At 43.1% G+C, this 72,089-nt stretch overlaps 2 protein-coding genes across 2 annotated transcripts; both read right to left on the bottom strand.

Annotated features, from left to right (window-relative positions):
* Positions 1-14,699: 14,699 nt before the first annotated feature.
* Positions 14,700-17,531, bottom strand: LOC119924055 (olfactory receptor 10A7-like). The gene is made up of 3 exons (XM_038743136.1): positions 16,852-17,531; positions 14,929-15,015; positions 14,700-14,799 (listed from the first exon to the last, which is right to left on the bottom strand). The coding sequence occupies exons 1-3, from the start codon at positions 17,529-17,531 to the stop codon at positions 14,700-14,702; spliced, it is 867 nt and encodes a 288-aa protein (XP_038599064.1).
* An 8,609-nt stretch (positions 17,532-26,140) lies between these two features.
* Positions 26,141-38,809, bottom strand: LOC119924054 (olfactory receptor 1019-like). Its single transcript, XM_038743135.1, has 4 exons — positions 38,727-38,809; positions 32,577-32,636; positions 32,288-32,300; positions 26,141-26,677 (listed from the first exon to the last, which is right to left on the bottom strand). Exons 1-4 carry the CDS (start codon positions 38,807-38,809, stop codon positions 26,141-26,143), a joined length of 693 nt encoding a protein of 230 aa, XP_038599063.1.
* Positions 38,810-72,089: the final 33,280 nt, after the last annotated feature.

Genomic DNA, 72,089 nt, shown 5'->3' with positions numbered 1-72,089 from the left:
CTGTGTGCCGAGCACTGCACTAAGCGTTTGGGGGAGTACAGTATAACAGATTTGCTAGGCATGTCACTTGCACACAAGGTGCTTACGGTCTAGAGGAGCTTACTAGTATTGTCCCATCCATCCTCCCAACATCACTGTGAGATCTAAAAGAGCTTAAGTAGAAGTATGTTCCTCTTTTAAATGGGAGAGAGGAAATAGGGGAAATGAGAGATCTAGGATTAGAAGCCATATTTGCCATTTCCTAGATGGTTGTCCCTTCTGCACTAACACGTTTATTGAGAAATTTACCTGCCTCTTGAAGAAAGATTGTTATTCCCTGGTTGATAAGATAAGCTCATGTTCTGGATGATAAGGCCTATATGAAGTATTGTGGTGACCCCAGAGGGATGGCCCCCAGGCCATTGCTTACAACAAAGGAAACAATGGGGTAATATGGAAAGCTCCATTAAGATGTCATGCCCTTGAGGTACTGGTATGTTTTACACTTCAAAGGTATTTTGAAATCATTAAATCTTTAACTGTGCACATTGGGGATAAAGTATAAACTGTGTTTGCTTGAACTTTTGGGGATTTTGATTTTCAAAAACCTTGCCCCCAAAGTGTGCTTATCCAAAAGTAAAACTTTATCTAAATTTTTGCCTGAAATTAAGCCAGGTATATAACTGTTGGAATTCTTCATTGCATTCACATTATAAATACCATATAGACTATAAATCTGAATCCTTGTTGGGATTTTTTAAAACTATATTCATCTCTATCTTCAAATATTTGGTGACAGTAAAAAAAAAGTGCCGAGAATTTGTTTGTGATGGTGAAAGAATTATTTCTGATTATTATATTTAATATTAGCTGCTTATTCGGTACTGAATTTTTCTTTAGTTGATTAAAGGCAGACTGACTTTCCTGTAGATTGCAAGATCCCTGTGGGAAGGGATTGTGTCTCCCAATTCTATTAAATTGTACTTTCCAAATGTTCAGTACCTGCTCAAAGAAACCACTGATTGATTTTGGTAGTCAAATTTTCACAGAAAAAAGACATAGAAATCAACAGTAATACTCAGGTTACAATGGCTGCAGGAGTGAACTCTGTTGCTAAACATTTATCATGACAAAAGTTTCAGTGTGCTCCCCTAATGAATGGTGTTGGTTCTCCAGGAATGAAACATTATACCTATCAAGGGACAAAGGTTTAACAGTGCCAAACACCCAACCCTGAAATCGATGCTTTTTGTTCACCTGAAACAAATGAAACTTTCCTCATTAGGCCAAAGCAAGTAATTCCTAACTTATTTTGTTTTAGAGTCTCACAAATCCCTCTCATCAGATTGAATTCTTACAGATGAAGATGTTAGCATAGCTAAATGCGGAATACTGCAATTACTATTGCATTAACTAGTCATAATTCTTGATGCCAACGTCAATCAGTGATGTCAACTAAAATTGAACAGACTCAAACAAGGATGTTGCTTTGTCAGTAATACTTTCAGGTTTCATTAAAGAAGTAAAGATTAGTCTACTTTAGATTGAGCAGTATCACAGGTAGTTCAACATAATTGACAATACAAAACTGAGGGGAGGCAACCCAGCAATGGAGAATAGGGAATTACTGTTTCAGATTTGTGAGATTGCAACATGAGGTTAAAGATGAAGGGAATGTACATGCTGCAGTTGATGATAATTTGAAACCCTGCAACAATCCACCTTGAATAATTGAGCAGTCACTAAATATTTTGTCCCCTATTGAAAGTATTTGGTTATAAATATATTTTCTGAAATTATGTTTGTGATATATATTAAGCACTACCTATGTGCCAGGCATTGTACTAAGTTCTGGGGAAGATACAAAATATTCATATAGGACAAAGTCTAAACTTAATCGCCTATTAATGTCACTCATTTTCCAGTCAACCTGTTACATGGTTTCCATCAGTTGGTTTTCAGTCTCCTGGTGGCTTCTTTCTTAAATTCATATTGTCTCTGAATCTTAGGTCTCTAGTCTCACTTTGGTGCCATTCCCTTTAGGCCTACTTTTTAATATTTTGCTAACTGACCAATTGTCAATGTTGGGCTCCATTATTTCTTTAGTAATTAGTTTTAATTTGAGTGGATTTTAAAGATCAATTAAAATCTTTTCAGCCTGTAATACCAGGCCTCAGGGCAACCTTGGAACTCATGGATTTCCTTAATAAATCCTTAGTAACTCCTCCTCCAAGAAACCTCAAAACATCATGGATCACCTAACTTCTCCCAGGACATAGACCAACCCAATGATGATGAGAAGCCACAAACCAGTGCGGATCACTGAACATTCCCTGGGACTGAGACCTGCCTGAAGATACTGACATTTCTTTGCTAGGAGACTACAAACTAGTATGGACCATCAACCATCGCCTGGGACAGAGATCTGGCCGAGAATACTGAGATCGCTCTGCCCAGTGGCCACAAACCTGTGAGGACCATCATCCATTGCCCAGGAAAGAGACCTGCCTGAGGACGTTGAGATCTCTTTGCTGCGAAATCACTCGACCATTTCACTCTATCATTTGATAATCCAACTCAAAACATGAGAAGAAAAATCTGGTCTAATAAACTGAATTGAGAAGCAATGTGACCTATTGGATAGCCAGAGGTCGGGGAGTCAGACGCATCTGGGTTCTAATCGGTTCTAATCCCAGGTCTGCCAACAGTCTGCAGTATGACGTTGGGCAAGGCACTTCACTTATCTGTGCCTCAGTTACCTCATCTGTGAAATGGGGTTTAAGACTGTTAGCCTCTTGTGGAATATGGACTGTGTCCAACTTGATTAGCTTGTATGTACTCTATTGCTTAGTAAGGTGCCTCACTCATAGTAAACACTTAACAAATACCATTAAAAATGATCATAAAAGGAACTGAATAAACAGTTGATTTCTAGGTGGTACTATTCAAAGGGATGGATTTTTTTTTCCTTTTAGAACAAGGTATTTACTTTGGGATTTGTTGAATGCCAATAATTATAAGGTGTCCCTTCAGTTATGATTTTGCTTCAAACCTCAGGCCCAATAATTGGATTTTAAGACATTTGAGTACCTGTTTAAATGCAACTGAGGGAGTATCCCCTAAAAGAACAGTGGAGTGGCCCTGGTAAGAGGAGCAGATCAAGAGTAGAGGAACAGAGAGCCCCTGAACCCATTAGACCTTTTGATTTGACTGACCCATGGACAATTCATCCTTCTACTTCAGGCATCTACCTATTTTATTGTTGCTTTTGCATGTTAACTGTCAATTGCTCTCTATGATGTTACAATCTGCTTATTTCATTATTGCTATTGCACGTTGTTAACTGCTCTCTGTGATGTCATCATGTGCTTATTTTATTATTGCTATTGCATATTAATTGTTAACTGCTTGCTCTGCTGTCACTTACCTGGCTGACCTCACCATGAACTATAAACTCCCCTACTCCCATCTGCCCTTCCCAGTCCTTGCCTTTCCCTTCCGCTTTCCCACCCAGCTCTTTCCCTGCCTTTCCCCCGCCCCCACCCCTTCCCTCAACCCTATCCACAGTATACCTCTGTACCAGTGCCAACCCTCAACCCCTCCCTTCCAACACCCTCCCTCCCCACCTCCCCGCCCCCGCCCCATCCCAGTTATCCTTTCTCTTCACCACCCCTCTTCCCCCTCTCTGAGCCCAGGCTCACATCAGCTCACTCCCATACAAACCCTCCCCACCCCACACACCCTTCCCCCTCCCTCCCCCCCCTCCACAGATGCTGCCAAGTGTGGCCTTTCGAACCCCGCTCCATTATAGGTAAGCTCTCTTTCATCCTTAAACTGCTTCTTTCCATCTATTTCCTCCTCCTCGCCCTTACTGAAACTTGGCTCAACCCGGATGACACGGTCCCTTCTGCTGCTCTCTCCAGAGGAGGCCTCTTCTTCTCCCACTCCCCCAGACTCACCAGAAAAGGAGGAGGTGTTGGCTTTCTTCTCGCACCACAATGTCACTTTTGCACTTTTCCCCCTCCCCTTTCCCTTTCCTTCCCCTCCTTTGAGGCCCATATTATTCGCCTCTACCATCCCCTCCAGATTCTTGTAGCCATCATCTACCGCCCCCCTGGAACCACTTTCTCAGCTTCCTTCTCTCCTTTTCCATGCCCACTCTGATCCTCGGAGACTTGAACATCCACATGGTTGTCCCTGGTGACTCCTCTGCCACCCACCTTCTATCTCTCCTTGACACCAAATTCCTGCTCCACCCCAACTCACCTACTGACCAACTTGATCAAACCATCTACCTCATCATCTCCTACTGCTGCACTACCTGCACCCTCATAAACCCTGAAATCCCTCTTTCTGATTATAGCTTTCTCACCTGCCTCTTCACTCACACTCCTCCCCCCATAAGTCTATATTGCTACCCCACAGAGACCTCAGCTCTCTCGACCCCATTTCTCTCTCAGCACATCACACCCCATGTCGCCTCCCTATCCTCCCTACCCACTCTTGATGACTAGATATCTGCTCTCAACTCCACCCTCTCTACTCAGATTTCTGCCACTTCTTCCGGCTCTCCAAATCCAACCACTGTATGCGCTCTTCGCAAAATATTCATTTATTCAATCGTATTTATTGAGTGTTTACTGTGTGCAGAGCACTGAACTAACCATTTGGGAAGTAGAAGTTGGCAACATATAGAGACCATCCCTACCCAACAACGGGTTCAGAGTCTAGAAGGGGGAGACAGACAACAAAACAAAACATGTAGACGGATGTCAAAATCCTCAGGACAAATAGATTATAGCGATATGCACATCATTAACAAAATAAATAGAGTAGTAAATATGTACAAGTAAAATGAATAGAGTAATAAATCTGTACAAATACATGCAAGTACTATGGGGAGGGGAAGGAGCTAGGGCGGGGGATGGGGAGCAGGAGAGGAAAAAGGGAGCTCAGTCTGGGAAGGCCTCCTGGAGGAGGTGAGCTCTGAGTAGGGTTTTGAAGGGAGGAAGGGAGCTAACTTGGCCGATATGTGGAGGGAGGACATTTTAGGGCAGGGGAAGGACGTGGGCCAGGGGTTGACAGCGGGACAGGAGAGAAAGAGGCACAGTGAAGAGTTTAGCGGCAGAGGAGTGAAGGGTTCAGGCTAGGTTGTAGAAGGAGAAAAGGGAGGTCAGGTAAGAGGGGGCGAGGTGATGGAGAGCCTTGAAGCCATGGGTGAGGAATTTTTGCTTGATGCATAGGTTGACTTGCAACCACTGGGAATTTTTAAGAAGGGGAGTGACATGCCCAGAGCGTTTCTTTACAAAGATAATCCGGACAGCAGAATGAAGTATTGACTGAAGTGGGGATAGACAGGTGGGTGGGAGATCAGAGAGGTCGCTGATGCAGTAATTCAGTCGGGAAAGGATGAGAGATTGAACCAGCAAGGTAGCGTTTTGGATGGAGAGGAAAGGGTGGATCTTGGCGATGCTGTGGAGGTGAGACAAGCAGGTTTTGGTGTCAGATTGGATATGTGGGGTGGACGAGAGAGCAGAGTTGCGGATGAAACCAAGGTTGTGGGCTTGCGAGACAGGAAGGATGGTAGTGCCATTTACAGTGACAGGAAAGTCAGGGAGAGGACAGGGTTTAGGAGGGAAGATAATGAGCTCAGTCTTGGATATATTGAATTTTAGATGGCAGGCAGACATCCAGATGGAGATGTCCTGAAGGCAGGAGGAGACACGAGCCTGAAGGGAGGGAGAGAGAGCAGGGGTAGAGATGTAGATTTGGTTGTCATCAGCATAGAGATGATAGTTGAAGCCGTGGGAGCCAATGAATTCACCAAGGGAGTGAGTGTAGATAGAGAATAGAAAGGGACCAAGAACTTACCCTGGAGGAACCCCTAAAGTAAGAGGATAGAAGGGAGAGATGGAGCCCGCAAAGGAGACTGAGAATGAATGGCCAGAAATAAGAGGAGAACCAGGAGAGGACAGAGTCTGTGAAGCCAAGGTTGGATAGCGTGTTGAGAAGGGGGTGATCCACAGTGTTGAAGGCAGCTGAGAGGTCGAGGAGGATTAGGATAGATTAGGAGCCTTTGGATTTGTCAAGAAGGAGGTCATTGGTGACCTTTGAGAGGGCAGTTTCGGTGGAGTGTAAGGGACGGAAGCCAGATTGGATGGGGTCAAGAAGAGAGTTGGAATTGAGGAATTCGAGGCAGCAAGTGTAGATGACTCGTTCTAGGAGTTTGGAAAGGAAGGGTAGGCAGGAGATAGGGTGATAACTAGAAGGGGAGGTGGGGTCAAGAGAGGGGTTTTTTTAGGATGGGGAAAACATGGTCATGTTTGAAGGCAGAGAGGAAGGAACCAGTGGAGAGTGAGCGGTTGAAGATGGAAGTTAAGGAGGGAAGGAGGGAAGGGGCGAGAGTTTTCATAAGATGAGAGGGAATGGGGTCTGAAGCACAAGTGGATGGAGTAGCACTTGAGAAAACAGAGGAGATTTCATCTGAAGATACTGCTGGGAAGGATGGGAGAGTAGTAGAGAGGTTTGAGAGCGGAGGGATGAAGAAAGGGGAGGGGTGACATTGGGGAGTTCAGACTTGATGGAGTTACTTTTGCTAATGAAGTAGAAGGCCAGATTGCTGGTGGTGAGGGATGGAGGAGGGGGAGGAACAGGGGGCCTGAGAAGGGAGTTAAATGTACGGAACAGCTGATGGGGATGACGGGCATGGGTGTCAATATGGGAGGTAAAATAGTTTTGCTTGGCAGAGGAGATGGCAGAGTTAAGGCAGGAAAGGATAAACTTGAAGTGAACAAGGTTGGCTTGGCGTTTAGACTTCAGCCAGCAGCCTTCAGCAACTCGAGCATAAGAGCAAAGGAAGCAAACAGTGGCAGTGATCCAAGGCTGTGGGTTAGTGGTCGGAGAGCGGCGAAGGGAAAGGGGAGCAAGCCAGTTGAGTTGAGTAGAGGGGGTGGAGTTGAGAGCAGTAATCTGGTCATCAAGATTGGGTAGAGAGGATAGGGAGGCGAGGTGGGGTATGATGCGCTGAGAAAGATGGATGTGGTCGAGGGGGTCTCTGTGGGGTAGTAATATAGATTTACAGGGGGCAGGAGTGCAAGTGAGGTGGCAGGTCAGAAGGTTATGATCAGAGAGTGGGATTTCAGAGTTGGTGAGGGTGGAGATGGTGTAGCATTAGGAGATGATGAGGTCGAGGGTGTGACCAAGTTGGTGAGTGGGGGAGGTGGGGTGGTGCAGCAGGTTGGCAGCATCAAGGAGAGATAGAAGGCAGGTAACAATACACCTTCCTACAATGCCCACTCAACTACCTTTAGATTTGGTTATATTCTCGTGTATTTCTGTAGGTTGTATATGGTTAATTATATTCTCGTGTATTTCTGTAGGTTGTATATGGTTAATTAAAATACCTGGCTCCTCTTATCTAGTGTTTTCAAGGGGTTCGTGCTTTTCTAATGGGCCTATCTCCCTCAATTTGAAAGATCCTGGCAAGCAAGAACCACATTTTATCCTTTCTAGATAATTCCACATACAGTGCATACAACAATTGTATTTTCTTGTATTTATGAATTGTACTTTCCAAGAGCTTAGTACAGAGTTCTGCACACAGTAAGCACTCAATAAATACGATTGAATGAATTGAATGAATGAATGAATGAATAAAACAGTGCATTGGGCAAAGATGTTGTTCAACAAACACTACTGCTAATCAATCAATCGTATTTATTGAGTGCTTACTGTGTGCAGAGAACTATACTATGCACTTGGAAGAGCACAGCATAATAGATTTAGCAGGCTTTTCCTCTGCCCACAAAGTGCTTAAAATCTAGAAGAATGTACTAATATTGTCTCATCCAACCTCCCAACATCCCTATGAGATTCAAAAGAGCTAAAGAAGCAGTTATGCTCCTTTTATAGATAGCAAAGGGGGAAAATGGCAAGTGAGAGATCCAGGATTAGAAGCCAAATCTGCCATTACCTAGCTGGTTGTCCTTTCTACATTATTTAATAATAAATGGTGAATGCTCTATTGAGATATTTACCTGCCTCTATAAGGAGGCTCAGTCACTTTCCTGGGTGATTTGAAAGGCTCAGGGTCTGGATGATAATGTCTCTTTGACATTCTGGCATGACCCCTGAGAGGTGGTCCCCAGGCCATTGCTTGCAACAAAGGAAGCAATGGGATAGCTCATCATTATTTTATCTTTCTTTATAGAAATATGGAAAGCTTCAGTAGGATGTCATGCCCATGCGATGCTTCTATATTTTACACTTTAAAGATATTGTGAAATCATTGATTTTATAAATTGTGCACACTGGGGATAAGGTGTAAAATGTGTTTGCCTGAGCTTGTAGGGATTTTGATTTTTCAATCAATCAATCAATCAATCAATCGTATTTATTGAGCGCTTACTATGTGCAGAGCACTGTACTAAGCGCTTGGGAAGTACAAATTGGCAACACATAGAGACAGTCCCTACCCAACAGTGGGCTCACAGTCTAAAAGGGGGAGACAGAGAACAGAACCAAACATACCAACAAAATAAAATGAATAGGATAGAAATGTGCAAGTAAAATAAATAAATAAACAAATTAATAGAGTAATAAATATGTACAACCATGTATACATATATACAGGTGCTGTGGGGAAGGGAAGGAGGTAAGACGGGGGGATGGAGAAGGGGACGAGGGGGAGAGGAAAGAAGGGGCTCAGTCTGGGAAGGCCTCCTGGAGGAGGTGAGCTCTCAGCAGGGCCTTTTCAAAAGCCTTGACTCCAGAGTCTGCTTATCTAAAAAGAAAATGTCATCTAAAGTTTGCCTGAATTTAAGCTAGGTTGATAACTGTTGGAATTCTTCATTGTATTCACATTAGAAACAAGATATAGATTACCAAACGGAATCCTTGGTGGGGGTTCTTATTTTCATCCTTCTCTTCAAATATTTGGTGACTGGGTGAAAAAAACTGCTGAAAATTTTGTTGGGATAGTGGAAGATTTATTTCTGATTATTATATTTAATGTTAGCTGTTCATTCAGTACTGAACTTTATGTACATTGTATCATACTTGTGGGCAGAGATTATCTACCAATTCCATTTAATTGTACTTTCCCGAAATGTTTAATACACTGCTCTGCACACAGAACTTGGTAAAAAAAAAAAACCCACTGATTGATTTTGGTATTCAAATTTTTACAGAAAAAAATACAGAAATCAACAGTAGTACTCAAATTATAATGTGAGCTCTGTAGCTAAACATTTATAATCACAAAGGTTTCGTTGTGCTCTTCTAATGAACAGGTTTGGTTCTCAAGTCAAAAAGGCAAGCAAGCATGAGAAGCAGCATGGTGTAGTGGATAGAGTATGGGCCTGGGAGTCGGAAGGTCATGAGTTCTTATCCTGACCTCACCACATGTCTGCTGTGTGACCTTGGGGAAGTTACTTATGGCCAAGTTACTTAACTTCTTTTGGCCTCCATTACCTCATCTGTAAAAAGTGGGGATTAACACAGGGACTGTATCTACCCCAGCCCTTAGAACAGTGCTTGGCACATAGTAAAAGCTTAACAAGTACAATTACTATTTTTAATAATAATAAATTATACCTATGAAGGGATAAAAGATAAACAATGTCCCACACCCAGCCCTGAAATCGGTGTTTTCTGTTCACCTGAATCAAATAAAATTCTCCCCTCTAAGCCAGTGAAGGTAATTCCTTCTTTATTCTCTTTTAGGGTCTTATGAATCCCACCCATCAGATTGAATTCTTAGAAATGACGATGCTTGTATATATAACCATGGAATACTGCAATCAGGAGTTGTTTTGATGTGTACAGATCTATAATTCTATTAATTTATATTGATGCCTGTTTACTTGTTTTTATGTCTGTCTCGCTTCTTCTAGACTGTAAGCCCACTGTGGGCTAGGATTGTCTCTATTGCTGAACTGTACTTTCCAAGCTCTTTGTATAGTGCTCTGCACACAGTAAGTGCTCAATTAATATAAATGAATGAATGATTACATTGACTAGTCATAATCCTTAATGTCATAATCATTCAATAATGGCAACCAAAATGGACAGATTCAAATGTGGATAGTGCTTTTCCTAAAATACTTTCAGGTTTAATCAAAGAAGTGAAAATTAGTCTACTCTAGATTGAGCAGTGGAACAGGTAGTTCAAAATAATTGACAATACCAAACTGAGGTTAGGCAACCCAGCAATGGAGTATGGGGAGTTATTGCTTCAGATTTCTCAGGTTTCAACAAGGGGCTAAAGTTGATGGGAATACATATGTGGCAGTTGATGATCCACCTTGAATAATTGGTCATTCACTAGATATTTTGTCCCCTATTAAGATTATTGTGTTAAAAGGGTTCTTTGTTATTTTTTAAAAAATATTTGTTAAGCACTTTCTGTTTGCCAAGTACTGTACTAAGTGCTGGGGAAGATTCAAAACAATCAGGTTGGACAAAGTCTAAGATTGATTTCCAGGCAGTGTCACTCATTTTCCAAATAATCTTGTACCTGATCCCCAGCAAAGTCTGAACAACTAACTTGTGGCTTCTTTCTTACATTCATGCTTTCTCTAGGGTCTCTTTGGCGCTTTCCCCTTTTAGGCCTACTTTTTAATATTTCATTAATTGACCATTTGTTAGGTTCCTTTATACATAAGTGGCTTTTGCTTGTTTTACTTTTTTAGTAATTAGTTTTAATTATAATGGATAGTAATATCCATTAAAATCTTTTCAGCCTGGAAAACCAGACTTCAGAGCTACTTTGTAACTCATGGATTTTTTTAGTTAATCCTTAGTAACGCTCCTCCGAGAAGCCTCAAACTGGCACAGATCACCTGATATCTTTCAGGACAGAGAACAGCTCAATGATGCCGATTTCTCTCCACTGAGAAGCTACAAATGGGTACAGGCCATCAACCATTGCCCAGGACAGAGACCTGCCTGAGGACGCTGAGATCTGTCTGCCAAGCAGCCGCATTTCAATATACAATTTGATAACCTCAACCAAGAGATGATAGACACAATCTGGTCTAACAAAGTGATTTGAAAAGCAGTGTGACCTAGTTGATAGCCAACAGGCCTGGAACTCAGAAGGATCTGGGTTCTAATCCCAGCTCTGCCAATTGTCTGCAGTGTGACCTTGGGCAAGTCACTTTCACTTCTCTGTGCTACAGGTACTGCACCTGTGAAATGAATTTTAAGAATTGTATCCTCACTTGGAGCATGAGACTGTGGTCAATTTGAATAGCTTGTATGTGCCTCTGTGCTTAGTACAGTGCCAAGCTCATAGTAAACTCTAACAAATGCCATTTATAAAATGACTGATAGAAGGAACTGAACAAGCAGTTGATATATAGTAGTTTCTATTCAAAGGGATTGAGTTCTTTTTTCCCTTTTGGAATGAGACAAGTACCTGCTGTGAGCTTTGTTGAGTGCTGAAAATTCTTAGATGTCACTTCACTCATGGCTTTGCTTCAAAACTCAGGCCTGGTAATTGTAATGGTCGGGTTGTTTACAACTCCTGCGAAGGATGATTATAACTTCTACACCTATTTCTTGTTAGGGGTTAAAGGACTGTTGATTGCTCACTCAGGTGAAAGTAGTGTATATAAAGGATGTCCTTGCTCTTGAGGCTCACCCCGCACCGGGCACCTGGCTAGCTCCTTGTGGTGGGGCAGATCCTTGGGAACAACGGCCCTTATGTCAACATAGATACAAAAATAACCAAACTTTTATAAACTAAGTTAGATAAGATGTTTGTCTCGGACTATAAAACTGGCAAAGTCCCGGAACTCACTCGAAGCCTCACCTGGGAGTGGATGCACTGCCCAGGGATTTTCCCGATTCTAGAGACTCTGGGTGAGCTGTCCTGGGGCTTCCCAGCTGAAGTGTTGACCTGGATGTAGTAGAAGAATTAGGATAGGTGATACATGAACCCCTTTTTTGTTCTTGTTCTTTATAATTTGCTCTGGATTAGTATTTAGTGTTTTGCTTATTGATTATAATTTGTTACTGATTATTTAGTGCTTTGCTTATAGATTATAATAAAGACTTTAATCTTAATAAAAGGCTCCGGCTGTCTCCGCTTCCCAAATTCTTCTCTGCTTCCCCTGGCACAACATTTGGTGTAGTCAGCAGGATGCTTGGGAATATGTAATTCCTTAAAAAGAAGTCTGATAATCACCCTGCTTCGGGTTGAGGTGCCTGGATGGGAAGCTATGCCTGATAAGACTGTGGCTGCTAAATGGCCTTGTGCGGGCTTGTGCAAAAATTGGGGGCCACACTTAAAAAGGGCTGAACATGTGGATTTAGTGGAATGTCTGCAGAAAATTCACTTAGGAAAGGGAAAGGAGGCATTGTTTTGGGGGCGCTGAAGCTGGGTGCTTGCAACTGCATATCGATCTATGCATGAGAGAAAGGAATTGGCCCAGCAAGAAAAACTAGTGTTGGAAAAACAACTCTGTCATTTACAAACCATGATAACAATGTTGCAATGTCAAAATCACATTTTAACGGATCAGCTGGAAGTGTACCGGACTGTTGCCGAAAAGGCTGCAGTACCAGTGGTGCAGTAGAAATATAAGAAGTGGAAGGGAAAAGTAAATCGTATAAAGGTTCATTTGGCAATTGCTAAGGTTGGAGTTACTTGGGACCCGGGATGTTTGGGATGGCAACGAGGATGGGATGGAAAAATCACTTGATGGCAGCCCTGAACATTTTGAATAATTGGCCAGTTGGGGAGAGTGAAACTCCACTGATGTGGATGATTACCCCCAACTTTACAAATAATGACTAATGTCAGGATAATGATAGGATAGCCCAATTACTCATCCTCCCTTGTTTTATTGGACAAGGAGATAAAAGGTTTGGGTCTACTAATGAAACATTACCCAATGGGGCCAAAATATGGATATATTCACCTACTAAGGCTCCCCAAGCTGCGGAAATTATCGCATAAGGGAAGGATAACACATTATTAGTCATGTGCCCTGGAGAAAACAAATGGAATTATGTCCCTGCTACTCACTGTTATTTACGTGAATAAATTGTCAGTCTCTTTTAGGAATACTGGGAATCCTGTTACTATATCATATGACCTCTTTGGTCGAGCCCGTGACCCCAGGAGGACATCTAAACCTACATAAGAGAAGTACCATACGATGGTGGTGGACCAACTCCTCGAAGGACTGAAGCCAAGATAACTACACTTGTAATACTACTCAATTATGTAATATAGCTAACATTACTTTAAACCGATCTCAAATAACACTATGTACTGATACCCAATACCTGCACCCCGGTAGCTCAAGGGTATTAGAAATATATAGCTCTACTCCAAAGCTTACCAGTGAACAAGTCACACCTGTCTGTGCAAAGTCGTAGGGTAGATAACGAGTAACTCCTGTCTGTACAAGGCTGTGAGAACAGAGACTAATGAGAATTTCACTCGTCTTAGTGCGAGAGAAGAGACGATGGTTGAAAGAATTGTATGTGTATGAAGGAAGGAGGAGGGAAAAGGAGAAAGAAAAGAGACGGTGAAGCAATTGCAGTTGAAGGAAATTGTCTGCTCAGGCTTCTACACCCTGTGAAGCAGGTGTCCCAGAAGGGAGGAATGATGGGTGGAGAAATTGACGCTGAAGGAAATTGTATGTGTATGAAGGCTAGAGGAAGTGTGTGTGAAAGAGAAAGAGAAGAGACACGAGGAAATTTTAGTTGAATGTCGGTCTCCCTGTAATAGTTCCGTGTTGCCTGTGTGAAAACGAGGCTCCCCTCTTGGGCCAAATCCTCGGTCCTCAATACTGGCCAGTAGCCTATTATTTGGGTGGCCTTAGTCCTGTGAGATTTTGTCTGGTTGCTTATTTGTGTGTATTGCTGTTGGCTTGTTTTTGGTGTGCTGTGGTTTTTTTTTCAGCTTCTGAAGGCCTACCTCCGACGTGCTTCATCTACCCTGATGCTTCTGCAACCCTCGATCGTAGCCCTGTCTAAAGGCCGAGATCATGGACATACAATGCCGTTTGGATGCTGCATTTCACTGAAGGGATTGTTGTGTGTGGTCTGCTCAGTTGTGCCTGGACTTTTCAGTTGGGATTTTTCTATCTTTTCTTTTGTGCCTGGATTTTTGGTTGTTTGTTTGTTTTTTGTCTTTTCCTTGTCCTTTACTTTAGGCGTTGACATTGTGGAAGACCTTTGTTATCTCGAGGAGGGTTGGGCCTCGGGAGGATCAAAGGGGGGATTGTTGTCCACCAGCAGACTTGGCATGACTGACTCCATTTTGTGCATACCGACAGTAACCCTCCACTTTTTGAAGGCCAAGAGAACAACTCCTTTTGTATTTTATGCAAGGCTTATCAACAGAATGTCTTACAAACTACTGTTGCACAAGGGCAATTATTAGATATAGGCTCTAGCTTACGCCAAGATACTAGTTATCATTGGTGGGATATTTTTACTGGATATTCTCCCTCTGCTACTAGATTCTTAAACTGGGTATTTCACCCTGTTCTTCTGTTATTAATAGCCTTTATCTGTTTGACTATATGACCTAACATGTTGAATTCGTAGATTCACTGTTTCCTTCTATGATCCTGTTTTCCTATCCTTCGCAGAAGTTATAACCATAGGGTGGAAAGTATTGGTGGGGTTGTTTACAACTCCTGCGAAGGATGATTATAACTTCTACACCTATTTCTTGTTAGGGGTTAAAGGACTGTTGATTACTCACGCAGGTGAAAGTAGTGTATAAAAAGGGTGTCCTTGCTCTTGAGGCTCACCCCGCACTGGGCACCTGGCCGGCTCATTGGGGCGGGGTGGACCCTTGGGAACAACGGCCCTTATGTCAACACAGATACAAAAATAACCAAAGCTTGTATAAACTAAGTTAGATAAGTTGTTTGTCTCGGACTATAAAACTGGCAAAGTCCCGGAACTCACTCGAAGCCTCACCTGGGAGTGGATGCACTGCCCAGGGATTTTCCTGATTCTAGAAACTCCGGGTGAGCTGTCCTGGGGCTTTCCAGCTGAAGTGTTGACCTGGATGTAGCAGATGAATTAGGATCGGTGATGCATGAACCCCTTTTCTGTTCTTGTTCTTTATAATTTGCTCTGGATTAGTATTTAGTGCTTTGCTTATTGATTATAATTTGTTATTGATTATTTAGTGCTTTGCTTATTGCTTTGCTTTGCTTATTGATTATAATAAAGCCTTTAATCTTTATAAAAGGCTCCGGCTGTCTCTACTTCCCAAACTCTTCTCCGCTTCCCTTGGCACAACAGTAATTGGATTTTAAGGCATGCCATCATCTGTTTAAACGTAAATGAGGGTAGGGGTGCTAGTAGCAGGAGTGGATCAAGAGTCCAATCCTGACTCTGCCATTTGTCTGCTGGGTGATCTTGGAGAAGTCACTTCACTTGTTTGTGCCTCTTTTCCACATGCAAAACATTTGGATTAAGATTGTGAGTCCCATGTGAGCCTAACTGTGGGCAACCTGATTAGCTTGTATCTACGCCAGTGCTTAGTACAGTGCTTGGCAATTAGTAATTGCTTAACCAATCAACCTACGCATCAGGCAAAAACTCCTTACCCTCGGTTTCACGGCTCTCCATCACCTCGTCCCCTCCTACCTCACCTCCCTTCTCTTCTTCTGCAGCCCAACCCGCACCCTCCACTCCTCTGCTGCTAATCACCTCACTGTGCCTCGTTCTCGCCTATCCCGCCATCGACCCCACGTCATCCTCCAGGCCTGGAATGCCCTCCCTCTGCCCATTCGCCAAGCTAGCTCTCTTTTGCCCTTCAAAGCCCTACTAAGAGCTCACCTCCTCCAGGAGGACTTCCCAGACTGAGCCCCCTCCTTCCTCTCCCCCTCGTCCCCCTCCCCATCCCCCCCGCCTTACCTCCTTCCCCTTCCCACAGTACCTGCATATATGTATATATGTTTTACATACTTATTACTCTATATATTTTACTTGTACATATTTATTCTATTCATTTTATTTGGTTAATACGTTTTGTTTTGTTGTCTGTCTCCTCCTTCTTGTCTGTGAGCCCGCTGTTGGGTCGGGGCCGTCTCTATATGTTGCAAACTTGTACTTCCCAAGCACTTAGTACAGTGCTCTGCACACAGTAAGCGCTCAATAAATAGGATTGAATGAATGAATGAATCAAAAGCAGAGGAACTTGTCTGATGGATGAATAGTCAACCCAATCTTCAGATCCCAGGAATTCCTAAAGCATACTTTTCTGATCCTTTCTCCATACATTTTGAAATGAATCAATAGAGCATTGAGATATTTCATTAATTTTTAAATGCTACAAAATTTTGGCCACATGTTCTGTATCTTTAGCCCTCAATAAATGCCATTAATTGATTTAGAAAATGCCCAATTTTACAGATGTCCTGGTCTCAGCATTTCATCTCTTGCTAACCTTCTACCTTCTGAGCTTGTACAGGTGTTGGCCATCTTAACTCTGAGAATGGATTTACTCTTCCATGGTCTTTCAAGCCATTAGAAAATAATAAAGATGATAATACACTAGATCACGGTGAATAAGCAAAGCCACTGACTTTTTGATATCAACAAAAAAATCACCTTACAAAATCAGAGCTTCCCAGATTCTGGGAAAATATCTTATTTTAACAGAATTCTCTTCAGGGCACCATTCATCTCTTTATTTTTCAGACTGTAGATCAGGGGATTTAGCATGGGAGTGAAGTGTGTATAGGAGAGAGAAAGCAGCTTCTTGCTCTCAGGAGTGTAGGAGAATTTGACATGGGAATAGTTCAAACTTGCAGCCCTATAGAACAGTGAGACCAGAATGAGGTGGGTTGAGCAGTGGAGAAGGCTTTGCGATGGCCCTTGGCAGAGTACATCTTCAGGATGGTGACGAGGATGTGGATGTAAGATACAATGATCAATCCAAAGGGGAGCATCAGAACGATAACAGTTCCGGTTACATCATACACCTCAAACGCGAAGGTGTCTGTGCACACCAGCTCTAAGAGAGGAGGGCCATGGAAGAAATGGTTAATTACGTGAGGCCGACAGAAGGGCAATGTAAACATCGTTGTAGTCTGTACTGTTGCCACAGGAATCTCTGATAGCCAGGAAGCCAGGTCCAGCTGTAGACAGAGCTCCCGGTTCATAATGAGAGAATAACGGAGTGGGTCACAGATGGCTGCATGTCTATCATAAGCCATCGTTGTCAGGATCCAACAATCCGAGGCTCCAAAAAAGAAGGAGAAATACATCTGGGCTGCACAGCCACCAAAGGAAATATTTTGATTCTTGGACAGGAAATTGTTGAGCATTTTGGGGATGATGGCAGTAGTGCAGCCTATATCCATTAGGGACAGACTGCTGAGGAAATAGTACATGGGAGTTTGAAAGGCAGGATCAACCGAGGAGACCAGCACTGAGAGGGAGTTTCCCATCAAGGCTATTAGGTATATCACAAGTGAAATCATAAACAGGTATACCTGAAATTCATGAAGATTGGAGAAGCTCAAAAGAATGAATTCAGTCACATGTGACTGATTGCCTTCCTTCATTTGTGTTGGGTTTTCTTTTAACAGTGCAAGTGCAGAAATATGTGGGCCCAAAATTTGTCTTCTCTTTCAGGAAAAAAATCAGTAGCAATGTTTTCAGAGTCCAGGTCTTGCCTACATGCATTTGTCAGCACGAGGCCAACCTGGAACTTGTTTAGTCCTGGATCAAAGAGGTGACTGTGGAATGTATGGTGTCTAAGTTCTCTTTGGATAGAAGCAATTTCAGGAGAGTGGGAAAGTGGTGAAGTTAGCCAATAATATAAGTTCCGCAAAGGAATGATGAGAAAGTGTTTCATTTTTATCATCACTTGCTAATAATGTTTATCATTATTTAGCCCTCATTTTCCCCACCACACTTTGTCCTATCAACTTCATACGCCAGGGCAAAGCCCACTAGGGGATTAAATAATCACAGCTTGTCTGCAGGGAACAAAGCACCTCAATACATGATTCATACATAGTAATCTCTTCAAATCCCCATCACACAACAGCACACACAAACCCACTTATACACAAACACACTTATACACATGCACACCGGCTGGGTACCTAACAATGACAAGGTGAACATTTCAGAAGAAAATCAAACAAAATGAAACAATGGGCTTCTTAGTAACATAGAGGTTCCCCAAATTGGTTCCCTATTCCCTGACCCCTGATCTACCCCCAGCCTTTCTGTGACCATACAGTAGACCATAAAGTAGATTTGTAGACCATAAAATAGATTTGGAAGACATATTTACACATATTTACCCCTTTCTCATCATTCCTTTGTCCCAGAAAGAGCCCTTATCGCCCAGGGACCATATCTTTTTAATAACTTTATTCCTGGTTCCCTATGTCTCTCTGTCCCCAATCCAATGATACATTCTAAGAGCAGCAAGACATTTATCTTCAACACATTGGATGATGGCACTCCATTTCTTGGAATTCTGCAGGAAAACTTATTACCATTAATATCAGATGAAATCTTTTGAGTGTGGACTTCACAGCTCTCTGCCACCTGCCTTCCTTCTAAGTCATTCTCTCCACTCAACTCAAGAAAACCAGTTCACTGTCCCAAGGCTTTCCACTTCATTTGCCCATGAGCAACATTTTCCCCCAAACCAGATTTCTGTCACTTCTTCAAGCTCTAAAGATTCCAATCCCTGCATGAGCTCTTCCCACAGTACCCCTTCCCACACTGTTCACTCAACTACCTACATATTCTGTTGTATTCGTCTTGTGCAATTGTTAGTTTAAAATGTTATTTTGAACACCTGGCTCACCTTATCTAGCATTATAAGATGTTCATTCTTTGGTTCTGTACCTATCTTCCTCACTAGTTTGAAAGCTCCTGGAAGGCAGGAGCCACATTTTATCCTCCTCTCATTATTCTACATACAGTGCCTACAACAGTGCATTGAACAAAGATGGTATTCACCAAGCACTGCTGCTAATCAATCAATCATATCGCACTGAGCACTTGGGGTAGTACAATATAACAGATTTGGTAGGATGTCACCTTCACACAAGGTGCTTACAGTCTAGAGGAGCTTACTAGTATTGTCCCATCCACCCTCCCAACATCACTGTGAGATTCAAAAGAACTTGAGTAGAAGTATGTTCCTCTTTTAAATGGGAGAAGGGGAAAAGGGAAAATGACAGATCTAGGATTAGAAGCCAAATCTGCCGTTTCCTAGATGCTTGTCCCTTCTGCACTATGTACTAACACGTGGTGAACACTTTATTGAGAAATTTACCTGCTTCTTGAAGGAGGATTGTTGTTTCCTGGTAGATTAGATAGGCTCATGTTCTAGATTATAAAGCCTCTCTGAAGTATTGTGGTGACCCCTGAGAGATGGTCTCCAGGCCATTGCTTTCAGCAAAGGAAGCAGTGGAATAATATGGAAAGCTCCTTTAAGATGTCATGCCCATGAGGTACTTGTATGTTTGACACTTGAAAAGTATTGTGAAATCATTGAATTTTTAATTGTGCACACTGGGGATAAAGTGTAAACTGTGTTTGCCTATACTTTTAGGGATTTTGATTTTCAAAATTTTGCTACTAAAGTGTGCTTATCTAAAAGGAAAACTTCATTCATTCAATCGTATTTATTGAGTGCTTACTGTGTGCAGAGCATTGTACTAAGCGCTTGGGAAGTACAAGTTGGCAACGTATAGAGATGGTCCCTAGACAACAACAGGCTCACATTCTAGAAGGGGGAGACAGACAACAAATCAAAACATGTGGACAGGTGTCAAGTCATCAGAATAAATAGAAGTAAAGCTAGATGCACATCATTAACAAAATTAATAGAATAGTAAATATGTACAAGTAAAATAGAGTAATAAATCTGTACAAACATATATACAGGTGCTGTGGGGGAGGGGATGGATGTAGGGTGGGGGGACGGGGAGGGGGAGAGGAAAGAGGGGGCTCAGTCTGGGAAGGCCGCCTGGAGGAGGTAAGCTTTCAGTAGGACTTTGAAGGGAGGAAGAGAGCTAGTTTGGCGGATGTGCTGAGGGAGGGCATTCCAGGCCAGAGGGAGGACGTGGGCCAGGGGTCTACAGTGGGTCTGGCGAGAACAAGGCACAGTGAGGAGGTTAGCAGCAGAGGAGTGGAGGATGCGGGCTGGGCTGGAGAAGGAGAGAAGGGAGGTGAGGTAGGAGGGGGCAAGATGATGGAGAGCCTTAAAGCCGAGAGTGAGGAATTTTTGCCTGATGCGTAGGTTGACTGGTAGCCACTGGAGATTTTTGAGGAGGGGAGTAACATGCCCAGAGCGTTTCTGCACAAAGATGATCCGGGCAGCAGCGTGAAGTATAGACTGAATTGGGGAGAGCCAGGAGGCTGGGAGATCATAGAGAAGGCTGATGCAGTAACCTAGTCGGGATAGGATAAGAGATTGAACCAGCAGGGTACCGGTTTGGATGGAGAGGAAAGGGTGGATCTTAGTGATGTTGCGGAGGTGAGACCGGCAGGTATTGGTGACGGATTGGATGTGAGAAGTGAACAAGTTAGAGTAGAGTCCAGGATGACACCAAGGTTCTGGACTTGTGAGACGGTAAGGATGGTATTGCTCTCTATAGTGATGGGGAAGTCAAGGAGCGGGCAGGGTTTGGGAGGGAAGATAAGGAGTTCAGTCTTGGACATATTGAGTTTTAGATGGTGGGCTGACATCCAGATGGAGATATCCTGAAGGCAGGAGGAGACACAAGCCTGAAGGGAGGGAGAGAGAGCAGGGGCAGAGATGTAGATTTGGGTGTCATCAGCGGGTGTCAGGAGTGGGATCCGAACCCACGCCTCCATCTAAATTTTTTGCCTGAATTTAAGCCAGGTAGAAAACAATTGGAATTTTTCATTGCATTCATGTTAGAAATACCATATAGGTTATAAATCTGAAACCTCGGTAGGAGTTTTTAAAACTTTATATTCATTTCTATCTTCAAACATTAGGTGCCTGGGTGAAAAAAAACTTGTTGAGAATTTGTTTGGGATGGTGGAATATTTATTTCTGATTATTATATTTAATATTAGCTGTTCAGTACTGAATTTTTCTTTAGTTGATGGAGAACAGACTGACTTTCCTATAGATTTTAAGATCCTTGTGGGAAGGGAACATGTCTCCCAATTCTATTGAATTGTACTTTCCCAAATGTTTAGTACAGTGCTCTGCACACAATATATGCTCAGCAGAAACCACTGATTGATTTTGGTCTTCAAATCTTTACAGAAAAATCATAGAAATCAACAGTAATATTTGGATTACAATGCCTGTAGGAGTGAGCTCTATAGCTAAACATGTATCATCACAAAAATTTCAGTGTGCTTTCCTAATGGACAGTATTGGTTCTCTAGGCACGAAAAATTATTCCTAGCAAGAGACAAAAGTTAAACAATGCTTCACACCAGCCCTGAAATCAGTGTTTTTTGTTTACCTGAACCAAAGAACACTCTTCCCTCTGGGTCAGGGAAAGTAACTCCTGACATATTCTGTTCCACAACAGAGAGTCTCACAAATCCCTCCCATCAGATTGAATTCTGAGAGATGAAGACATTAGTATATCTAGATACGAATGCTGTGATTATGTTTAAATTAACTAGTTGCAATCCTTAATGCCAATGTCAATTACTGGTGTCTACCAAAATTGAACAGACTCAAACACGGATAGTGCTTCTCCCATAATACTTTCAGGTTTCATTAAAGAAGTAAGGATTGGTGTACTTTAGATTGAGTAATAGCACAGGTAGTTCAAAATAATTGACAATACAAAACTGAGGATAGGCAGCCCAGCAATGGAGAATGGGGAGTTACTGCTTCAGATATCTCAGGTTGCAACATAGGATTAAAGTTGAAAGGAATGTACATGTTGCAGTTGACTTGAAAACCTGCTATACCCAATCCACCTTGAACCATTGAGTATTCACTAGATATTTTGTCCCCTATTAAGATTATTTGTTTATAAAGATATTTTCTGATTTTTTTCATGGTATCAGTTAAGCACTTCCTGTGTGCAAGGTACTGTACTAAGTGCTGGAGAAAATATAAGATAGGTTCAACACACTCCAAGATTGATTTCCTATCAATGTTACTCATTTTCCCAACAATTTGTTTACCTGGTGTCCAGCAAAACTAACTTGTGGCTTCTTTCTTAAATTTGTAATCTCCCTGAATCTTTGGTCTGTAGTCTCACTTTGGTGCCCTTCTCTTCAAGCCTACTTTTTAAATATTTTGCTAACTGACCAATTGTCAGTTTTAGGTTCCATTACACATAAATTGCTTTTGAATGTTTCACTTTTTTAGTAATTAGTTTTAATTTGAGTGGGTGTTAAATATTAATTAAAATATTTTTAGCCTGGAATACCAGGCTTCAGGTCTACCTTGTAACTAATGGATTTTCTTAGTAAATCCTTAGTAACTCTTCCTTAGAGAAATCTCAAAACAGCGTGGATCACCTAACATCTTCTGGGACATAAATCAGCCCAATGGTGATGTGATCTCTCCAATGGGTGGCCACAAACCAATGCTGACCATTGAACATCACCCGGGACTGATACCTGCCCAAGGATACTGAAGTTTATCTGCAAGGGGACCACAGACCAGTGTGGAACCTCGACCGTCACCCGGGACAGAGATCTGGCTGAGAATATTGAAATTTCTCTGCCCATTGGCCATAAACCTGTGCGGATCATCATCCATCTCCCAGGAAGCACACCTGCCTGAGGATCTCACCACTGAACAGCCACATTTCAATTTACCGTATGATAACCACACTCAAAACATGATAGGAACAACTTGGTCTAATAAATTGAATTGAGAAATAATGTAACCTAGATAGCCCATGAGCCTGGGAGTCAGAAGTATCTGGGTTCTAATCCCAGTACTGCCAATTGTCTGCTGTGATACCTTGGGCAAGGCAATTAATTTCTCTGTGCCTCAGTTTCCTTACCTTTGAAACTGCAATTAAGACTGTTAGCCCCATGTGGAACATGGACTGTGTGCACCTTGATTAGCCTGTATGTAGTCCAGTGCTTAGTACCGTGCCCAGCTCATAGTAAACACTTAACAAATACCATTTTTAAAAATTCTGGTAAGAGGACCTGAATAAACACTTGATTTCTAGGTGTTACTATGCAAAGGGATGGATTTTTTTTTCTTTTGGAACAAGACAAGTGCATGGTTTGGGGTATGCTGAGTTCTGACAATTATTAGATGGCACTTCACTTATGGCTTTGCTTTACAGATCAGGCCCAATAATTGGTATTTAAGACATGTCAGCATCTGTTTAAATGCAAATGAGGGACTATTCCCCAGAAGAAGAGCCAAGTGGTATGGGTAAGAGGAGTGGATCAAGAGCATAAGAACTTATCTGATGGATGAATAATCAACCTAACCTTCAACTCACAGGAACTCTTGCAGCATAATTTTTCTGATCTCTTATCCATACTTTTTAAATAAATCCATAGAACATTAACACATATCATTAATTTTTAAATGGTCAGAATTTTGACCTAATGCTCTGCACAGCTGAAACCCTTAATAAATACCATTATTTGATTGAGAAAATGTCGAATTTTATGGGTTTCCAAGTCTCAGTGACTCATCTCTTACTAGCCTTCTACCTTCTACGTTGGAAGTGGTGTTGTCCATTTTAATTCTGAGAACAAGTCTTTCCAATAGCCCAAAATATTCCCTGTACACAGTGAGCCCTCAGCCAGTAATAAAGATGGGATTGCACCTAGTAACGGTGCCTAATAAAAACCACTGATTTCTTGACACCTCAACAAAAAAAAGTCACCTTCCCAAATCAGAGCCTCCCAGATCCTGATAAAATATTTTTCAACCTAGAATTCTCTTCAGGTCACATTTCACCTCTTGATTCCTCAGACTTTAGATCGGGAGATTTAGCATGGGAATGAAGACTGAATAGGGGAGATAAAGCAGCTTCTTGATCTCGGGGGGAGGGGGGAGGAGGATTTGACTCAGAAATAGGTCGAACCCACAGCCCCAAAGAACAGCAAGATCACAATGAGGTGGGACAAGCAGGTAGAGAAGGCTTTGTGATGGCCCTTGGCGGAGAACATCTTCAGGATGGTGATGAGGATGCGGAGGTAAGATACAATGATCACTCCAAAGGGGAGCATCAGGACGATCACAGTCGCAGTTACACTGTAAACCTCAGTCATGAAGATGTCTGTGCACACCATCTCTAAGAGAAGAGGACCATCACAGAAGAAATGGTTAATTACATTAGTCCCACAGAGGGGCAATATAAATATCACTGTAGTCTATACTGTTGCCACGGGAATTCCTGATAGCCAGAAAGCCAGGGCCAGCTGCAGACAGAGCCTCTGGTTCAAAATTAGTGTATAGTGGAGCGGGTCACAGATGATGGCCTGTCTTTCATAAAGCACTGTTGTTAGAATTCAACACTCCCAGGGCCTCCCAAAACAGGAAAAATACATCTGGGCTGCACAGCCACCAGAGAAAATACTTTTATTCTTGGACAGAAATTGGTGAGCATTTTAGGGATGACAACAGTGGTGTAACCATTACACGTAAAGGACAGACTCCTGAGGAAAAAGTAAACAGGGGTTTGAAGGGCGCAGTCCACCATGGAAACCAGCACTAAGAAGAAGGCTTTTAGGTATATCACACAGAAAATCATAAAAAGAATGACCTGAAATTCAGGGAAATTGGAAAAATCCAAAAGAATGAATTAAGTTACAACTGACTGATTGCCTTCCCTCATTTGCATGTGTTTTAAATAGTAATCAATGTAAGTATAGGAATATCTGGGCCCAAAATGTGTCTTCTCTCTTCAGGAAAAAAAAAAAAATCAGTAGCAACACTTTCAGAGTCTTCCCTCCAAACAATTCTCAGCATAAAAGTGGATAGTTTGGTCCTTGATCAAGGTGGTGATTTTGGAATATATGGTGTCTAGGTTATCTTTGGCTAGAAGCAAGTTCAGGAAACTGGGGAAGTGGTGAAGTTAGCCAGTAATGAAAATTATGCAAAGGAATGATCAGAAAGTGTTTCATTTTATCAACACTTGCTACTAATATTAATCATTATTGAACCCATATTTTTCCCACCACATTACATCCCATCACAATCATTAATGAAATAATTAAATTAAATTTAATTAATCACCGCTTGTTTGTAGGAAACAAAGTACATATGACTACGTGCATAACTCCCACATAGAAATCTCCTCAACTCCCCACCTCACACGGCACACACACACACCCATATACATCACATACATAAACCCACCCACATTCAAACACATACACACATGCACATAGGCTGGGTGCTCATGTCCTTAACAATGACGGAGTCCAGGGTTTTCACCACAAAAAAGAGGAATAGATCATTTTACTGACCATAAGAAAGTTTTCTGTATGTACAGTGATGCATATCCTTGGTTTTCTTCAGGCTAATTATCAGTCCACAGCACTGGGCCAACTCTCCAAATTGATGTGTGCTGACTTGTAGTCCATTATTACCTTGGCCAGTTCAGACCTTTCACAATGATATTTTTACAGTTATAGGCGGCAGAATTGGCACACTGTAGCTGTCTCCTTTGAAACTGCCTCATCAAAGCCATCTGCTCACTCCTGCCCACTCTGAGTGTTAACACAGCATCACAAAAAAACTAGGCTTTTGCCATTAAATGAATGGTACCATGAGTCAGAGAAGTTAAGCCAATATTTCTAATGCTCTTGAAAATACAAGAAAGTGAGTTTAGAGGACAAATTAGGCATTCTACAATGCTCGAGGTGTTTCTTTCTCATACCTACTTGTGAACAGTGTCTTGGAGAACACCAATACCATCAGTAACATTTAATCAATAAACAAGTCAATCCCTCAGCTATTATGCAAAGCATCCTGTTTTCCCAAACCTTTGCCATTAACAGGGTGCTTCTAGTTGTATTTATGGGTCTTTTAGAGAGGAAGTCTCAGGTTACAGAATGAAAAATGTCTTGAAGACATTCCCTATACTCATCATCTGGACATGACAGATGAGTCAGATCAGTACCAATTTTCACCCCAGGACCCTTCTCAGGGCATTTTTTACCTCCTGATTCCTCAGGCTATATATCAGAGGTTTCAACATGGGGGTCATCGTCATGTAGAACATATACACCATCGGCTCTGATCCAGCGCAGAGCTGGAGCTGGGGCACAAGTACGTGAAGATCAGCGTCCCATATAATAGAACATTGGCTGTCAGGTGGGAGGTGCAGGTGGAAAAGGCTTTGTGTCTGCCCTCGGCCGAGTGGATCCTCAGGATGGTTACGAGAATGAATAGATAAGAGAAGATGGTCGAAAGTGAGACTGCCACTTCCAAACTCCCTACAGCAAAAATCAGGATTTTGTTTACACAGGTGTCAGAGCAAGAAAGGGCTAACAGAGGAGGGATATCACAGAAGTAATGGCAGATGATGTGGAAGTGGCAGAAGGATAGCCGGAAGGTAAAGCTGGTGTGGATCAAAGAACACAGGCTCTCTCTTAAAAAGGAACCTGCCAGCAGTTGGAACCATGTCTTTCTCGACACCATCGCTGGGTAAAGCAGAACGTTGCAGATGGTGATGTAACGGTCATAAGCCATGACAACCAGGAGCTGGTGAAAACGATGATGAAGCACAGCTGGGTAGCACATCCACTGAATGAAATGATTTTCTTTTCCACAGGAAGTTCACCAGCATCTTGGGGGAGATGGTCGAGGAATATCAGGCATCCACAAAGGATAAGTTACCGAGGAAGAGGTACAGTGGGGTGTGGAGTTGGTTGTTCTACCGTGACTAACCCCATCATCCACAGATTGCCCACTAATGTGGTGAGGTAGATACCAAAAAATAGCACAAAAAGTATTTTCCTCAACCTCAGGGACTCGGTGAATCCCTTAAGAATGAATTCCCTCACAACTATGTGATTGTCCTCAGCCATTCAGAAGCTGCGATCTGGTGGAACAAATCTAAAGGTAATAATAATAATTATGGTATTTGTTAAGCGCTTACTATGTGCCAACCACTGTTCTAAGCTCTGGAGTAGATACAGGGTAATCAAGTTTTCCCACGTAGGTCTTACAGTTTTAATCCCCATTTTACAGATGAGGTAACAGGCACAGAGAAGTTAATTGACTTGTCCAAGGTCACATAGCAAAAGCTTGCCACTCAAAGGAAAGGTATTTATTATTGTGTTGTACTCTCCCAAGTGCTTAGTACAGTGTCTGCTCACAGTAAGGTCTCAATAAATGCCAATGATTGATTAATTTTAGTAGAAATTGAGATTCCATACAGGTGAGAAAGGAGGAAAAAGTAAAAGAAATGACAAAACCTCAATTTTACTTATTCGGATGGGTAGTACACACAGAGGACCTGGGTTCTAATTCTGACTCTGCCACTTGACTACTCTGTGACCTTGGTCAAGTCACTTAACTTCTCTGCCTCAGTTACCTCATCTGTAAAATGGGGATTAAGACTGTGAGCCCCATGTTGGACATGGATTATGTCCAATCTGATTAGCTTGTATCTACTCCAGCGCTTAGTGCAGTGCCTGGCACATAGTAAGAGCTTAACAAACTCCATAAATAAAACAATGATAATAAGATAACATGTCTAATTAAGTGATTCAATAATTATTGAGCATTTGCTATTGAGCACTTGGGAGAGTACAATACAAAAGAGTTGGTAGTTACTTTCCTTGCCCATAACGAGTTTACAGTTTAGTGTCTCTGACCCTGCTTTTTCTAGAAACAAGCAAGCCCCTAGAAATAAGGTTTTTACTACAAAATAGAGAAGCAGAATGGCTCAGTGGAAGGACCCCGGCGTTTGGAGTCAGAGGTCATGGGTTCAAATCCAGGCTGCACGACTTGTCAGCTGTGTGACTTTGGGTGAGTCACTTAACTTCTCTGTACCTCAGTTACCTCATCTATAAAATGGGGATTAAGACTGTGAGCTCCCTGTGGGACAACCTGATCACCTTGTAACCTCTCAAGCCCTTAGAACAGTGCTTTGCACATAGTAAGCGCTTAATAAATGTAATTATATATATATATTTATTACTCTATTTATTTATTTATTTTATTTGTACATATTTATTCTATTTATTTCATTTTGTTAATATGTTTTGTTTTGTTCTCTGTCTCCCCCTTCTAAACTGTGAGCCCACTGTTGGGTAGGGACTGTCTCTATATGTTGCCAACTTGTACTTCCCAAGCGCTTAGTACAGTGCTCTGCACACAGTAAGTGCTCAATAAATAGGATTGAACGAATGAATGAATTATTATTATTATTACTATTATTAGTGGAAAGAACACAGGAGCAGAGGAACTGGGTTCTAATACCATCTCTTCCTCTGTCTGTTGTGTAACCTTAGGTGAGTTACTTAACTTCTCTGTGCCTCTGTTTCCTCAACTGTAAAATGGTGATTCAATGCTTAGACTGAGTGTCCCATGTGGGACAGGGACTGTGTCTGACCTGATTACCTTTTATCTACCCCAGAGCTTAGAACAGTGCTTGATACATGCTGGGTACTTAACAAATACATAAAGAGGTATAAATGTAGCAATTTATACACTATGTTTTTCTTGACATTGATCCATGATCATTTCTCCATTTCTATTACCAATTCTGATTACATTTGGAAAGTCAGGTAGACTTAAGGCTATTTGGTTTTTATATCAATGCTCATTTGCCTTTTTCCTCCAAGGAGGCAGCGTTTCCTAGTGGAAGGAGCATGGGTCGGGAGTCAGAAGGAGCTGGGTTCTAATTCCAGCTTCTCTACCTGTCTGCTGTGTGACCTTGAGCAAGACATTTAATTTATCTGTGCCTCATTTACCTTATCCGTAAAATGGGGAATAAGATTATGAGTCCCATTTTGGGACCTGGACTGTGTCCAATCTGATTAGCATGTATCTACCCCAGTGCTTAGTACAGTGGCTGGCACACAATAATCGCTTAACAAATACCTAAAAAAAGGAAGATGATCCAGCTGTATTTCATGAAAGAGGGGTGGCATATTTATTACAGAACATTAGCCTTAAGTCTCATTATGGCTTTTCTACTTTTGTTTGGCCCCACATGCCGACAGCACTTTTTTATGTCTGGAAAGTTTCTGTTAAGGAACTGATTCAATTATAGTTAGTCAATAGCATCCGTTGCACAACAAATGGGTATAGGGGTTTAAAGGTGTTCAGAGTGGTATTCTAAAAGGCAATCAAAGCATGGTTCCTGCCTTTGAGAAGTTCTCTGTCTTCCAGTAGTTTTTGTTGTTGTTTTTTTAAATGCAACTGGACATATTTAAAATAGCACATATCTTATAAGTGTCTTACTTTTGACTCTACCAAATTAGTTTGCCAGTTTAGTTGTGAGGACTTGAAAGGTTCAGTTTGAATTTTAATTTAGAAAATATTTCTCAACATGTCCAAGACTGAACTCCTCGTCTTCCCTCCCAAACCCTGCCCTCTCCCTAACTTTCCCATCTCTGTTGATGGCACTACCATCCTTCCCGTCTCACAAGCCCGCAACCTTGGTGTTATCCTCGACTCCGCTATCTCATTCACCCCTCACATCAAAGCCGTCACCAAAACCTGCCGGTCTCAGCTCCTCAACGTTGCCAAGATCCGCCCTTTCCTCTCCATCCGAACCACTACCCTGCTCGTTCAAGCTCTCATCCTATCCCGTCTGGACTACTGCATCAGCCTTCTCTCTGATCTCCCATCCTCGTGTCTCTCCCCACTTCAATCCATACTTCATGCTGCTGGCCGGATTGTCTTTTTCCAGAAATGCTCTGGGTATGTTACTCCCCTCCTCAAAAATCTCCAGTGGCTACCAATCTATCTGTGCATCAGGAAGAAACTCCTCACCTTCGGCTTCAAGGCTGTCCATCACCTCGCCCCCTCCTACCTCACCTCCCTTCTCTCCTTCTACAGCCCAGCCCGCACCCTCCACTCCTCTGCCGCTAATCTCCTCACCGTGCCTAGTTCTCGCCTGTCCCTCCATCAACCCCCATCCCACGTCATCCCCCGGGCCTGGAATGCCCTGCCTCTGCCCATCCGCCAAGCTAGCTCTCTTCCTCCCTTCAAGGCCCTACTGAAAGCTCACCTCCTCCAGGAGGCCTTCACAGACTGAGACCCTTCCTTCCTCTCCCCCTCGTCCCCCTCTCCATCCCCCCATCTTACCTCCTTCCCTTCCCCACAACACCTGTGTATATGTATATATGTTTGTACATATTTATTACTCTATTTATTTATTTTACTTGTACATATCTATTCTATTTATTTTATTTTGTTAGTATGTTTGGTTTTGTTCTCTGTCTCCCCCTTTTAGACTGTGAGCCCACTGTTGGGTAGGGACTGTCTCTATATGTTGCCAACTTGTTCTTCCCAAGCGCTTAGTACAGTGCTCTGCACACAGTAAGCGCTCAATAAATACGATTGATTGATTGATTGATTGATTGATTGCAAGAGCCCTTCAATTTTCTGACCTGTCACTTACATATGATCTTATTCATTCATTCATTCATTCATTCAATCGTATTTATTGAGTTCTTATTGTGTACAGAGCACTGAACTAACCACTTGGGAAATACAAGTTGGCAACATATAGAGACGGTCCCTACCCAACAACGGGCTCACAGTCTAGAAGGGGGAGACAGACAACAAAACAGAACGGGTGGACAGGTGTCAGGTCATCAGAATAAATAGAAATAAATCTAGATGTGCATCATTAACAAAATAAATAGAATAGTAAATATGTACAAGTAAATAGAGTAATAAATCTTTACAAACATATATGCATGTGCTTGTGTGGAGGGGAAGGAGGTAGGGTGGAGGGGATGGGGAGGAGGAGAGGAAAAAGGGGACTCAATCTGGACCTCCTGGCGGAAGTGAGCTTTCAGTAGGGCTTTGAAGAGAGGAAGAGAGCTAGTATGGCGGATGTGCAGAGGGAGTGCATTCCAGGCCAGGGGGAGGATGTGGGCTGGGGGTCGATGGTGGGACAGGCAAGAAAGAGGTAGTGAGGAGGTTAGCGGCAGAGGAGCGGCGGGTGCGGGCTGGGCTGTAGAAACAGAGAAGAGAGGTGAGGTAGGAGGGGGCGAGGTGATGGAAAGCCTTGAGGCCGAAAGTGAGGAGTTTTTGCTTGATGGTTTTGGTTGACTGGAAGCCACTGGAGATTTTTGAGGAGGGGAGTAACATGCCCAGAGCGTTTCTGCACAAAGATGATCCGGGCAGCAGTGTGAAATATAGACTGAAGTGGGGAGAGACAGGAGGATGGGAGATCAGAGAGGAGGCTGATGCAGTAATCCAGTCGGGATATGATGAGAGATTGAACCAGCAAGGTAGCAGTATGGATGGAGAGGAAACATCTTGGTGATATTGCGGAGGAGAGACCATCAGGTTTTGTTGACAGATTGGATGTGAGGGTGAATGAGAGAGCGGGGGTCGAGGATGACACCAAGGTTGCAGGCTTGTGAGACGGAAAAGATGGTAGTGCTGTGTACAGTGATGGGAAAGTGAAGGAGAGGACCGGGTTTGGGAGGGAAGATAAGGAGCTCAGTCTTGGACATACTGAGTTTTAGATGGCAGGCAGACATCCAGATGGAGATGTCCTGAAGGCAGGAGGAGACCCGAGCCTGAAGGGAGGGAGAGAGAGCAGGGGCAGAGATGTAGATTTGGGTGTCATCAGTGTAGAGATGATAGTTGAAGCCCTGGGAGCAAATGAATTCACCAAGGAAGTGAGTGACTGTAGATAGAGAACAGAAGGGGCCCAAGCGCTGACCCTTGAGGAAACCCTACAGTAAGGGGATGGGAGGGAGAGGAGGAGCCCACAAAGGAGACTGAGAATGAATCTTAGGCAACCTTCCAAGAATAAATGATTCTAAATAATGCCAAGATTCATTATACAATGTATGATATTGCTTATAGGCATTTTTCCAAACGTTTTCTACACGTTACCTCACCCATAATGAATTTGCAACTGACTATACTGAAACTAAAAGCTACATTGAGGAGCAACTAAGACCCACTACACATGATTTCAGTTTGCCAACTGATTAAGGAGATGAGTCGCTTTTAGTACTGAAAATGGCTTCTCCTACTACCTCAATAGAAAGACTGCTTTGCCTTTGTTACTAAGGAAAATCATTTTTTCCTTAGGAAATATTTGAGGATTCCTCCATTTCTGTTCATTCCATATACAGGTCTCACCCACTTCTTCCAAGTTCTTGTCATCTCATTTTTCAAATGCTCTTCACTTAAATAAGGCTATGTTACTAAATCTTTCAAACTGCAAAATGACAGAGAGTGACAATAATGTTTTAGTGATTTTAGTGATTTAAAATCACGAATTTCACGATTAATTGTTTCATTTAAATGGGTTATATTGGACTTATAAACATAATTTGTTCCTTAATTCCCGCTGTTTATATTGGTTTAGTTTTCACTTGCAGCTCCTGTGGGCAGGGAATGTGTCTACCAATTCAGTTGTGTTGTACTTTCTCAAGTAATTAGTAAAATGTTCTGCACATAGTAAGCACTGATTGACTGACTGATGTGCTATTACCTCTTCAGTCTGTCCGACTTTTGAAAGTTAGATAGCAGTAGGATCAACAAGCACATGCATCTAAACAGAAGCAAGGAAATATTGAAACTTTTAAATGAGTTCTAGTTCGTTTTTTGCTCATGACTATTTCAGCAATAAAATCAATGGGACTCAAGCTCACAAATGAAGAAATTTTATTAAGGTTAAAGTGTTTAAATACTAAAATCATTTTGAAAATAAGGGGTGTGTGAATACCATCCTTATATCATTCATTCATTCATTCATTCACTCAATCGTATTTATTGAGAGCTTACGGTGTGCAGAGCACTGTATTAAGCGCTTGGGAAGTACAAGTTGGCAACATATAGAGACAGTCCCTACCCAACAGCGGGCTCACAGTCTAGAAGGGGGAGACAGACAACAAAGCTAAACATATTAACAAAATGAAATAAATAGAATAAATATGTACAAGTAAAATAAATAAATAAATAGAGTAATATATACATATGTACATATATACAGGTGCTGTGGGGAGGGGACGGAGGTAAGGCGGGGGAAATGGGGAGGGGGAGGAGGTGGAGAGGAAGGAGGGGGCTCAGTCTAGGAAGGCCTCCTGAAGGAAGTGAGCTCTCAGTAGGGCAGTGAATGGAGGAAGAGAGCTAGCTTGGCAGATGTGCAGAGGGAGGGCATTCCAGACCAGACGTGGGCTGGGGGTCGACGGCGGGACAGGCGAGAACGAGGCACAGTGAGGAGGTTAGCGGCCAAGGAGTGGAGGGTGCGGGCTGGGCTGTAGAAGGAAAGAAGGGAGGTGAGGTAGGAGGGGACGGGGTGATGGAGAGTCTTGAAGCCGAGAGTAAGGAGTTTTTGATCCTCTTTAGAGTCAACCTTGGAATCTGCATTAGTTCTCATAACAATCAATAGTATTTTACTGAGGGCTCACATTACTAAGCACTTGGGAGAGTACAGTGCAAATGGAGTCGGTAAACGTGTTCTCTGCCCACAATGAGCTAACATGATACTAGAACTGTACAATTAGGACTGCCCATTCAAGAAGGCTATGTATAAAATCTGCTTAACTGTCCACACTGGCATTGCATTCTTTCCTAACCATTTGAGGAACTAATAATTTATTGTTTCAAAAAACCCCACCAACTACCTCCTGGTGCTGAATTGCTACCCTAGAGAATTATCCACAGAATCCCTTTAACATCCCTAGTGAAAAAGACCATAAAAATCCCTCGGATTCTTTGGTCTCAGCCCCACCACTCAGCCTGACAAATCTATCCTTAAATCTGGCCTTTGGGCCTTTCTCTCCCTGTTTCAGTTTAACACTAATAATGGGAATCCATTTATCTACCACAGAATCTCAATCTAGTCCGTGTCTCTAATTATACAAACAATTTGCATAGAAGCAGGGTTTCCTAGTGGAAAGAGCACAGACCTGGAAGTCAGAAAGATCTGGGTTCTAATCCCGACTCCACAACTTGTCTGCTGTGTGTCCTGGGGCAAATCACTTAACTTCTCCAGGGCTCAGGTACCTCATATGTAAAATGGGGATTAAGGCTGTGAGCCTCATGTGGGAATGGGACAATGTTCAACTTGATTAGCTTATATCAAACCCAAGGCTTAGTCCAGTGCCCGGATCATACTGAGAACTTACCAAATATATGTTTGACAGAGGTTTACCTTATTTGTAGACAATCAAGACAAAAAGTCAGTCCCGTTTACTGTAAAAATATTGAGCTTTTCAAAGGTCCCCGACTTGGACAGCTGTGATCAACTGACCTATTAAACCATCAATATTGCAAATGCACTGTAATAAGGGAAATGTAAATAAAATAGTAGTTCCAGAAATGCAAAGAGATTTCCACCTCATATTTTTTTCCTCAACTATTATATTTTCTATGGAAGCAATTGCACTCTACCAAGCACTTAGTACAGTGCTCTGCACACAGAAGCACTCAGTAAATACCATTGATTTGGTAAGGTACTTATTTCCATCCCTTGCCATTACACCTCAATCTGGCAAAAGGTAGAGAAGAGTAGGAGGTTTCTTGTTACTTGTTTTTTTCTTAATATAAATCCCCATTGCTAAATTGTCCTTACAGGCATTAGACAGTATACAGTAGTGTCTAAGAGGCCACCAGATGGCGCTAACATACCTTATACCTAGGACACGCCACTTTGTCATTTCCAGCAGAGAATCAATCAGCACTGACAAATTAAATCATTTTCCACTATCTCCATCAAATTTTCCCGCCACAGCGATGCTTTCACTATGCCACCATAACAGTATAGAAAGCACTATAACAAGTGGTATTAAAATGTATTTTAAGTAGTAACCTGAACTAGGTCATAAAATTGATCTCATAATTTGTGAGTTACCAGCAGTTGTGGTAATGTCATAGTGGTAGTACTTGTAGTAGCAGTAGTATTTCTCAAGTGCCCACAATGTTCAGAGCACTAAGAACTGAAAATGAGTATACAAAAGGGAATAAGATATAGACCTGTTAGGTGTAGGCTATATTATAGATTGTAAACTTGATAGGTGTAGACTATATTATAGTTGTAAACTGCTAGATAGGGAACTCCTTGATGGCAGAGATAATTATTAATTCAACTGTACACTCCCAAGCACCTAGTACAGAGTTCTACGCAGACAAAGTATTAATTAATTAATTAATTAATTCAATTACATTTATTGAGCGCTTATTGTGTGCAAGGCACTGCACAAAATGCCTGGAAGAGTACATCAAAACAATGTAATTGATTTATTGATTATCGATAACCTGTTAAATAACCTCACTTTTCTTCAGGAATTTTGTCAACCCACTGTGACAATGTGCTGACTCCATGAATAAATTCATAATCATTCATAAGAAAGGGTTTGCAATTTTTTAATATATCCTGATGGGTATGCCTCAAGAGCATAATCATCTGTACATAACAACCCCTAGACGACTGTTTCAAAGACTTTTAATGATGCTCATAGTGTGATGCGTTGGAATATTTAAAATCATAGATAACCTAAATTCAGTAAAATACCGTAAATTTTTCTGATAATAAGATGGAGCTGAAATTAGTTGTAAAGTCGTAAGAAAAAGGAAATACCTTAGTTTTTGTGCATGATTCATTTTCTTTTATTAAAGAATCTCATCCAGTCTTTGCCACACATACCATTCAAGAATTAACCTCGGAAATAATTTATTTCTTAATTCAATTAGGTTCTAATTATGTAGCATTTAAAATTGTAATTTAAATCTACTTCACCCACAGTACAACCTGGCAGGATGCATTATCATCATCTCCTGGGGAGAAGGCTAAAATCACCTTTTCTTTCCAGAAATTGATTAGTAAAATGACATCATCATCAGTGTTGCTTCTCTGTATTCCTGCAGCGATCAGTATTGTCGCCCTTGAATGATCCACCGTCCCTATGACTCAAGCTGGAAATTCATCCAAAACTTGGTGGTATAGCAGAAAATCAAAGCAACAATTTAATTATTCCATTAGTAGACTGTGTACTTTTTTTAAGTGGTGTAACATGAACCCCAGGTGAAATATATAGATAGATATAGATAGATAGATAGATAGATAGATAGATAGATAGATAGACAGATAGATATGCATGTCCAAGACGGAACTCCTTGTCTTCCCTCCCAAACCCTGCCCTCTCCCTGACTTTCCCATCTCTGTTGACGGCACTACCATCCTTCCCGTCTCACAACCCCGCAACCTTGGTGTCATCCTCGACTCCGCTCTCTCATTCACCCCTCACATCTAAGCCGTCACCAAAACCTGCTGGTCTCAGCTCTGCAACGTTGCCAAGATCCGCCCTTTCCTCTCCATCCAAACCGCTACCCTGCTCGTTCAAGCTCTCATCCTATCCCGTCTGGACTACTGCATCAGCCTTCTCTCTGATCTCCCATCCTCGTGTCTCTCCCCACTTCAATCCATACTTCATGCTCCTGCCCGTATTGTCTTTGTCCAGAAACGCTCTGGGCATGTTATTCCCCTCCTCAAAAATCTCCAGTGGCTACCAATCAATCTGCGTATCAGGCAGAAACTCCTCACCCTGGGCTTCAAGGCTCTCCATCACTTCGCCCCCTCCTACCTCACTTCCCTTCTCTCCTTCTACAGCCCAGCCCCCACCCTCCACTCCTCTGCTGCTAATCTCCTCACCGTGCCTCGTTCTCTCCAGTCCCTCCATCGACCCCCGGCCCAAGTCATCCCCTGGGCCTGGAATGCCCTGCCTCTGCCCAACCGCCAAGCTAGCTCTCTTCCTCCCTTCAAGGCCCTAATGAGAGCTCACCTCCTCCAGGAGGCCGTCCCAGACTAAGCCCCCTCCTTCCTCTCCCCCTTGTCCCCCTCTCCATCCCCCATTTTACCTCCTTTCCTTCCCCACAGCACCTGTATATATGTATATATGTTTGTACATATTTATTACTCTATTTATTTATTTATTTTATTTATACATATCTATTCTATTTATTTTATTTTGTTAGTATGTTTGATTTTGTTCTCTGTCTCCCGCTTTTAGACTGTGAGCCCACTGTTTGGTAGGAACTGTCTCTATATGTTGCCAAGTTGTACTTTCCAAGCGCTTAGTACAGTGCTCTGCACACAGTAAGCGCTCAATAAATACGATTGAATGAATGAATATGGAGGAAGGATTCTCTTAGGGAGGATTTGGCTATAGACTGACTATGGGGAGCAAGAGAGGAATCATGGACAATTGTAGGCATTAGAAATGGGGAGGATAGCTGTGCTGTCAGTTGTGATGGGAAGTTAGGTGGAGGAGAAGAATTGTGTTGGATATATATTTCCCTTGGTACTCTGCATCTTCTAGATGGGTTTACCAAAAGAAAATATAGTATTTCAAGAACTGGGATAGAATAGAATCCAAGATGATCTTTGCTATCTTTGAAGAAATTAACTCCTCAACTCCACAAATGCTCCCTGCCCAGAACTTGCCTGACTTTAACTGTGTGGTTACCAATGTCTATTTCCAATAATCAATCAACCAGTCAATCAATCGTATTTATTGAGCACTTACTGTGTGCAGAGCACTGTACTAAGCGCTTGGGAATTACAAGTTGGCAACATATAATACCAGTGGCAAGGGAAGAAAATATCACCTTATAATAAGTTGACCTCACTCAGAGCTCAGAAACAGTAGACTGAGATGGAACGGTGGCAGAGGTCAAACAGTTAACTAAAATGGAAATTAAGAGCATGAGACAAAGTTTCTGGATGGACAGCACAGTCACCCAAGTTAGGTCCAACCCCCAAAAGGCACTGGCATAGACTAAATACTTAACAAATGCAACAATAATTATTATTATTGTTATCTTGTTTGGTTCTGATAGAGAAGCAGCGTGGCTCAGTGCAAAGAGCACAAGCTTTGGAGTCAGAGGTCATGGGTTCAAATCCAGGCTCTGCCAACTGTCAGCTGTGTGACTTTGGGCAAGTCACTTAACTTCTCTGGGCCTCAGTTGCCTTATCTGTAAAATGGGGATTAAAACTGTGAGCCACCCCATGAGACAACTTGATCACCTTGTAACCTCCCCAATGCTTAGAACAGTGCTTTGCACATGGTAAGCGCTTAACAAATACCATTATCGTCATCATTATTATTATTACACGTACAAATACAACAATTATTATTATTATTGGTTTTTTTGGTTCTAATGCTTTATGATACTACTGGATAGAGAACAAGCCTGGAAGTGGATTCTAATACCAGCTCCATCACTTGTCAGTATGTAACTTTGGGCACGTCACTTAATTTTTCTATGCCTTGGTCACCTCTCATGTAAAGTGGGAATTAATGCTGTGAGCCCCATGCAGGACAAGAACTGTGACCAACCTGATTAGCTTCCATCGTCCCAATGCTTAGTACAGTGCCTGTCACATAGTAAGAGCTTATCAAATATCATTACAAATGGGGCAAGTTTCCAGACTCTCTCCCTGGAGTCTTCCCAGGAAGTTATTATCTGGACCTTAAAGTGCCTTTAAATATATGGAGCTATTCAGCAAAGATTGTCCCAAGACAGATTCTGCTCTGAGCATTAGCACAATGAAGGATGGGAGCTACCGGCTTAGTCTCATTGAGTGTTTTCTATGCTCAGACCCAACGGGATGAAGAAAAAGGTCAGAGAGACTTTTTACCTATCTCTCTCATGAAAACTGGAAGCTACTTCATACTCGGGAACTCCAGTTGCTAAGAAGTTGCTTCTATGTAAGTACTTCATTTTTTTAAGCAAGTGAACAATCCAGCAGTGCTTTCTATGTAGCCCTGAAAACCTTTAATGTTTCCCAAGAAAGGAGCTGGCAAACTGACCAGAGAACCACTGAGAAATCCTTCAGTAAGATGGATTACTTTTTGTCTTCTAGTTCTAGGTATTGTCTTTTTATAAAATGGGTTTTGTTCATTCATTAAATCTTATTTATTAAACACTTACTCTGTACAGAGCACTGTACCAAGCGCTTTGGAAAGTACAATACAACAATAAACAGTGACATTCCGTGTCCACAATGACTTTTGTGTTTGAGTACAACTGAGTATTTCCTTGTCAAGCACTGATGTGCTTTCTTGGATAAGAGATACATTCTCTTGGGATAAAATTCCATTCATTCTAGCATTTATCTGCTGGGAAATTCTCACAAGATCCTTGAATGTCATATATATATATTTTGATTATAGCACAGTAGATGAAGGTCTGTAAACTGTATCTTTTGCTAGGCAAGTCATCTGGACCAAAATAACGTTTTGGGTTTGAATTAACCCCTTTCTATGTTAGCTTGGTATCTTGTGTACATCATCCTCAGACTTTGTCAGAAAAGAGCCGAAACATTTGAAACAATATCAATCACCCTTTTTTTGTTATGCCCAAAGTCAGTCAGCTATGTACAAAGAGAGAATTGTAAAAACAAAATGCATTGCTTCTATTTTAACGGAATCCCAAAGCATATCAACTCCTCTGAAGTCTACCAGTGACAGAAAAAGATAATTTATATATCACTATGTAATTTCTTCCCAATTAAAATGCGAATTGCTTCAAATGAGCCAAAAATGTTTTGTTTCAGCTGGCTACAACTAATAGAATTAGGTAAGGCACCTGAGACTTTTATATTCATCTAAAAGACATTGGCCATTAATTTCCTTGATATTTTTTCCTAAGTACAGGATTTGAATGGGGCTCATTTTGCAGAATGATGTCACTCGAAGGACAGATGTGTTGAATAGGGAGGTTATGAAAATTTTAATTTGAAAGCTCCCAGTTTTGCCATCTGCTGCAGTTTGGCTTTTAGGCCTAGGTGAGAAATCAAGTATAATGAAAACTATTCCAACTTTGTACATATTATTTATGATATTTCCTTTTGCAATCATTACAGATAAATATTCTTCATTCACAAGATGGAAAATAACAGGAGCAGTGTCACAGAATTTGTTCTCTTACGTCTGTCCAGGAATAGAAATTTGTAGATATTCTGCTTTGGACTGTTCCTTTCCTGTAACATTGCAATCCTCTTAGGGAATTTCCTCATCCTCATCACCGTCAGAGGCAGCCCCCTCTTTCAGAAACCCATGTACTTCTTCCTCTTCCTCTTGTCCCTCATGGATGTCTGATACACTTCCATGGTGACTCCCAAACTGGTCATAAATATGCTGTCTGAGAAGAAAACCATCTCTTTCCGGCCACTGCATGATGCGAATCTTCATCATGAACTTATTTGGTGGGGATGAGATCTTCATTCTCATGGGGATGGCGTACAATTGCTATGTTGCCATCTGCAAACCCTTACACTATATGGTCATCATGAACAAACAGCGGTGTGCCACAGTGGTTGCAGTGTGTTGGGGAGGAAGATTTCTCCATTCCTTCATCGAGTGGCACCTTATTTATTTTTATTTTTTGCCTTTCTGTGGCCCCAATAAAATTGATCACTATTTCTTTGATGTTTACCCTCTCCTGGAACTGGCCTGCACAGAAACTGAAGTGATAGGACTTTTAGTCCTCTCTGATTCAGGGGCAGTTGCATTGATCTCATTTATAATCTTGGTCTTCTCTTACATCACCATTTTAACCAGTTTGAGGACACACTCTTCAGAATGTCGATGCAAAGCCCTATTCACCTGCACTTCCTGCATCACTGTGTTGGCATTATTTTTTTTTTTTGCCCTCCATCTTCATTTACCTCTGGCCAGCACAGATCTTCCCTGAGGATAAGGTGTTTGCTCTCTTTTATACCATCATTGCACCCATGTTCAACCCCTTCATCTACATGCTGAGGAATGAAAATGGCTATGAGATAGGTGTGATGTTGGAAGCTGCGTTTGGAACGAAAATCAGCCAGGTGAAACAGAAGTTTACATATCCTTCCCCTTCTGTGTTTGGTTTATTCTATCTACCCAGTTCTTTTCTGTTCAATTGACATGAGTGTTCTCCTAGGCTCAGGGGAAATGTGAATTGTAACTGTTTATCAGACTGTAAATATCCCTTCCTCCACTTCAATGTCTATGTTTAATACAACCATCCATTACCTTATAATAGGAATAAATAATAATGGCATTTATTAAGCGCTTACTATGTGCAAAGCACTGTTCTAAACTCTGGGGAGGTTACAAGGTGATCAGGGTGTCCCACGTGGGGCTCACAGTCTTCATCCCCATTTTGAAGGTGAGGAAACTGAGGCCCAGATAAGTTAAGTGATTTTCCCAAAGTCACACAGCTGACAATTGGAGGGGTCAGGATTTGAACCCATGACCTCTGACTCCAAAGCCCGTGCTCTTTCCACTGAGCCATGCTGCTTACCCATTTTGAATAAAATATTTCCAGAAAAACGAATAACTCCTGCTCAGTGGGATGGACAACGAATTATGGTCTTCAGTTGATGTTGAAATTAATTATAAGTTTCATGGAGTGGGAATTACACCTTTCATATGCGCTGTGCAGTGATGGCAGATGTGGATTTTAGCAGTTACAGTCTCTATTATAAGTTTATTTGCAAAGCAGGATTTTCAGTGGGTTCTACTCATAAAATTGTCTCAGTCCCTCCTTGCTGGTAGGTGAGACACAGAGGAGGGTTTGAAAACTCTTTTCAAACATATGGAAGGCAGCATTTGGGATTTTAAATGGAAAGCAGTGTTGCCTAGTGTAAAGAGAATGAGCATAGCAGTCAGAGGATTTGGGTTCTAATCCTGTTTCTGCTGCTTGGCTGCTGTGTCACCTTAGGTAAGTCACTTATCTTCTCTGTACCTCAGTTACTTCGCCTGTAACACGAGAATTGAGACAGTGAGTCCCATGTAATATATAGATTGTGCCCAACCTGGTTATCTTGTACCTACTCCAGCACTTAGTACTGTGCCTGGCACAGAGTGGAAACTTAAATAACATTAAAAATGTCATCTTCACTTTGCTTCATCTGTTGGTGTATAACCTTTGCTAAGGGAATAATTCACCAAGCTGAGGTAGCTTAAAAGTGTTAGGGAGGCCTGGAATTGCTCAGGGGAAGGGATCTATTTGAGATCATATTTTTCATTGAAGGAAAGGGGACAGTGTTCTAGATGTACCTTCTTCTGAACTTGCAACTGTGATGTAAGGATTTAGGACTTGAAAGAGAAAGAAACTCAGAATGGGGAGATGGCTGTTGATAATGGGAAAAATGCGAAAACCTACTAGACTGGATAATAAATACAAGGAAATATAACTGTCAAAAATCTAGAAACAGTAATGGGCATACCCATGGAGTTTAAAGATTAAGATAAAGAAGTCAGGTCAGGGGAGCAATAAGGAACCATCCCCATGAGAATGTTCAGGCATCTTTGTTAACACTTTATTTTATAACATGAAGCTTGTTTGCCCTTCATTGTCAGGTATAATATCAGTTAATTTTCAGAAGCATGATGAGGGGTGTTAATGTCAGTGTTTTTTAATGGCATCTGTTAAGAGCTTACTGTGTGCCAGGCACTGTACTTTAGTGCTGGGGTAGATACAATCTAATCAGGTTGTACACAGTCCTTATCCCATTTGGGAATCATAGGCTTAATTCCCATTTTACAGATGAGGTAACTAAGGCACAGAGAAGCTGAATGACTTTCCCAACATCACATTACCAGCAATTCGCGGAGGCAGGAATAGACCCAGGTCCTTCTAACTCCCAAACCTGTGTTCTATCCACTCAGTCACCCTGCAGAAGTTAGGACTATGACTTGAATGTGTCAATTCATTGTTATATTGTACTCTCCAAAGCACTTAAATAAGCATTCTGCACACACTAAGTGTTTAATAAATATGATTGAAAGAATTGAATGATTGAATTTAGGATAGTCTTCAAGTTGGGTTTAGATTCCAGGTGAGAATTGGGATGCAGTTGCAAACTGGCGTCCCCTAAGATGTGTGGGGTGGCACCCTGAAGAGAAGGAGATGAACATGGTGGACCAGGGTGGAGCTGGCCCCCGAGAGAGCTGAGGAGACCTAGGCAGGGCCGGGCTGGACCTACAGGAGCCAAGGGGAGCCGGGCTGGTCTGGTCTCAGCTGAGGAGAGACCGACACTGCTGGTCAGGCTTTGAGCGGGACTTAGATTGGAGGTGTCTCTACTTACTATCATTCAACCTATCAATTTTTCTTGGGAAGCAGCAGCATGGTGGAGTGGCTAGAGCACGGGCCTGGGAGCCAGAAGGTCCTGGGTTCTAATCCCAGCTCTGCCGATCATGTGTTGTTTGCCTGTGGGCAGATCACTTCACTTCTCTGGGCCTCAGTTACCTCATCTGGAAAATGTGGATCAAAACTTGGAGCCCCATGAGGGACAGGGACTGTGTCCAAATCCCTTTGCTTGAATCCACTCCAGTGTTTAGAATTGTGCCTGGCACGTAGTAAACGCTTACCATGGACCATTATTATCATTGTTATTATTTATTGAGTGCTTACCGTGTGCAAGACACTGTATTAAGCACTTGGAGGTGTACAGTACAACCAGGTAGTTAGACACAGTCCCTGTTCACAGATCATACAATCTGGACAGGTAGAAAGGAGATAAAACACAAACAAAAAAACCCAAAATCAAGAAAGCGTTATTTGGTGGAACAGGTAAAGTGTAAGGGCACTAACAAAAATCCTGATCTCCTACAAGACCCTGGCCTTCAAACCTTGGTCTACTTACACCAAGTCACTTGTGTCTATACCCGGTAAGGACTACAATGATCCAGGACCACAGGATTTATATTGCTTATTGTTTTCCTAGTTCCTCTCTCTTTGGTGTTTTCTTGTTTTTGTTTTATGAATTCCTTCAGTGTTTTCATGATTACCTTATTCTGTAGCCAACTGGTGGAATGAAGTAGGTGGACGTGAAGAATGAATAAACGTTTAATCGTTAGACTGACCGTTAGGGTTATACATTTGCTTTCTGTTACTGGCTCATGAAACTATCAATCTATACTATTCACTGAGTCTGACTGTATGCGGAACAGAATTCTAAACCACTGAGGGAGTGCAATAGAGGTAAAAGATGTGATACCTGCATTCAAAGATCTTACAATCTACTGGGGGTGATTGGTAAAGAATAATTTCCAGTTGGACAAAAAGGAACATGGAAATTTGGATAAATGAATGATTAAGTAGTTAATAGCATACATTAATCTTTGTGTGCCTAATTGGTATGGATAGCCGCAGAAGAATCAAGTGGGTAGTTAAGACGGTATAATCTGGGGAGAAGAAAACGATCAGCAAAGAGTTCAATTGTAGTCGAAAATATGGACAAAGTTAAAGAATTGATAGCAGTGCCCATGAAGCTTGTTTTCAACATGATGAAGGAAAGTTCCTGGGTTTTTTCCACCACCACCTCTGATAATAATCACTATGATGTTTATTAAGAGCTGACTATGTGCCAGGCACTGCACTAAGCACTGCAGGGGATATAAGCAAATTGAGCATCAGCCTTCTCTCTGATCTCCCATCCTTGTGTCTCTCTCCACTTCAATCCATACTTCATGCTGCTGCCCGGATTATCTTTGTCCAGAAACGCTCTGGGCATATCACTCCCCTCCTCAAAAATCTCCAGTGGCTACCAATCAATCTGCGCATCAGGCAGAAACTCCTCACCCTGGGCTTCAAGGCTGTCCATCACCTCGCCCCCTCCTACCTCACCTCCCTTCTCTCCTTCTACAGCCCAGTCCGCACCCTCCGCTCCTCTGCCGCTGATCTCCTCACCGTACCTCGCTCTCGCCTGTCCCGCCATCGACCCCCGGCCCACATCATCCCCCGGGCCTGGAATGCCCTCTCTCTGCCCATCCGCCAAGCTAGCTCTCTTCCTCCCTTCAAGGCTCTGCTGAGAGCTCACCTCCTCCAGGAGGCCTTCCCAGACTGAGCCCCTTCCTTCCTCTCCCGCTCGTCGTATATATGTATATATGTTAGTACATATTTATTACTCTATTCATTTATTTATTTATTTATTTTATTTGTACATATCTATTCTATTTATTTTATTTTGTTAGTATGTTTGGTTTTGTTCTCTGTCTCCCCCTTTTAGACTGTGAGCCCACTGTTGGGTAGGGACTGTCTCTGTATGTTGCCAATTTGTACTTCCCAAGTGCTTAGTACAGTGCTCTGCACATAGTAAGCGCTCAATAAATACGATTGATTGATTGATTGATTGATTGATTGAGTAGGACATAGTCCTTGTCCCACGTGGGGCTCACAGTCTCAAATAAAGTTCTTCAGAGACTTTGGGATCTGGTAGGGTCCCTGGACCTTTAATAGCTAGTTGCATATTCTAGGCAAACCTTTTCCCAAAGATAGCTCTGTACCAAACATTTGCGGGAAAACTTAGTAGTTATCTCTTTTTTTTTCCTCTAAGCTCAGACGTAGGTGAATGCATGCCTCAGACAGCCCCAAGGAAATGAATTTGACTCCTGGGAAACTAGAGATTACTCGAGATTCAGAAACCCCAGTTTCTCGGAAACTGCCCCCATCCACTGTGAAGGTTGGACTTCCATCAAGTTTTCAGTTTTATCCTGACACATCTCTGAAAAGCCTTTTGGTTCATATGACTGGAAATAAAGATCTAAGCACATAGATATGCATCATTATGGGAAGACTAAAAAAGGAGTTTGTTTTCTTTTTATAACATGAGCATTCTCTCTTGATCTCTCAGCTCTCATGCTTTAGTTCATAGACTTTTTTGTGCAGGTCCCTAGTCATTTTAGTTTAAAAAGAAAGCCATATTGCAAAGACCTAGGTTCAGATTGGCTGACTCTCCTTGGAAAGTTGAGCATGGATTGTCAATTTGGGTCTTCATTTAAATCGCAATCTTAAAATAATGTGAGATAGACCAGACTCATTTTAACCCGCATTATCTTTTTTGGCAGATCTCTAAGTCTGTTTAAAAAATATCTGAATGAACACTTCATATGATTTTTTGGTCCTAATCAGGTGATCCTTAAAGGAATCCCATGAATGAGGGGCTTTGTTAGAGAAAGAAAATCAGATTGTTGGAATTCTGAAACTTTTTCATGTGACAGATATGATCTCTAGAGGCATATGTTTATTGTTGGCCACCATGGGTCAGTGAGAAGATCATAGGACTGTGAGTGGGAGACCTGGATTCTGGAGTGCTGGGTGACCTTGAGCAAGCTGCTCAATCTCTTACTAGCAATATTGATAAGGCAGCGAATGTGTCTTCCAATTCAGTGATATTTTACTCTCCTAAGCGCTAACTACAGTGCTCTGCATACAGTAAGCACTCAATAAATACAAATGAATGAATGAATAAATAAAATTGATTGCTTGATTTCCAATAGCTATGGTATTTATTTAGTGCTTATTCTGTGTTATGCACAGGGATAGATGAAGGATAATTATTATTTTTATTATTTTTATCATGGTATTTGTTAAAGCCAAGCACTGCACTAAGTGGCAGGGTAGATACAAGATAATCAAACCAGGCACAGTCCCTATATCATCTGGGGCTCTCAGTTTGGGGTAGGAGGGAGGGAGGATTTAATCCCCATATTACAGATGAGGAAACTGAGGCACAGAGATGTCAAATGATTTGGTTGTCACACAGCAGGCAGGTGGCAATGCTGGAATGAGAACCCAAATCTCATGACTCCCAAGTCCATGCTCTTTCCATTAGGCTAGGCTTCTCCTTGGGTGCCTCATTTTTCTCAGCTGTAAAACGGAGATAAAAATTTTCCCTCTCCCTACTTCTTAGATTATGAGCCCTATATGGGAGAGGACTGTTTCCTATCTGATTAGCCTGTATTACGGTTCTTAACACAATGCCTGGCACATGGTGAGCACTTAATAAATTTTAAAAAGACTTTAGCATCTCACTAGAAATGAAAGAGATGTTCAGCAAAGATATTAAATTTCTCTTGCAGTGTTCCTATACACAATGAAACAATATTACAAGTCATAGTCAATTATATGTGCAAGAAACAGCAATTTTCTAAATGTTATTTGCAGTGTTTCATTTTCCAATCATTTCAGATAAATACTTCTTATTCCCAGGATGGAAAATAGGAACAGTGTCACATAATTTGTTCTCTTAGGACTGTCCAGTGACAGAAACTTGCAGATATTCTGCTTTAGGCTGTTCCTCTTCTGTTACGTTGCAATCTTGTTAGGGAATCTCCTCAACCTCATCACCATCAAATGCAGTTCCCTTATCAGGCAGCCCATGTACATCTTCCACTGCCACTTGTCCCTCGTGGACCTCTGCTACACTTCCATGGTGACTCCCAAACTCGTCAGAGATTTGCTGTCTGAGAAGAAAACCATCTCTTTCAGCTGCTGCACGATGTAACTCTTCAGGATGCACTTATTTGGTGGGTTGTGATCTTCATTCTCGTGGGGACAGACTAAGATCGCTATGTTGCCATTTGCAAATCCTTACACTATAGGGTCAACATGAACAAGCAGCAGTACTCCACAGTAGTTGAAGTGTGGTGGGAAGGAGGATTTCTCCATTCCATCGTTCAGTGGCTCCTTGTCATTTTTTTTTTGCCCTTCTGTGGCCCCAATAAAGTCAATCACTATTTCTGCTATGTTTTACCCTCTCTTGAAACTGGCCTGCTCAGACACTAATGTGAATGGATTTTTAGTCCTCGCCAGTTCAGGGACAATTGTAATGATCTCATTTGTAGTCTTGGTCTACTCTTATGTCACTATTTTAGCCAGTCTGAAGACCCGCTCTTCGGAAGGACAGCACAAAGCCCTCTCCACCTTGGCTTCCCACATCACCATGATGGCACTGCTTTTCTTGCCCTGCATCTTCATTTACCTCCATCTGGCCCAGACCTTACCCGAGGATAAGTTGTTTGTTCTGTTTTATACCATCATTGCCCCCATGTTTAACCCCCTCATCTACACACTGAGGAACAGAGCGATAAAAACGACCATGAGGATGATGGGGTGCTATAAACTGAATTTAGAGAGAAAATCATGCAGGTGAAACGTATTCCTATGTCTCCCTCCACTGCTAGCTATCCTTGGTGTCATTCACCTACTCATTTGGGTACATTCAAAATGCACTGCAAACAATTGCACTGCAAATACAGGTGTCTTTGTCCATAGGCTTGGAAGCAACATGACATCTACCTATGTTTCAGATTGTAATCCCTTCTTTTTATGGTATATACTAACTGCTTACCATGTTTCAAACACTGTTCTAAGTTCAGGGATAGGTGCATGTTAATGAGCTTGGCCACAATACCTGTCCTGCAGGGACATCGTCTAAGTAGGAGGAAGAACAGGAGGACTGGGGTACAGAAAAGTGAAGTTGTGTGCCCAAGGTCAAACAAACAACAGGCAATTGACAGAATTGGGATTAGAGCCCAGGGCTTCTGACTCCGTGGCAAACGCTCTTTCCATTAGGCCATAATGCTTTTTCCTCCGACTCAGTGACTGTATCTTACCCAGTTGTATATTTCCTTATTTAATTTGAAATGACATTGTCAGTAAAAAGAAATGTTTCTTCTTAATGAGATGAAAAATTAATTATTATGTTAAAATTAATTGTAAGCATCTAGGGAACATAAATTGTGATTTGGTATGGGTTGTGTGGTGTCAGCAAATGTTAGTTTTCAGTGAGTTCTTCTGTGACATATGGATAAGTCACTCTCTGGTGGTAGGTGAATCACAAAAGGAGCTTCACTGACTCTTTTAGAACTTTAGGAGACTATTTAGGGTTTTGCATCACCAAATCTTCTGGTGCCAACCTATGCTGTTAGATTACTTCTGTAGGCTAATGAAACAGGCGGTGGTGGAGAGGGCTGGGGTTGGTTCATGCAAAATATTTCACAAGCATTTTCACAAGCATTTTAAGAAAAGGGGGGATTTTAGGTGGTAACCTCTTAATTTGAGGTGGTTTTGGGAGAATATGGAACTCCAAAAGAGAAAGAAGAGCAGTTTGTTACCTATGAACTGAACCTTCAAAATATAAAGTGAATGGACTCAGGATCTGATTTAGCTAGTATTATTAGTTGGGCTAGGGTTTAGATTAGTTTTAGGTTTAGATTTCAGGTTAGGGGTAACGTTGGAGATAGGTCTGGGGCAAGACTAGCATCCATATTCTGCTATTCATTCATTCATTCATTCAATTGTATTTATTGAGCACTCACTGTATACAGAGCACAGTACTATGAGGTTGGGAGAGTACAATACAACAATAAACAGACACATTCTCTGCCCACAATGATCTTACAGTCTAGATGAGGGAGACAGACATTAATATAAATAAATAAATTACAGATATTGACATAACTGCTGTGAGGGTGGGACAAAGAGAGCAAGTAAAGGTGGTACATACAGAGTGGGAGAAGAGGAAAGCTATGAACATGCATTCTATGTGGGACAGGTACTGTGTCCCACCTGATTATATTATTTCTGCTCCAGCTCTTCATCCAGAATTTGGCACATAGTAAGCACTTAACAAGTACCATAATGATTATACCAGATTTTGGCCTGACTTCCTACTTTTAGGTTTGGTGATTCTAATTTTCAAAATTTCAAGTTAGGTACCTGATTTTTAACCCTCAGGGTGTAAAATGTGTTGATTTGATCTGAACAGCATTTCAGGGAAAATAAGGTTTCAGGGAAAAGAAGGCAAAACCCAGCCCCAAACTGTGTAGGAATATACAAGTGACCCAGAGACACCCGGAGGTTGACTGTCAAGAGCTGGAGCTTGCTGGGAAAACCATGAGGAGACTGTCAGAGATGGGGGCTGGAGGCTTGCGTCAATCCAAGTTATCAGAATTAGATAGCAGAAGGAGAAGTAAAGTCTTCTGTTCTGGGTAATTGCAAATACCTAAATGGTAGAAGGTGACACAGTAAAAGACCTGTCAGAGGAGAAAAATTAGAAGACTAAGGCCAGAAGAAAAAGAGAGAAGAAAATGATCATTAATTGGGTGTAGGAAGATAAAGAAAGGGTAGAGAAAGCAAAGAAGGGCAGGTGAGAAATTTTAATTTTTACTGTTACTATTAATTCTGGTTTTACATGAAACGTTGTGTCACAATGAAGGGAATTTCATACATTTGCAAAGTAGAGATTAACAAAATATTGTTAAAAATGATTTTAAAATAATTTTTAAGAAATTTGTATATGGTCTCAAAAATGTCATCAATATAATCACTGGGTGGCTCTCTGAACTTTATTTTCCTCATGCTTGTGTATCATTCTGAATGATAGTAGCTTAGGGAGGAACAATATTTCTCTGACAACTGTAGGGTTGTAGCTTATCTACTAGCAGAGGGTAAGAATAAAGGGGAAGAGAAACAAACTTTGCTCTCTAAAGTATGATTGAATTTCCTCTTGAGCATAGTTTATCTTATTAATGGTGCTATACTTGGTTAGAGTGTAAAACATTTTCTGGTAACCATATGATAAGAATCAGTTCAAAGCTCAATTATGATTTTCTGCATCAATATCTAACTCAACACTATCATCTCAATAACTAACTTGTGTAAAGCTCCATATCAAACATTAGGGAGAATATATGAGAAGTACATTTAGACCTGGTCCCTGCTTTGCAAGTAGCTCACAACCCCAATCTGACACACGCAACAGAAAGTCAGCATATTCAAATTCAAAAGGTCAAGGCAACAATCAATCAAAGGCATTTACTGAGACCTTACTGTGTGCAGAGTACTGGACTAAAAGTTGGGGAGAGTACAAGACAAACGCCTTGATAGAAGTCACCCCTGCCCTCCCACAAGGAGGTTATGGTCTAGAGTAAGAAGTTAAAGATTCAACAATTCTAAAATATGAACAGTAGATTATCTGGCAGTGCAATCCTGCCTAGATCAATCAATCAATCAGTCACTCAACAGTATTTATTGAGCATTCACTAACAGTGACTGCTCACTACTATGGCCAAAAATGTGTTCCTTCTTTTCCACATTTTAGTGTTTGGGCAGGCTAGACCTTTGTGACTGATTGTCACTCTTAAGCTGGACAGACTGAGCCCCCTCCCCAGACTGAGCCCCCTCCTTCCTCTCCCCCTCCTCCCCTTCCCCATCCCCTCTGCCTTACCTCCTTCCCCTCCCCACAGCATCTGTACATATGTATATATGTTAGTACATATTTATTACTCTATTTATTTATTTATTTTATTTGTACGTATTTATTCTATTTATTTTATTTTGTTAAAATGTTTTGTTTTGTTCTCTGTCTCCCCCTTCTAGACTGTGAGCCCACTGTTGGGTAGGGACCGTCTCTATATGTTGCCAACTTGTACTTCCAAAGCGCTTAGTACAGTGCTCTGCACACAGTCAGTGCTCAATAAATATGATTGAATGAATGAATGAATGAATGACAGAGTTTGCCCCTTTTTATGCTGGAGCAATAAGTTACCCTGGCCTCCTTCTTTGTGGATTCCAGAAATGTGAAGGATTCATTCATTCATTCATTCAATCGTATTTATTAATAATAATGATAATAATGACATTTATTAAGTACTTACTATGTGCAAAGCACTGCTCAAAGCGCTGGGGAGTTACTAGGTGATCAGGTTGTCCCACAGGGGCCTCACAGTCTTAATCCCCATTTTACAGATGAGGTAACTGAGGTACAGAGAAGTTAAGTGACTTGCCCAAATTCACACAGCTGACAACTGGTGGAGCCAGGATTTGAACCCCTGACCTCTGACTCCAAAGCCCGGGCTCTTTCCACTGACTGATGAACACTTGCTGTGTGCCCAGCACTATACTAAGTACTTGGAAAGTAGAATTCAGCAATAGAGACAATCCCTGTCCACACAAGGGGAGATTTGAACCATGCCTATTCACTGCACCTTGATCATGTCTATCTTGCTGCCTATACCTTGCCCACACCTTCCCTCTGGTCTGGAACACCCTCCCTTTCATACATGACAGATAACCACTCTTCCAACCTTCAAAACCCTCCAAAAATCATATATCCTCTCAGAGGCTTTCCCAAACTAAACCCTCTTTTCCCCAACTCCCTCTCCCTTCTGCATCACCTATGCACTTGGATCTTCCTTGTTAGCACTTGTTAGTCACCCAACCCTCTGTCTCCAAGCCTTTATGTACAGATCCGTAATTTCTTATAATCTCCATCTCCCCTTCTGGACTGCACACTTCTTATGTGTGGGGAAAGTGTCTACAAACTTCATTATTTTTTACTCTCCCAAGTTCTTAGTTCAGTGCCTTGCACCAAGTAAGCACTCAATATATATCACTGATTGACTGATGGATTGATGCCTTACAAGGCTTCTTTGATCAACAGTTTTAAAAATTGGAATTATCAATCCCTGGGTCAGCCCCACCTCCTTGTGTTGCATTCAGCAGGCACCCTTATTATTTATGTTTATGCATCCTTGCACTATTTTACGGTGTTTGTTAATCACTTACTATGTGCTAGGCACTGTACGAAGTACTGGGGTAGATATAAATTATCAGGATGGACACAATCTATGTCTCACATGGGCCTCAGAGTCTTAATTCCCATTTTATAGATGAGTTAACTGAAGCACAGAGAAGTGAAGTGAAATACCCAAGGTCATGCAGAAGACAAGTGGCAAAGTCAGGATTAGAGCCCGGGTCCTTATGACACCCAGGTCCATGCTCTATCCACCAGGTCATGCTGCTTCCTCATATTATCAGCTCAGATTCATTGAAATTTACTCATCGCTCTGCCTTTAAGAACTTTTCGTATAAACAGCAGTAACATATATGAATGGCTTGGTTCTGTCAACTGCCCTTGCTAGACTGTGAATTCTTAAAAACTAGAGATTATGTTCCTTAATCAATTGCACTCTTCCCAGGGCTTAATACAAAACACCATACAAAGTATTTGGACGAGAACTGTTGAGTGAAACACACATTCCCTGAATATCCAGCACTTAGAACAGGGTTTGGCATATAGTAAGGGCTTAAAAAATAATACTATTATTATACTGTTTACAGTCTAATGGTTTTAAACATAATCTGAACTTCAATCCTAGTATGAACCATAATTCTAATTTCAAGAGGATTAATTATCTGGAGATGACACTAATGCTAGGAAAAGTCCAGGGAAAAAGTGGAAGAGGCAGAACAGCAACTAAATGGATAGAGACGATAACAACAATAATGGGAGAACCATCAATCAATCAGTTGTATTTATTGAGCACTTACTGTGTGCAAAGCACTGTACTAAGCGCTTGGGAAGTACAAGTTGGCAACATATAGAGATGGTCCCTACCCAACAGTGGGCTCACAGTCTAGAAGGGGGAGACAGAGAACAAAACAAAACATATTAACAAAATAAAATAAATAGAATAGATATGTACAAGTAAAATAAATAAATAAATAGATTAATAAATGTGTACAAACATATATACATATATACAGGTGCTATGGGGGAGGGAAGGAGGTAAGATGGGGGAATGGAGAGGGGGAGGAGGGGGAAAGGAAGGAGCGGGCTCAGTCTGGGAAGGCCTCCTGGAGGAGGTGAGCTCTCAGTAGGGCCTTGAAGGGAGGAAGAGAGCTTGCTTGGCAGATTGGCAGAGGGAAGGCATTCCAGGCCCGGGGGATGACGTGGGCCAGGGGTCGATGGCAGGACAGGCGAGAACGAGGCATGGTGAGGAGATTAGCGGCAGAGGAGTGGAGGGTGTGGGCAGGGCTGTAGAAGGAGAGAAGGGAGGTGAGGTAGGAAGGGGTGAGGTGATGGAGAGCCTTGAAGCCGAGAGTGAGGAGTTTCTGCCTGATGCGTAGGTTGATTGGTAGCCACTGGAGATTTTTGAGGAGAGGAGTAACATGCCCAGAGCGTTTGTGGACAAAGACAATCCGGGCAGTGGCGTGAAGCATGGATTGAAGTGGGGAGAGACACGAGGATGGGAGATAGGAGAGGAGGCTGATACAGTAGTCCAGACGGGATAGGATGAGACCTTGAACGAGCAGGGTAGCAGTTTGGATGGAGAGGAAAGGGCAGATCTTGGCAATGTTGTGGAGCTGAGACTGGCAGTTTCTGTTGACGGCTTGGATGTGAGGGGTGAACGAGAGAGCGGAGTCGAGGATGACACCAAGGTTGCAGGCCTGTGAGACGGGAAGGACGGTAGTGCCGTAAACAGTGATGGGAAAGTCAGGGAGAGGGCAGGGTTTGGGAGGGAAGACAAGGAATTCAGTCTTGAACATGTTGAGTTTTAGGTGGCGGGCAGGCAGACATCCAGATGGAGATGTCCTGAAGGCTGGAGGAGATGCGAGCCTGGAGGGAGGGGGAGAGAGCAGGGGCAGAGATGTAGATTTGGGTGTCATCAGCGTAGAGATGATAGTTGAAGCCGTGGGAGCAAATGAGGTCACCAAGAGATTGAGTGTATATCGAGAACAGAAGGGGACCAAGAACTGAACCTTGAGGAACCACAACAGTAAGGGGATGGGAGGAGGAGGAGGAGCCTGCAAAAGAGCCTGAGAATGAACGACCGGAGAGGTAAGAGGAAAACCAAGAGAGGACGGAATCTGTGAAGCCAAGGTTGGATAGCGTGTTGAGGAGAAGGGGGTGGTCCACAGTGTCGAAGGCAACTGAGAGGTCGAGGAGGATTAGGATAGACTATGAGCCATCAGAAAGGTTGTGGATTATGGCAGAGGACAGGATGTTCTGGGAACATATATCCGTGGAGTCTCTATGAATCAGGAAGCAACTCGATGGCACTAAATAATAATATTCTCATTTTTGTGAAGAACTAATCCTATCTGTGCCACTTGACTGCTCTGAGAGCTTGGGCAAGTCACTAAACTTCTCTGTGCCTCGGTTACCTCACCAGTAAAATGGAGATTAAGACTGTAAGCCCCATGTAGGATATGGACTGTGTCCAACCTGTTTATGTTGTATTTACCCTAGTGCTTAGTTCAATGCCTGGCACATAGTAAGTGCTTACCAAATACTATGAAAAATATTTAAAAACCCAATAAAAAAACTATCTATGGCTATACTAGGTCCTTGAGGTACCGTGGAATGATTGCCCTTCTTGATACTTTCCAAGTACCAAGTTCTAAGTACTTTCCAAAGTTCTAAGTACTTTCCAAAGTTCTAAGTACTTTCCAAGTACTTAGTATAGTGCTGGGCACACAGTAAGTGTTCGTCAGTCAGTGGAAAGGGCATGGGCTTTGGAATTTCAGAGGTCAGGGGTTCAAATCCCGGTTCCACCAGTTGTCAGCTGTGTGACAATCACACAGCTTAGTGCTGGGCCATTTAACATCCCTAACTTTTCCTTTCACATTGCCAACTTTCCCTCTCGTTCTTGAATTTATTCTACCCCAGCTTGGACCTGTTGGAGTTTTCTGGCCCAGCTTCCTGTGGAACTGAATTCCACATGCTTGTATCCACTGTGTGAAAAAGGTTTCTCTGGTAAGGGGTGGTAATTTTTTCCCCGTCTTTACCACACCCTGGCCAACCTTCTTGAAAATGAACAACAAGAGGTAGTGTGGCATAGGGGATAGAGCATAGGCTTGGGAATCAGAGGACCTGAACTCTGCAGGGATTCACAGTGTCTGTTATATGACCTTTAGCATGTCACTTCACTTCTCTGTGCCTCAGTTACCACATCTGTAAAATGGAGATTAAACTGTAAGCCCCTTATGTGCCAAGGATGGTGTCCAAAATAATCAGCTTGTATATACCCCAGCACTTAGTACAGTGTCTGGAACATGGTAAATGCCTAACAAATACCATAGAAAACAAACAAAGAAAACCCACAAACAAACAAAAACCAAATGGTCTCTTCTCCTCTCTGTTCCCCAGGACCCAGCACTCTTCAAGACTGGAAAAGTGCTCTGAGCTGTGAGAGAAAGGCATTCCTGTGAATTGTTATTACAATGAACCACTAGCCAATTACATTTGAACCTTGCAGAGATTAGGCTGGGGTCCCCGGTGTCATCCTCGACTCCGCTCTCTCGTTCACCCCTCACATCCAAGCCGTCACAAAAACCTGCCAGTCTTACCTCCACAACATTGCCAAGATCCGCCCTTTCCTCTCCATCCAAACCGCTACTCTACTCGTTCAAGCTCTCATCCTATCCCGTCTGGATTACTATATCAGCCTCCTCTCTGATCTCCCATCCTCATGTCTCTCCCCACTTCAATCCATACTTCACGCTGCTGCCTAGATTGTCTTTGTCCAGAAACGCTCTGGACATGTTACTCCCCTCCTCAAAAGTCTCCAGTGGCTACCAATCAACTTATGCATCAGGCAGAAACACCTCACCATCAGCTTCAAGGCTCTCCATCATCTTGCCCCCTTCTACCTCACCACCCTTCTCTCCTTCTACAGCCCAGCCGCACCCTCTGCTCCTCTGCCGCTAATCTCCTCACCATGCCTCGTTCTCGCCTGTCCTGCCATCGACTCCCGGCCCACATCATCCCCCTGGCCTGGAATGCCCTCCCTCCCCACATCCGCCAAGCTAGCTCTCTTCCTCCCTTTAAGGCCCTACTGAGAGCTCACCTCCTCCAGGAGGCCTTCCCAGACTGAGCCCCTTCCTTCCTCTCCCCCTCCTTCCCCTCTCCATCCCCACCATCTTACCTCCTTCCCTTCCCCACAGCACCTGTATATATGTATATATGTTTGTACGTATTTATTACTCTATTTATTTATTTATTTTACTTGTACATATTTATTCTACTTATTTTATTTTGTTAATATGTTTTGTTTTGTTCTCTGTCTCCCCCTTCTAGACTGTGAGCCCACTGTTGGGTAGGGACCGTCTCTACATGTTGCCAACTTGTAATTCCCAAGCACTTAGTACAGTGCTCTGCACACAGTAAGCACTCAATAAATACAATTAAATAAATGAATGAATGAATTTTATTCATTCACTCATTCAATCATAAGGAATGTGTCTGTTGTTATATTGTACTCCCCCAAGCACTTAGTACAGTGCTTTGCACACAGTAAGCGCTCAGTAAATTTGATTGAATGTATTTATTATTGAGCTCTGTACTAAGCTCTTGGGAGAGTACAGCATATAAATAAATGGTCACATTCCCTGCCCACTTCGAGTTTACAGCCTAGAGGGACCAGCCTTCTGCACCAAGAACACCCTCATCTCGTGGTCTCTGTAAGCTCTGCCTCTAGACTGGAAGCTTACTGTGGGCAGAGAAGAAGTCAATCACCAATTCTGTTATATTGTACTCTCCCAAGTCAATCAATCAATCAATCGCATTTATTGAGTGCTTACTGTGTGCAGAGCACAAAGTGCTAAGTCCTTTAGTACAGTGCACAAAGTATGTGCTCAATAAATACCCCTGATTGATTGATTGTTTGTTCACTTCCGAGGACTGAGAACTTTTGAGGTGAAAAGGATGCTCAGACTGGAATCCACTGCTTTAAAGCAAAAGCTATAACCACCACCCTTTAGTGCTGCCCTGCAGCCTGGCATCTGTTGGCATGTGGACCAATGGTTCAATCCAGAAAATCCAGGAGGGTCATTTTTTCTTCTTCTTAATGCTTGCTATGTGTCAAACACTGTTCTAAGTACTAATGCAGATGCAAGTTGATAGGTGGAACACAGTCTCTGTCTCACATTCTAAGTAGGAGGGAGAACAGATATTGAATCCCTATTTTGCAGTTGAGGAAACTGAGGCACAGAGAGATTAAGTGGTTTGCCCAAGATTACCCAACAAGCAATCGGCAAAGTAGCGATTAGAATCACATTCTTCTGGTTCCCCCCAGCAAAACACCCCACTGTGACAGTCCTCATCAAAAACAAAATCAGAGATCAAGGCCACTGATAGGATAATTCAAATGCATTCTTTATGCTTTTTTTTAATTACCAGGACTCATCACCATCAGTATTTATTGAGGCACCTTCTGTGTGCAGACCACTGAACCTGAATAATATTGCTTTGAGGTTTTCTATGACATCAATTCACTGCTGTGTTGTTATTAATAATGACAGTTTACTCAGGATAAATCCAGGGAGCCATGGTGTCCTATCTTTCATTCATTCATTCTTTCAATCGTATTTATTGTGCGCTTACTGTGTGCAGAACACTGTACTAAGTGCTTGGGAAGTACAAGTTGGGGGACACCAGACCAAAATAAAACCCCAGTGGTAGCTTTAAAGCACCCTCAGGGCTTTTCACAGGACAAGTAGAAATGAATATCTCCCTTGGAATTCCAGGGCCCTGTTCTAAAGAGATCTGAGCTAGGATGAAAGATGGGCCTCACTGCTGTACTTGAAGGTAAGGCCAGTGGTAGGTCAGTGGATTTCTGGGGCCACATAATGATAATTATAATAATTATGGTGATTGCTAAGCTCTTACTATATGCCAAGCACTATTCTAAGCACAGGGGTCCCACATTCTTAGTCCTCATTTCACAGATGAGGTAACTGAAACCCAGAGAAGTGAACTGACTCGACCAAGGTCATACAGCAGACATGTGGTGGAACCTGGTTTAGAATCCATATACTTCAGACTCCCAGGCCCGTACTCTATCCACTAAAACACACTAGTGTCATCCTTTCTGATCTCCCAACCTCCTGTCTCTCCCTGATTCAGTCTATACTTCAGTCTGCTGCCCAGATTATCTTTCTACAGAAACGCTATGGGCATGTCACCCCCCTCCTCAAAAAATCTCCAGTAGTTGCTTATCAACGACCATATTAAGAAAAAGCTCCTCACTATTGGCTTCAAAGCTCTCCATCACCTTGCCCGCTCCTACATCACCCCTCTTCTCTCCTTCTGCAGCCCAGCCAGCACAGTCTTCTCCCCTGCCTCGAACCTCCTCATTTTTCCTAGTTCTTGCCTGTCCCATCATCCACACCTGGCCCACGTCCTACCCCTGGCCTGGAATGCCCTTCCCCCGCACATCTGCCAAACTAGCTCTCTTACCTTCTTCAAAGCCCTACTGAGAGCTCACCTCCTCCAGGAGGCCTTCCCACACTGAGCACCCCTTTTTCTCTGCTTCTCCTTCCTTCCCCTTCACCCCTATTCCCCCCTTCTGCTTTACCCCCTTTCCCTCCCCACAGCATTTGTGTATATTTGTACATACTTATTATTCTAATATGTGATTTCTCTATTTTGATGCTATTGATGCCTGCCCACATGTTTTGTTTTGTTGACTGTATCCCTCTTATAGGCTGTGAGCCCGTTGTTGGGTAGGGATTGTCTCTATCTCTATCTACACTCACTCCCTTGGTGACCTCTCCCCCAGCTTCAAATATCATCTCTACGCTGATGACACCCAAATCTGGATCTCTGACCCTGGTCTCTCCCCTTCCCTCCAGGCTCGCATCTCCTCCTGCCTTCAGGACATCTCCATCTGGATGTCTGCCCACCACCTAAAACTCAACATGTCCAAGACTGAACTCCTTGTCTTCCCTCCCAAACCCTGCCCTCTCCCTGACTTTCCCATCACTGTTGACGACACTACCATCCTTCCCGTCTCACAAGCCCGCAACTTTGGTGTCATCCTCGACTTCACTCTCTCGTTCACCCCTCATATCCAAGCCGTCACCCAAACCTGCTGGTCTCAGCTCCGCAACATTGCCAAGATCCGCCGTTCCCTCTCCATCCAAACCGCTACCCTGCTCGTTCAAGCTCTGATCCTATCCCGTCAGGACTACTGTATCAGCCTCCTCTCCGATTTCCCATCCTCCTGTTTCTCCCCACTTCAATCCATACTTCACACTGCTGCCCGGATTGTCTTTGTCCAGAAACGCTCTGGGCGTGTTACTCCCCTCCTCAAAAATCACCAGTGGCTACCAATCAACCTATGCATCAGGCAGAAACTCCTCACCCTCGGCTTCAAGGCTTTCCTTCACCTCGCCCCCTCCTACCTCACCTCCCTTCTCTCCTTCTACAGGCCAGCCCACACCCTCTGCTCCTCTGCCACTAATCTCCTCACCGTGCCTCGTTCTTGCCTGTCCTGCCATCGACCCCCGGCCCCCATCATCCCCCTGGCCTGGAATGCCCTCCCTCCTCACATCTGCCAAGCTAGCTCTCTTCCTCCCTTCAAGGCCCTACTGAGAGCTCACCTCCTCCAGGAGGCATTCCCAGACTGAGCCCCCTCCTTCCTCTCCCCCTCCTCCCCCTCTCTATCCCCCTGCCTTACCTCCTTCCCGTCCCCACAGCACCTGTATATATGTATATATGTTTGTACATATTTATTACTCTATTTATTTTACTCATACATATCTATTCTATTTATTTTATTTTGTTAATATGTTTTTTTTTTTGTTCTCTGTCTCCCCCTTCTAGACTGTGAGCCCACTGTTGGGTAGGGACCGTCTCTACATGTTGCCAACTTGTACTTCCCAAGCGCTTAGTGCAGTGCTCTGCACCCAGTAAGTGCTCAATAAATACTATTGATTGATTGATTGATCTGTTGCCAAATTGTACTTTCCAAGCTCTTAGTACAGTGCTCTGCACACAGTAAGTGCTCAATAAATACGATTGAATGAATGAATGGATAAATGAATGAATGAATTAGAACCCAGGTCGTTTGACTCTCAGTTCTGTGCTGTTTCCTGTAGGACATACTGCTTTTCACTCCATCTTCAGGGTTGAAGTCATGGAAAATTAAAGCCTTTTCTAAAAACCATGAGATAAATGAACAGTAGAGACATGAGGGCATGATTTAGGGGGTATGTTCTGGCTTCTTTCATCATCACCCCCTATATGCAACTCTGTTTATTATGAATGGATTTCCAAGTAGTTAATGGAGTATTGGATTTGGAGTTCAGAAAGCAGGCTTCTTTAGCTGTTTGACCAGTGTAATAACTTGAGACAAATTACCCAACAGCTTTCTGCCTCAATTACTCCGTTTGTAAAATGGAGATTAAAACTGACCTCTCAGTCTCTCTTTTCCCCTCTTGTCACACTGTTTGCAATTGCTCTGCTTTTAGACCTTCTCTCCTTACCACCACCCACACCTCCACACACCCTACTGGCCTCACCCCCTGTTCTATCGACTGTTCTCAGTTCCTTTAAAAGGCAAGGCATGTGTCAACCTATTCTGTTACAATGTACATTCTCAAGCGTTTAATGAAGTAAACACGCAGGATATTCAATAAGTAAGATTTTATTGATCCCATGTCATTGTCCTCTAGAAAACTTTGTCAACAAAAATGACACACAGATGGTTCTTCATGCTTGTGAGAAGTCTGTGTTATCCAATCAGTCAATCAAGCAATCATATTTATTGAGCATTTACTATATGCAGACCACTGTCCTAAGTGCTTGGGAGAGTACAATACACATAATTAGCAGACATGTTCCCTGCCCATAATGAGCTTACAGTTTAGAGCTTACAGTTCTGCTGGGTCTATTGAACTTGTGTACCATTAATGTGCCTGTGAGGAACTCACCCTCATTTCTGGAAGTCAGGTGGTGTGCAAATGGGCTTGACCAATGGAACATCACATGTGGGGCTAGATTCAAGGAACATTTATTATGACCAGGTGGGAACCTGGAATTTGGCTTGTGCAGGATTCTGCCTTGTGCAACACAGAACCAATTCTTACATTTAGTCAAATTGGAAGATCCTTGTTAGACCCTGAATGTCTTGTGAACTGGTGTCCCGAGGGGACCCTTGGGTACCGGCCATCTCAAGGTCAAAAGCTATCTCGTGACCACCCGAGCCAGCAGGCGGAACTCGGAAGTGAGGTTGGGATACCGGCCCCACGACCAAATCTGCTAGATTGACAGCCCACGCTGGGAATACAGAAGGTGTCCCTCGCCCCTGTGCCAATCAAATTAGGTATGGAGGAAGGGGGAGGGCAAAGACTGGATAAACTGAGGCCGGAAGCTGGAATGGCCTAGGGGCACAGGCAATAAATACCTGTCACCTCTGACCTTTGGGGTCAGAACACCAGGACACGCAGCAGCAGGAGCAGCTGATGCAGCAGCAGCAGCAGCAGCCCACGTGTCTCTCCCTGCCCAGAAGGCCAGATGCCCGCTCTACAACCAGAACCAACACACTGAGGCAAGGGCCGCGGGATGGGTGAGTGTCTCGTGGGTGGGACCCAGGTATCCCGCTGCTGATGGGAATTATGAGTGGATTCCTCCCATGTAGGGAGAGCACATTGTAAGAGCTAGCCGCCCACCACGTGCGTGGGTAATGTAATGAATTCTTCCCATGTGGGAAAGTAAGTGGATTCTTCCCGAGTGGGAAGTGCACATGGGTGAGAGTTAGCCAACTCACCCACGCGCGATTAACAGATGATTGTGTTCCTCCCATGTAGGGAAGCTCTAATATTGCTAATTGATTATATTCCTCCCGAAAGGGAAGCTCAATCCATTGCGCCTAAACAATTACATAAATTCAATTCACCTCGCAGAATAAATTTTATATAAAACTTAGGCTTTCCGTCCCCGGCCTCTCACTCTCTCTCGCCTCGCCGATCACTGAACGAACCCGTCCCCGGACGACGGGTGACATAAATGGCGACAAGGATGGGATCGGCGATAGGCGACAGAGACCCGAGAGAGCTTTTTGAATTCCTCGCAGATCAGGGATGGAAAACCCCAAGATGGGACAACCGCTGGGTGGAGGAGCACTGGGAGGACCCCACCAATCTGGTGAGGGAATTTTGTGATTGGCGGGAGGCTACCCAAATCAGGAAAAAGAAAGGAAAGACCGCCCTCCTCGGTCTCCTAGCAATGGCGCTGCAGGCCGCCGCCCGGGACCTCCGGCGGTGGCAGCAGGAGAGGGCCGCCCTAGAGGCAAAACTAAAGGAACGTGAGACGAAATGCCTCTTACTGCAGACAGTGGCCGAGGTAAAAATGCAGCAGGCAATCCTTTTAGAACAGACATTGGCACCCCGGATGGCTAAGGAGTTAGAAGAACAGAGGAAACTCCCCGTAACTAAGCAGGAGATCAAAAGGGTCATGTACTCGGGGCTATGCAAGGAGAATTCCTCTGAAGAGGGGAAGGGGGATCCCGATCCCTTACCGAAACTGGAACCACCCCCTTCTCCGCGGGATTGGGAGGTGCCCTCGCAGAACCCCGAGTGGCAGCTCAAACCCCTCTACCCCATTATCAAAGGGGAGCGGAACTCCCAGGGGAAGGTCACCACCCAGATTACAAGCTTCACAGCTACTGAGCTCAGGCAGCTCTCTAGAGAGTTTTCCCGGTACCCCGGGGAGCCGGTGATAGGCTGGTTGGCCAGGGTATGGAAGGGAGCGGCAGCCCAGGTGGACCTCAGCCCAGATGAAAGCAGCCGCCTAGATTTGGGCCCAGGGGTGGACGTGACCCACATTCACACTCCAGGTCGTACCCTCTGGACCCTCGCGGTACACTGGGCTTGGACAGTCCCCCGGAGTGAACAGGGAAGGGCCGGCACCCTCCGCTGGACCGACCCAGCTACATTAAACCAGCATCTCCTGGTGCTTGGAATTGAACAACTCCTGGACGAGAGGGAGAAAACTCAGGAACCAAGCCCCTGGTCCCTCCCTGCCCAAGAGGGCCTACTTCGTGCAATAGTAATGGGTCACCCCCAGGGCCGGAGTGCGGGTTGGCCCACTGTTTGAGGGATAGGGCCACTGGGGTACAAACTTGGAGCACTTTGGCGAACGTGGTCAACAGTGACTGGTCCCTATTCCAGTCCCCTAAGATGCCGATTACCCGGCGTGTAGCAGCCATGATTAGGAAAGGCCTGGGGTTCAGGAGGGCAAAGCCGGTTCCAACGAATAGTAAAAGGGATACCCACCGACCCCCACAGCGTGTCGGCTCAGGAAGGTTGGGCCCAGGAGAACGGGTGATCATATGGAGGGAGTTAAGGGAGCAGGGATTTCCTATGGACGAGCTGGATGGGCTGCCCACACATATCCTGAAGCTGCTCACTCAGGAAGGTAGACCAGCGGCCCCAACCACCACGGATAGGGGAAATTAGAAGGGGGATCTGGTGGGCCCGGCCGTTGGAAGGCGGCTGCGGCCCTCTCGCAACCTGGGTGCCCCCGCCCCCCGCATATGACCGTCCTAGTAAATGATCGTCGGAAAGTCTCCTTACCGGTAGACACCAGGGCCCGGGTAGCTATGACGAGGAAGGATGCTTGGCAAGGAGGTCAACCATCAATTACAGGAAATAATTCCATAATTGGGGTTACTGGGAAACGGGGGACCCTTCCCGTCACCCGAGCACCCAGCTACTCAAGAAATTTGCAAGCTAAAGCATGGGGGTAGGAAACTTAACCACTTTGCCTTCAGGGCGAGAGCTATCAGATGGGAGATCAAAAGGGAATTCCTTTGAGAGAAGGCACCTCCCTCTAGCAAAGGGTTGCCTCCCTCCTAGTGAATGGCTGCCTTCCTCAGTCTAAGGCACTTCCCCATAGAAACTACAATGGCAGTCATTAGGAATGAATTGGGAGTGAACTTGCCATTGTTCTCCCAGACTAGGAACAACTGGAGGGGTGGTGATTTAATCATTATATCTGAAATGCCATTGCCTTAAATTTCTCTAACTTAGTAAACGGTAAAAGCAGATCAAATACAAAAGTCCTCTTGATATATTTGAAATGATAAATGAATCTGACTGGGCAAACCTGTGCAGCTAATCCCAATGAGGGCTGCCCACTAACTTTGGTAGAGGCTTGGAGATCCTCCAAAACCTAGACCCTTCTCTTTTGCAGACATCACGCCTGGGAGAGGGGGAATAACGACACATCACTCTGTGAAACTGCTTGGCCTGCTCGTCACTTAACGTGTTAAATATTAGAACATGCAAAGTCCAGATTTAATTGCTGCATATTACAAATTATATGTATTAGAACTGGGGTTTGTTCGTCTTTGCTTGTTAAATTGATTCAGATGGTCTTTAATATAAAATCTCCATTTTTCAGGGTTGACAATGCAAGTTCTGCATGCTGTCTCTGGTATAGCCTAGCTAATGTGCAAAAAGCAGCTGTATGTTATTCGGTATCATACATATGTACAGATCTGGATGTCTACTTTGTCTTTGCGATTGTTTCCTTTTAAGGGACTGAAAAGGTTTAGTCATCATATCCCAAGGATTTGGAAAGCAACAGAAGAATAATTGGAAAATTTGTTAAAATTTTAGTAGTTTTTAAGAATGAGTTAAGAATAATTGTTTAATGTTATTAGGAAAAAGCTATTATTTCAAACTTTATCAATCGTATCTTGCTATATGATGCTCCTGGGTACTTCTCTGCCTCACAATTCTATGGTCAGTGTTGCTTGACTTCCAGACAGGCCCAGCAAAGGAATCATCACTGAACTGCCACCCAGAGAGCCTGTCTTCAGTCTTAGCCATGGTGTGACATCATCAGGGAAGGGAACCTATTTCTACCAGGTGACCTGTTCCTGTTTCAACATGAGCAGTTCTTCTCGCCCCCTCACTCCAGTGACTCTGAACAATTGGACACGATGATCTCTGGCAGTGTACCATGCAGCTAATGAAGAGTCCTCACCACCAGAGGAGTTTTGTACTGGTTCTATGGACTCTTTAGACTTGAGGAGGGAAGCTCACTATTCCAGGGGTTGCTGCTACTTTTGCTCCTGGCAGTGGGCTTAGTGGGAGGATGGTGACTACTAAGTTGCTGTTGCTTGGCACTTTTCACACAGGTGTGACAAACACACAGTCACTCCCAGCTCTTGCCTCTGTGTGCTATCTTAAGACCGTTGTGCTAGTAAGGGAAGGGGTTGTTATCTGTTCCAGTGTTACACTGCTCTATCTGTGGGTAGCGGCCACTTCAACCATCCCTGGCCCCTTTTCTCAGTGCAGTGCCTCAAAACCATGGTGGGCCACCGACCACCTTCCATACCTCCATACCTCCTATTCGCATGCCTTGAGGGTGGGGCGCCACCTTCTGTTGCCCCTGGCCATGGGATAGGAAACGTCCTCTGCCCCAACCCATGGATCTGCTTTTCTGGTTCCCGTGGAAAGCCAGGGAGATTATCAGCCCATGCGGTCAGGGGAGGGACAGCGCTGGAAGGCATGGCTTGCAGTGCAACCATACCACTATGCGACCTGGAGGGGATGCAGGAAGAGGTGGGGTCAGGTGGGCACGGATGGCGAGGGCCAAGGAGTGGTATGTCCCGAGGTGACCCTTGGGTACCGGCCATCTCAAGGTCAAAAGCTATCTCGTGACCACCCGAGCCAGCAGGCAGAACTCGGAAGTGAGGGGGGAATACTGCCCCCACGACCAAATCTGCTAGATTGACAGCCCAAGCTGGGAATACAGAAGGTGTCCCTCGCCCCTGTGCTAATCAAATTAGGTATGGAGGAGGGGGGAGGGCAGAGATTGGATAGACTGAGGCCGGAAGCTGGAAAGGCCTAGGGGCACAGGCAATAAATACCTGTCACCTCTGACCTTTGGGGTCAGAACACCAGGACACGCAGCAGCAGGAGCAGCTGCTGCAGCAGCAGCAGCGGCAGCCCACGTGTCTCTCCCTGCCCAGAAGGCCAGATGCCCGCTCTACAACCAGAACCAACACACTGAGGCAAGGGCCGCGGGATGGGTGAGTGTCTCGTGGGTGGGACCCAGGTATCCCGCTGCTGATGGGAATTATGAGTGGATTCCTCCCATGTAGGGAGAGCACATTGTGAGAGCTAGCCGCCCACCACGTGCGTGGGTAATGTAATGAATTCTTCCCATTTGGGAAAGTAAGTGGATTCTTCCCGAGTGGGAAGTGCACATGGGTGAGAGTTAGCCAACTCACCCACGCGCGATTAACAGATGATTGTGTTCCTCCCATGTAGGGAAGCTCTAATATTGCTAATTGATTATATTCCTCCCAAAAGGGAAGCTCAATCCATTGCGCCTAAACAATTACATAAATTCAATTCACCTCGCAGAATAAATTTTATATAAAACTTTGGCTTTCCTCTTGCTCTCTCTCGCCTCACTGATCACTGAACGAACCCGTCCCCGGACGACGGGTGAGAACTGGAATTATGTCTTCTAACTCGATTGCACTCTCCCAAGTGTTTAGTTCGGTGCTCTGCACTGATCAAATGCAAATTTATTAATGATATTGCTTGATTGGCGATCCACTACACAAGTTGCTCATAAAGTACTCATCGGTCTGAATTGGGTACCAACCCATCAGATCACTAATTTGTGACTCCAACCATGTCTAGAACAGTGGTCTTGGGCGCAGCCCTGGGCACCCCTTTGGGGCTTGAGTGAGTGCTCTTGTTCCCCAGATGTGACTCCTGGGAACCCATATTGCCTCAGAGAGGGGGTATACTATGGGAGGGAGGTGCAAAAGAAGGGTTTAACTGGTTTGCAGATGTAACCGGGCCTCCTATCTGATCTACCCACACTTAGTAGAAGGGGTTGAATTATGACTACCAGTAAAGCTTGTTGCCTAGGATTGATATCTGCTGTACATGTGATGCAATCTGATCACTGCTTGGCACCCGTCCTTCATTCCGCGCCCCACCCCACAGACTATTTACAAGGCCTACTACTCCTTTTCCCTCCTCTCTCTCCAAGACTGCTCTAGACCTTCCCCTTGGGAGAAATCTGGTAGAATTTCCAAGTTTTCTCAGGAGTGCCATTCTGCTTACTTGAAGGTAAGGCCAGTGGTAGGTCAGGGGATTTCTGGGGCCACATAATGATAATTATTATAATTATGGTGATTGCTAAGCTCTTACTGTGTACCAAGCACTATTCTTAGCACGGGGGTCCCACATTCTTAGTCCCCATTTCACAGATGAGGTAAAAGAAGCCCAGAGAAGTGGACTCGACCAAGGCCATAAAGCAGACATGTGATGGAACCTGGTTCCACCACACACAGCCTACTGTGTGCAGAGCACTGTACTATGCACTTGGAAAGTACAATAGAGCAAGAGAGACAATCCCAGCCCACAACTGGCTTCTTCCAAAGTTCTTCCACAAAGTCGAGCGGACTTTTTGCAAGTATTTTTACTTTGTGTTCAAGTACATCTGACTAACCCTTTTCCTCTGCTTCTCTCTTTTTTCAAGTCATTTTACTTTCTTCTCCACTTTGGCAATATTTTCACTTGTCTTTCCTGCTTTTTCACATACCCATCTTTCTCCTCCATATATTTCCCTCCTTCCACTCTTCTCTCTTGTTTTTGCTCTTATAATCCTAGATCTTCTATTTATCCATTCTTCAAGTTTCTCTCTTTCCCCACATCTGCTCTCCTGGTACCTTACTCTCTGATTCCTTTCCAACACCAGCAGCAGCATGGGCAGATGAATTGAAAAAAAAAAGCACCTTTTTTTACTTGGTACTTGTTAAGCACTTATTATACACCAAGCATTGTACTAAGTACTGGGGTAAATAATCAAGTAGGGTAAAGTCCCTTTCCCAGATGGGACTCACACTCTAAGTAGGAGGGCATAGGATTTAATCTCCATTTTACAGTTGAAGTAACAGAAATTAAGTGCCTTACACAAAGTCATGTAGCAGGGAGGATTAGAACCCAGGTCCTTTGACTTCCCAGTCCGAGCTCCTTCCACTAGGCCATACTGCTTTCCAGCACTTTGGATGCTGTCAGTTACTTCCCTTTTGCTGATATTTATTAATTTCTCAAATTCTCCACTTTCATTCATTCCCTTACTCTTAGCATTTATTCTTACATTTTACCCCCTTCCCTCCTTCCTCAGTTCTAATACTTCACATAATTTTATTTGGATTCACTAGTAGTCCTCCAGTATCAGCTATTTCCTTACCCCCTCTTGATTAGTATTATGGCATTTGTTAATAATAATGATGGCATTAAGTGTGTTCCAAGCACTGCTCTAAGTACTGGAAGTGTTTGCTATTCATTCAATCAATCATATTTATTGAACGCTTACCATGTACAAAGCACCGTACTAAATTCATTCATTCGTTCATTCCCATTGAATTCCCATTTTAAAGATGAGGAAACTGAGGCACAGAGTAGTTAAGTGACTTGCCCAAGGCCATAGAGCAGACAAGTGATAGAGCCAGAATTTGAACTGAGGTCATCTGAGTTCCAGGTCTGTGCTTTATCCACTAGACCACGCTGCTCCTCATTAGAAGGCACTTTTTTTTCTCAGTTGTGCATTGCGTTCTCGTTTTATCACAGTTGTCACCTCCCACCTGCTCTTTGGGCTGATCTGGGGAGGTTGCAGTTTGGATAAGTTGCACTGTGCTCTCCTCTAATCATTTCTGAGTACATAGGTATTTGTAACTGGGAGGTAAGCTTAGCACAGCCTGGCTATCTTTTTCTATATCTAGTTTTTATAGGTGGGTGTTGTATGTAAAAATTATTTTATAATTTCCCTGTATAGCTCCTGATTTTGATTCCTCTCAATAACATCATGCAATGTGGAAACCATGGCATTCAACCCCTGAGAAACACTGTAAAGAATTCTAGTAGTTTAAAATAAGTGCTTATTGTGCACAGAACACTGGACTGAGTGCAGGGAAAGAATACAACAGTGGAAATTAGACATGCTGCCTGACCCTCATGGTGTTTCCAGAGCCCAAGCTTGTGAGTCAGAGGTCGTGGGTTTTAATCCCAGCTCTGCCACTTGTCAGCTGTGTGACCTTGGGCAAGTCACCTAATTTCCCTGTGCCTCAGTTACCTCATCTGTAAAATGGGGATGAAGACTGTGAGCCCCATGTGGGACAACCTGATTACCTTGTATCTACCCCAGCGTTTAGAACCGTGCTTGGCACATAGTAAGTGCTTAACAAATACCAACATTATTATTATTATTATTATTATTAGCAGTTTATATGGGGAGAAGGAATTGGAGACAGAAACACCAGTAGTGAAGATACATTAAAACACAACATAAAAGGATGAACAAAATAATCTCAAAGTCTTGAAGGCAATGGAGGAAGTAGCTTTTATCCCTGGCCTGGTGTATATGGAATATGCCAGGCGTCGGTATCCCGGATGGTGGGAGGGAAAGAAGCAGTTACCTCAGAACCTTTTCTCTGTGGCAATGGAGGAATGGAGTGTGAGCAGGAGAAGCTTGAATCCCCATCCTGGTGCATACAGATAGTGCTGAGAGCAAGGACCCTCAGTGGAGGGAGGGAAGATGGCGGTTACCATGTGCTCTTCTCAGTGGTGATGGAGGAGTCCGAGAGCTGCTTTTATCCTGGGTGCACAGATCAGATGGAGCAGGGACCTTCGGTGGAGGGAGGATAGGTGGTAGTTACCACGGTGCTTTTCTCAGAGAAGATGGAGGAAACCTGAATTGAAATAGCCATAGAAAAAAATCAAGCGCAGTCAGCAAAGTCAAAATTAGGAAACATCTACATCTTCTGTCAGTTGCAAAAACTTTTACAAGTCAAAGAATGTGTGCCCCTCTCTTTCCACCTCTCTCTCTCTATATTTATTCTATGTATCTATATTTCTCAATTTCAAGATGGCCCCAATAGAAAATACCATAATAATCAAGGTTTAATAAGACTTTGGTTGAAAACAGAGCTTTTACTATTCCGATTGACTACACTGATCATTGACTACACTGATCACCTCTGTCAGAGAGATAATCTTTCCAGATACACTACCTGGGAAAGGGGAGGCACAATTGTGAACATTTACCTGGATGGAGATGTTCAAAATAAATTAAACTTTTTCTCAAGGGAGCTCTGGACCCACAGTTCTTCAGTCTTATCGCTATTGTTCAGGTTTCTCCCACCAACCCTAATGAATATGGATTTGGGGAAGGGTAGAGGCAACTCTTGAGGGAAACAGAATCTGGAGTTTGTATTTCAGAGCCATTCAACTCTTTTTACTGATTAACCAAATTAATATTTACAGAGGCTTGGTTCTTGGATCAGTGTAGTTAAATCCCAATAAACTATGTGGTTTTTTTTATCATTTCAGGGACAGAGCTCTTGGCGTGTTTTCACCACCTGCAAAAAGTCAATGGGTAATAAGAAAAATGTCACAGAATTCATTCTCTTGGGACTTTCGCAAGATCAGAACGTTCAGATATTTCTCACTCCCAACACCGTTGGATGCAGCCATCTTATCAAACAACCTATGTATTATTTCCTGGCACACTTGTCTTCCATAGATGTGAGCTATACTTCTACCATTACCACCAAAAGGATCCGGGACATACTCGCTAAAACAAAAGTGATGTCTTTTGACAACTGCATGTTCCAGCTCTTCAGCATGCACTTCTTTACGTGCACCGAGGTCTTCATTCTTATGACAATGGCCTTTAACTGGTATGTGGCCATCTGCAGACCTCTACACTACATGGTCATCATGAGTAGGAAGAAATGCAAACTCCTGATCTTGGATTCTTGGGTAGGTGGGGCTGTCCACGCTTTCCCCAGTTGTTCATGGTTTTTCAGTTGCCCTTCTGTGTTCCCATTGAGGTTGAACACTACTTCTGTGATATTTTTCCCTTGCTGAAAGTCACCTGCATGGATACCCACCTTGTGGGCATCCTGATTTTGGCAAATTCAGGGATGGTTGCCTTGGTCACTTTCATCATCTTGTTGGTTTCCTACTTCATCATATTGTTTTTCCTAAGAACCCATTCAGTGGAAGGGTTCCACAAAACCCTCTCCACCTGAGGGTTTCACATATCAGTGGTCTTCTTATTCTTCATGCCCTCCATCTTCACCTACCTGTGACCCCCCCAGCTACTCCATTGATAAGGTGTATTCTCTCTTTTTCACCATCATCCCGCCCATGTTCAACCCCTTACCTACACGTTGAGAAACACAGAGATGAAAAATGCCATGAGAAAGATCTGACGTAGAAAGGTGTCTTCATAGGGAAATTTAATTAGTGACATTCCTTCACTGGGAGTCCACTCCGAGGAAGGGAAAGCAAATTCTCACTGAACCAAATTAACCAGATGAACCACCCCTTCTTTGTCCAGCATGCTGAATCGACAATACTCAGTGGAAACAAGGTCCCCAGACTCCCTGTATTCCATATATGACTGATTTGCTTTTTATGGATGCTCAATGGGAAATGAAAGTGGATTTTTCTCCCTTTTGAAACTATAGGTTCTTTGTGGGTAGTGAACATGTCTATCAAGTTTGTTGTACTATCTCAAGGGCTCAATACAGTACACTGTATACAGTAAGTGCTCCATAAATTCCATCTATTGATTGACGTGGGAAATGTGATGAATCTCTTGGACTTTTATCTG

The sequence above is a fragment of the Tachyglossus aculeatus genome, unplaced genomic scaffold (assembly GCF_015852505.1).
Source record: "Tachyglossus aculeatus isolate mTacAcu1 unplaced genomic scaffold, mTacAcu1.pri scaffold_78_arrow_ctg1, whole genome shotgun sequence".
Lineage (NCBI taxonomy): Eukaryota > Metazoa > Chordata > Mammalia > Monotremata > Tachyglossidae > Tachyglossus > Tachyglossus aculeatus.
Note: the sequence above shows the minus strand (reverse complement) of the source record. Positions and strands in the feature narration are given on the sequence as shown.

Excerpts from the sequence above, each read along its gene's own strand:
- LOC119924055 (XM_038743136.1), bottom strand. The coding sequence starts at position 17,531 with ATGAAGGAAGGCAATCAGTCACATGTGACTGAATTCATTCTTTTGAGC. Across the intron at positions 15,016-16,851 it reads CTCGTCACCATCCTGAAGAT|GTCAACACTTCAGCTGGAAA; the intron begins GTACTCTGCCAA and ends TGCTACATCCAG. Across the intron at positions 14,800-14,928 it reads GGCAGTGCATCCACTCCCAG|GGTCCACCCCGCCCCAATGA; the intron begins GTGAGGCTTCGA and ends GTTGTTCCCAAG.
- LOC119924054 (XM_038743135.1), bottom strand. The coding sequence starts at position 38,809 with ATGAAGTACTTACATAGAAGCAACTTCTTAGCAACTGGAGTTCCCGAG. Across the intron at positions 32,637-38,726 it reads AGTTTTCATGAGAGAGATAG|ATGCATGTGCTTGTTGATCC; the intron begins GTAAAAAGTCTC and ends GCTTCTGTTTAG.